Raw genomic sequence first — 72,089 nt, 5'->3', positions numbered from 1 at the left:
TGTAATATATGAAACACATTAGATCTTCCCTCACTGGTTCTCAGAATGTTAAATTCTATAAAACTAGCCTATTTAATACAAAAGCCGCTTAGGTTTTCTGTTTGGATCCTCCAGATTAAATGGTATTAGGAACCTCTACTGTTTTATAGTTTCCAAGATTCTCACTTGGGTGGCCTTTAATTTTTTTCAAATGTAAATTAAAAGTATAAATGCTTATCTTTGAAGCATAGTAACCCTGTAGTAACAGAGGTGTAGGGACACAAAGAAGAAATATTCTCTGTACCTCACCCTGAGGTAAAAATATATTTTGTATGTATTGTCTCACTTTCCCTCATGCACCTGATGGAGTTTTAAACAGCAATGTCTTTAAAAGGGGAAGGCCTGTTTCTTTTCAATATCAACAAAATTGTCTTGCAAAGTGTTGTGCATTTAGACTTCATATCCACCGTCCTCTATAGAGCTCAGATACCACTTCAGCAGCTTTTACCCCGAAAATTGGTCGTCATATTTCTCTCATCATAAATCAATATCATTTCTGAAGGCAGGCCATATTCTACTTACTTGTAACACTGATAACTCCCCATTAAACATGTCCAAAATTTCACAATACATAAGAAAATTAAGAGGGGGCCACAACCTTTTTTCACACATTGAGAAACAATGTAGTCAGCCAATAATTTCCTAGAAAACCACAGGGTAGCTGAGAACAACATCTTTTAACTCTCCTAATATGAAATTCTATCTTTTTTATATTATGATGGACAGCTGGGATTAAGGCTCAAAAATAGGAAAAAAAAAAGGAAAAATTAGGGACATTTTATCACTTCTATTATGAATATTAATCCTTCCTGTGTTACAAGGGGATTCTCTGCTCCCTTTGCCCTCTTTGTAGAAGGCAGGTGTGGCAACCTTGGACCTGGCTGCAGACCTAGAAGCAGCCTCACCTCCCTGTGCACTCAGCTCCAGCCCAGCTCATCTGTAATCCTACCCCTAGCCCCACGTGCCCACAATCCTAGTAACGGGTCTACTGACTGGACCCACTGCAGATGTGGAAGTGGCCCCATGACCCAGCTCTAACCTCACTCAACCATGGTCTCAGAAGCAGTCCTGGACACCTGGGCACCCAGCAGGAGCCATGCTTGCCTGTGCCCCAGGGTGCTGGCCCATCAAGCCCAGGCCTGATGGTGGACCCCAAGCCAGCCTCTTGACTGAGATTCAGCCCCACTCAGCTGTGGTCCCAGAGGCAGCTCCCTCAGCCTGGGGACCCAGCAGGATATAGCTACCTGCTGAAACCAATCTGTAAAAACTGGAAGAGGTGACTGCTCCTTCAAATGCACAGACACCAATGCAGCGCCACAAGGATGATGAAAAATCAGGCAAACATGATAGTACTAAAGGAAATTAATAAAGCTCTAGTAATTGCCCCTAAAGAAATGGAGATCCATAAACTGCTTGATAAAGAATTCAAAATAATCATCTTAAAGCTCAATGAACTACAACAGAAAACAGATAACTAAATGAAATCAGGAAAACAATATATGAATAAATGAGAAGTTCAACAAAGTAAAAGAAACTATAGAAGTTTAGAAGACAAACTGAAGGACATCCTGTGTTCATGGATTGGAAGAATTAATATTGTTTAAATGTCCATCTTTCCCAAAGCAATCTACAGATTCAATGCAATCTCTATAAAAATATCAATGGCATTTTTTACAGAAATAGTAAAAATAATCCTAAAACTCATTTGGACCATGAAGAGCCAAAACAGTCTTGAGTAAAAAGAACAAAGCTGGAGATATCACACTCTCTGATTTCAAAATATTTTATAAAGCTACAGTAACCAAAACAGTATGGTACTGGCATAAAAACAAACACATAGACCAACAGAACAGAACAGAGAGTCAGAAATGAACCCATGCATATACTGTCAACTGATCCTCAACAAGGGTGCCAAGAATACACAATGGGGAAAAGACAGTCTCTTCAATAAATGGTACTGGGAAAACTGGATATCCACAAGCAAAAGAATGAAATTGGACCCTTATTTCACACCATATACAAAAAAATCAAATCAAAATGATTAAAGACTTAAACACAAAGCTTGAAACAATAAAACTCTTAGGAGAAAATATAGGGAAGAAGCTTCTAGACATTGGACTGGGCAAAGATTTCTTGGATATGGCACCAAAAGCACAAGCAACAAACTAAAACACTTTTGCACAGCAAAGGAAGCAATTAACAAAATGAGAAGGCAACCTAAGGAAAAGGAGAAAATACTGTAAACCACATATCAGATTAGTATCCAAATATATAAGGAACTCATAAAGCTCAATAGCAAAAAGCAAATAACCTGATTAAACATAGGCTAAGGTCCTAAATAGACATTATTCCAAACAAGACATACAAATGGCCCAAAGGTATATGAAAAGGTGCTCAACACCACTAATCATCAGGAGAATACAAATCACCTCACACCTGCGAGGATGGCTAGTATCATTAAAAAAGACAAGTATTGGTGAGGATGTGGAGAAAAGGGAACCCCTGTACACTGTTGGTGGAATGTAAACTGGTGCAGCCACTATTGCACACAATATGGAGGTTCCTCAAAAAATTAAAATTACAATTATCATTTTATCTACCAATCCCACTTCTGGGTATATATCCAAAGGAATTGAACTCTAGATATCAAAGAGATATCTGCATTCCCATGTTCACTGCAGAATTATTCACAATAAACAAGATACGGCAATAGACAAGATATGATGGAACAATGTCCATCAATGGATGAACAGATAAAGAAAATGTGGCATATACATATATACAATTGATTATTATTCAGACTTAAAAAAAGAAAGAAATCCTGCCGTTTGCAACAACATAGATGGACCTGGAGAACATTATGCTAAGTGAAATAAGCCAGTCACAAAAAGACAGATACTACACGATCTCACATGTGGAATCTAAAATAGTCAAACACAGAGAACGGATGGTGGTTGCCAAGGGCTGGGGGAGAGGGAAGTGGTGAGATGTTGGTCACAGGGTACAAAGTTTTAGTTACACAAAATAAATAAGTTCTGGAGATTTACTGCGCAACATAGGGCATATGATAATAATACTGTACTGTATACTTACAATTTTGCTAAGAGGATAAAACTTATGTTAAGTGTTCTTACCACATAAGGAAAAATATCTACAGCTTTTTGTATGCAAAAAAAGAAAGAAGAGAAACAAATAACCCAGAATGCCCTCATATCAATTAAAGAAATTGAATTTGTAGTTTTTAAAAAAAAAAAAAAACCTCCAGGACTGGATGGCTTCTCTAGGAAATTGTACTAAACGTTAAAAGAAGAAAGAATATCAGTTTTGCACAAACACTTCAAGAAAATGGAAGATAAAGAAACATCTCCCAACCTATTTTATGAGGCCAGAAGTATCTTGTAAAAAGACTGGGCAAAAACATTAAAAAAACTTAGACCGGTATTTTTCATGAAGAACACAGACATAAAATTTCTCAAATTTTTACCCAAAGAAATCCAACAATACATTAAAAAAGGATAATACATAAGTCCAAGTGGTCTTTATCCCAGGAATGCAAGAATGGGTCAACAGTCAAAATCAATGCAATTCAACATACTAACAGACTAAGGAAGAAAAATCATATGATCTTCTCAATAGATGCAGAAAAAGCAGTTGACAAACTTCCACATCCATTTTTTTTTTAACATCTTTATTGGAGTATAATTGCTTTACAATGGTGTGTTAGTTTCTGCTGTATAACAAAGTGAATCAGCTATACATATACATACATCCCCATATCTCCTCCCTCTTGCGTCTCCCTCCCACGCTCCCTATCCCACCCCTCTAGGTGGACACAAAGCACGGAGCCGATCTCCCTTCCACATCCATTCTTGATCAAAGTGCTCAGCAAACTAAGAATAGAAGGCAACTGCCTCAACCTGACAAAGGGCAACTACAAAAAAATCTACAGGTGACACCAGACTTAATGATAAAAGACTAGATGTTTCCCCCTAAGACTGGGAGTAATGCCTTTCTCTTCAACAGTATCATCTTTAGTTACATTGTTGCCTAAGTATTTCACATTTTTTATGCCAGTGTACATAGTATTGTTTCTTAATTGTAAATAGCACTGTATTTTAAGTTAATTGCTAGAATATAGAAAAAGATTGTGGAGTGGGGTTTTTTTTTGTATATTTTACCTTGCAACCTGTGAAACTGCTAGCCTCACTTAATAGTTCTAGTAACTTTAATGTAGATTACAACTGACAGCTCAGGGCATATAGATCTCCTAGGTATTGAGTACAGGGGTAACCCTCAAATGAAGATGAACTAGCAAAGTTCTCACCAACCACATGAGGAAATGAATCACCATGAGAATAAAAACTGCAAATAAAGAGAGTTTTACTTCTTCCTTTTCAATCTGTATGTCTTGTCTTTTTCTCCCCATACTGCAACATACAATATAACAAGAAAATCCAGGAGAACTTATTCATAGAAATTGACACACTGATTCTAAAATTTATATGGAAATACAAATGACTTCAATTACCCCAAACCCAAAGCATTAAAAAAAAAAAAAAAAAAAGGAGAACAAAGTGGAAGGACTTATACTACCTGACACAACACTTATTTTTCTTTTTTGTATAATACATAATATACAGCATACTGCATACAATATACAATAAGTATCTGGTGTAAAGACAGACATATAGACCAATGAAAGAGAACAGACACTCCAGAAATAATCCCACACATATGTGGTCAATTAATTTCCAATAAAAGTGTCAAAGCAATTCAATGGGGAAAGGATAATCTTTTTCAACAAGTGGTGCTAAAACAATTAGATGTGCAAAAAAAAAAAATGAACCTTGAACCTTTGTTAACAACATGAACAAAAATATTAAATGGATCATTAGACCTAAATGTAATATCTAAAACTATAAAACTTCTAGGAAAAAAAACATTGGAAAAATTACTTGCGGCTTTGGTTTAGGCAAAGGTTTCTTAAGTAGAATACAGTAAGCGCAAAGCATAAAATTTGTTTAAAGGAAAATTAGATTTTATCAAAATTTAAAACTTTCTCTTCAAAATACACTGTTAGGAAAATGAAAAGGCAAGCGACACACTACGAGAAAATATTTGTAAAACATATCTGACAAAGAACTTGTGTTGATTCCATCTACCTGAAATTTTAGAAAAGGCAAAACTATAGAGATGGGAAAACAAATCACAATTGCCAGGGTCTCCAGAGGGGCACAAGCAAAGTCTGGGGGTGAGGAAAATGTTCTATATTACGAATGTGATGGCGGTTACAAAATTGTGTACAGTTTTCAAAACTTACAGAGTGGTGCACCTAAAACTGGTGAGTTTTATTTCATGTAAATTGTATGTCAATAAAGCTAAAAGAATATAGCAATAACGTATAATCGAATATCATTAAACAGAAAGTAAAAAGCACTGTGATTCAGCCATCCAGACACCTCCATGGTTAAGACTTCTGTGCACTAAAATGTTTATATTTTTACCATAAAAATGATCGTTGTAAATTTTGCAACTTAACTTTGCCAACTGTTTTGTAACCCACCTTTTTTTTTTTTCACCCAACATATCCTGTGTCCACAAAGAAACAGGATAACCACATGACTTCCAGTGGCTTCAAAATTATCCATTGTATTCATGGAAAATAACTCATTTGGTTTCTTTCCCAGTGTTTATTATTGTGAGCAGTGTTGTCAAGAATCCTACTCTCTGATCACCATCTCCCTTAATTCTAGTTCACTCCTTTTAGAACTCCCAATCTCACCATCTGATTCTTCCACGACTGGGATTCCCTCAATCCCACTACCTTCTCAGAATCTCTCACCCTCCTCAAGATTTGCTGCCTTCTTTCCCCAGCTCCCAACACCATGGTCGGTCACCACACATCTCACTGGACACTCCCTACACTCACTGCATTTTCCCACCGCATCAGACCCACTTAGCAAAACCACCCTCCATAAAATCCAACTCTGCCCCACAGATGAACGAGGCAGGAGTAAACCAGTGGGTGAGCTGAGTGGCCTCACACTGTACTCTGGGCCCCTCAGTGCTGTGCAGCCATCAGGCTGTATCCCTGGTCCCTTCTCTCCCAGCCCAGTGCCTCTCAAACTATCTGTTGTGAAGGACCAGATGTTCTTATTTCCAATCCATTATAGACCAACATTCTTGTAAAATACGATAAAAGCATTACAGCAATGCCAACTGCTATAGATGTTTCTAAATGCTCTCACTTTCTGTGCTGGTGTCTTCACAGGTGCACCCGTGCCCTGCAATCCCAGATGACCCTCCCACACCTTCCGCTCTCCTCAAACCACCAGCACGCCCACCCCTTCTTCTCTCTCAGTGATGACCTTGTTTCCTCCTTCTCAGGGAGGGAATGAAGACGATCAGAAGGGGCCAGGCTTCCCATACACTCTCTCTCTCCCTTTACTACAGATGAACTGTTTACAGATGAGCGATCCACGTTCCCATCTGAGGCCAAATCCTCCATTTATGCACTGGGCCGCACCCTTCTCATCCACTCAAGAACACTCTTCTTTCTCTCACATCCAAGATTCTTCCCTTTCCACTGGATCACTCCCATCCGTCTAAACGCTGTTGTTTCTCCCATCTTAAAAAAAAAATTAGCCTCCCTTTATCCCACTTCCCTGCTGCCTCTGGATTCCACTTTCCTTGGGTGCTGTTATACTTCCTCCAGTCTCTCTTCCCCTCTCCTCAACCTACGCCGATCAGGCTTGCCCTACCGCTCCATTCAACTGCTTTCTCAAGGTCAAAGACATCCCCTAGGTAAAATCCAACAGTCAACTGTCAGTCTTTGAAGCAAACACGTGTAATGGTCCACATCTCGTTCCCTGGGCCCACCTGTGATCTCAGCCGCAGCTGTAGTAGAAAGTCCCATGCTCACTCCTCCCTCATCAAGCACCCACCTCACCTCTCTGCTTTTCTGCCTCAAGGCCTTCTCCCACAGCAGCCTGCAAAGCGCAGAAGCAGAAGGGAGTCAACACTCCCAGGAAAACCCTCAACCAATGGGGGACTGGATAAATGTCCCAGCTTCACATCACTCGTACAGACAAGTCTGGGGACACTCTGGCTCCTTCTCAGATGTCTCAGTGGAGCTGACCCTATAATCTAGAGCAGCAACCTCAATCACACACCCTTTAATGGCTTTCTTCCACAATCTCACCTCTCATTCCTGTTCCTTGGATCACCTCCAAATAAATACCTGTATCAAAGACCTTGTTCACAGACCCTGCTTTTAAAGGAACCGACACTAAGGCAAACCTTATCTAACTTACCAACCACACTTGACACGGTTGATCATTCTCTCTCCCTTGAACAGATTCTCACTTGGCTTCTAGGACATGAGCTCTCCTGTTTTTCCTCCCACCTCGCCGCTTGCTCCCTGTAAGACTCTGCCAGTTCCCCTCCCTGACCCCTGAGTCCTTCGCCACTTCTCTTCCATGCCTATGCTTACTCCTTGGGGGATGTGAGCCAGGCTCACGGCTTTAAATATCACCCAAATGCTGAAGACTCTCAAATTTATATATTGAGACCAGATCCTTCCCTTGAACTCCACACTCAGGCATCCAACTACCTACTCAACAGCTTTCCTAGGATGTTTAAAAGACATCTCAGACTCGATGTTCCCAACACTAGACTCCTGATGCCCACTCCGGTGCCAACCCTCACCTGCCCAAACCTATTCCTTCCACTGCCTTCTCTCAAAGTTCATGGCAACTCCTTCCTTCCGGTGCTCAGGCCAAAATCCTTCCAATGACCCTTGATATCTCTCTCTCTTACGCCATGCAATTAGTGAATTCTGTCAGTTCTATTCTCAGAAGAGTACATATGTCATACTGGAGATGAATGAGTGTGTGTGTGTCTCTCCAAACTGACTACTTCTCACCGCTTCCACTGCTACTCTCCTGAATCAAGCTACCATCATTTGTGGCCAACGTTCTACCTAACTGGGGTCACCCTTTACCCACCTTCCATCAATTCTCAAAAAAGCAGCCAGAGTAAAACTGTTAAAATATGTTAGATCACACTGCGTGTATCATCAAAATCCTTCGCAGCTTCAAATCCCACACACAGTAAAATGCAGTCTTCACACCAGGTCTCAGGACTACCCCACCTGACCCTGCAGCACCTCCCTCACCTCACATCCTCCCACCCCGCTTCTCTCACCCCGTTCCAGGTACACTGGCCTCCTTGCCATTCTCGCCTACACCAGGCACATTCCTGGCTCTTCCTTTTCAAATCCTTTGAGGACTTTAGGAATAACATTTGAGTGGGAAGATATAAAATTCATGTGTTGATTTGACGTGTTAGTTATGAGCGATTTTTTTTTGCCAGCTGTGTCCTTTTTAGACTTATTCAAACCACTCACATTTATTGCAAAAGGACTGGATCCCCTTTCATGGGATCTGCTGGATTCTGTTCCAAACACACTGAGAAGTATAAACACCTTGCCTGGATATTATAATTGACAAATAAATAACAACATAATTACCACTCTACTCTCATGGTAAACTATTTTGCAGAACAGTTTTGAATTTCTTAATAATCATCCTACTATATACATCTGTAGTTCCATCCAAAATTCTAGTCTAGTTAACCTACCAATGGGCATAAGATAGGCTTGTTCCTTTAACTATACTTAGGAAACGAACTTGGATTCAGATAGCGCTGAACAGAGTCTGGCGGTGCACACATTCCCTCTCCCTGCGTCACCTCTGAGCTTCAAGGACTTCGCTCGTGATCTGTAATTAATGAAGTATAAAAAGAGAAAAGGTTTCTGGACACCAAGCTAACAATAAATTTAACCAGGTCCTTTCAGAAGGAGAATATTTATTCAATCAAGCACTCACAGTTCATCTAACCCAGCCTCCTCTGTTTCCTATAAAAGCAAGTGTGATGAGAGAAAAATCCAAGAAAACGTCTTTAACTTAAGAAGATGCTAGAATTTTCACTACTGTGAGACAAACAGAAGTAAGATCCCAAAGTCCTTTCTATACACAAGGGAGATGTTTGCTGCATATGCCATGGCTGTGCAAGTGGAAAAAAAAAAAGAAAAAGTAACAGTTTTGATAAACTTTAGGTAAATTCCGAAATAACTCTTTTGTTCTCTATGCTTGAGTTTCCTAATATGCAAAATGTAGGCTTTCCATTGTGGATTGAAACTTGACCCTGAATAACTATCCCAACAGAGAAAGCCTGTAATGTAAAGGGCCCAGTACCCCGAGGGTCCAAAATCATTTCAATTCTTCTGCCTTTAAAACTGTGTTTGTTTGGGACAAGTGAAGAACAATGAAAAGTCAAACTCTACACTTTAAGTCCTCAGTAAGTCAACAGGCAATAAAACTCTGTGTTTATGGTGTCAACATGACTCAAAAAAAAAAAAAAAAAATTCTAGTTAACTTTCTTTCAAGTAAAAACAGATGTCTTGCATTTTTACATAATCCTTCAGAGCAACTGTCATTTTCTCAACAGCCAGTTCAGCCCCTGCCAGAGAGCCAAAAAGAAAACATAATGGCCTTGAGAGTAATGAAAAGAACATTCAGTTTCACTAATTATCACCAACACATACCAGGGTGAACAGAAGAAGGAGAGGCACATCTCATCCCAACCAAAGCAATCAACTTTTGTCAAATGCATCTGATGTAGGGAACACCAAAGGGATAAACAGACAAGAATCCCTTTCTTCAAAATGTTTACAATCTAGTTACTGGGTAGATATAATAAAATCAGAAAAAAAAAGTTTTTCTTTTTAAAGCTAATCAGTTAAAATTAAAGAATTTTGGACTTCCCTGGTGATGCAGTGGTTAAGTATCTGCCTGCCAATGCAGGGGACACAGGTTCGAGCCCCGGTCCGGGAAGATCCCACATGCCACGAAGCAACTAAGCCCGTGCGCCACAACTACTGAGCCTGCGCTCTAGAGCCCGCGAGCCACCAACTACTGAGCCCATGTGCCTAGAGTCCGTGCTCCGAAACAAGAGAAGCCACCGCTTTGAGAAGCCTGCTCACCGTAACAAAGGGTAGCCCCCGCTCACCACAACTAGAGAAAGCCCGCGCACAGCAACGAAGACCCAATGCAGCCAAAAATAAATAAAATTGTTTTAATTAAAGAATTTCAAATTAATAAGACTCAGATATTCCAAAAGACTTTTAAATAAAAACTGCTAATCTGGGAATGCCCCACTGCTTCTAATTACATGTTATGGAATCCAAAGGCAATGACACAAGATGAAGTCATTCCTTTTTGCTAAAACCAAACAGGGTTAGCTGGGGAGCTGCCACGCATTCGCTGTGACAGGAAACAAAAGCCTGGGACGTACCTATAAGTGTGTCCCGACACAATGACTACTAAGAGTGGATGCTCTGAGATTTTTTTTAACCTGAATTACAGGTGGGTCCCTCCAAAAGGATCCCAGATAGTTCTGGGAGACCACATCACCATCTCGAGATAAGCCTAGGGGACCTTTGCTTACTTCCTACACTGGCTATCATTTAGCCCAGGGAGATCCCAGGGGATTTCTATCCCATTTCAGTGGATTCTCAAGCCACTTTGGTCCCTAGTCCCCAAAACTGGTTCCTAACGACAGACAACCACTGGCCTAACCTAATCCCACTGCCTCCCTCCCGCCTGGGTGACAGCCCATTAATTATCCCTTGTCTGTCACATCGTCAATCTCTCCCCCTCCATTGGCTTCCCGCCCTCCGCCAAGCCTCTCAGTACACTCAAGTCTCCTCTCAAATCCTCTAATGGAATTCTAAGCTGCCCTCTCATCTCCTTACCTTCTCCTACAAACTCAACAGAACAGCCCATATTCACTAGCCCTACCTCTTCACCTTCCTTTACACCGTAATTCCTCCGATCCAGCTGCTTCATTCAGCTGCCTTCACCCCACGTGGCTAAACCAGCTCGCAAGTCACCAGCCACCTTGTCATGGCCATTTGAAGACTGTGCTCACTCCTTATCACGTTGGATCTCTTGGCTTTATGACATGAGAAGTGTCCTCCTTTGCCTCTGTGACCACACTCTCCCTGGGCTTTGCTCCTAACTCTGGCTCCCCTTTCCTGCTCTCACTTGGGATGCTCTAGTTATCCACCCTCATCAACATCTGTACCCCTCCAGCTTCAGCCGTCCCGCTTTTTCTTACTCCACTCACTCTCCCTGAGCGATCTATTCACTGTACGGCTTCTCTTAAGCCTATTCACCGAAGTCTCCCAAATCTAAAACCACCAACTCTCTCTCAAGTTCTAGATTCCTATTTCCAATAGCATGTCTTGCTTCTCTATCCAGAAGTCCCACATGCATCTTTTTTTTATTTATTTTATATTGAAGTATAGTTGAGTAACAATATTGTATTAGTTTCAGGTGTACAGCAAAGTGATTCAGCTATACATATACATGTTATCTATTCTCTTTCAAATTCTTTTCCCAGTTAGGTTACTATAGAATACTGCTTTGATTACCGTAATTCTGCAGCAAGTTATAATATAAAATCAGGAAGTATGAATGCTCCAGGTTTGTTCTTCCTTTTCAAGATTCTTTTGGCTATCTGGGGTCCCTTGAGATTCCACATGAATTTTAGGGTAGGTTTTGTTTGTTTGTTTTTGTTGTTGTTGTTTTGCAGTACCCGGGTCTCTCACTATTGTGGCCTCTCCCTTTGCAGGGCACAGGCTCTGGACATGCAGGCTCCGCGGCCATGGCTCACGGGCCCAGCCGCTCCGCGGCATGTGGGATCTTCCCGGACCGGGGCACAAACCCATGTCCCCTGCATCGGCAGGCAGACTCTCAACCACTGCACCACCAGGGAAGCCCTAGGGTAGGTCTTTTTACTTATGCAAAAAAAAGTCATTGAGATTTTTTAAAATCTGTAGTATTGACATCTTAACAATATTAAAGCTTCTAATCCATCAACCTCTCCATGAATATCTTCTTTAATATTTTTCAGCAATGTATTGTAGTTTTCATTGTATAAGTCTTTCACCTCTTTAAGTTAATTCTTAGGTATTTTATTCTTTTGATTCTATTGTAATAAAATAGTTTTCTTAATTTCCCTTTTGGATTGTTCATTGTTAGTTTACAGAAACGCAACTGATTTTTGTGTTGTTGCCTTTGTAGCCTGCTACTTTGCTGAAAATGTTTATACATCAATTTTTTTGTGGAATCTTTAGGGGGTCTCTCGACATATAAGATTATATAATCTGTAAACAGAGAGAAATTTACTTCTAAACTTTTAAAATTTCCAAAACTATGACCTAGATTTTTTTTTAATTATTTTTCTTTTTTATTTTTGGCTGCATTGGGTCTTCGTTGTTGCGTGCAGGCTTTCTCTAGTTACGGCGAGCAGGGCTTGGGCTGCTCATTGCAGTGGCTTCTCTTTTTGCAGAGCACAGGGTCTAGGCGCGCGGGCTTCAGTAGTCGTGGCACGCAGGCTCAGTAGTTGTGGCTTGCAGGCTCTACAGTGCAGTCTCAGTAGTTGTGGCGTACGGGCTTAGTTGCTTCACCGTATGTGGGATCTTCCCAGACCAGGGACCCAACCCATGTTCCCTGCATTGGCAGGTGGATTCTTAACCACTGCTCCACCAGGGAAGTCCCCTAGATTTTTTTCAATTCTCATGTACTCCATTTTATTGCAGAAGTCCCACATGCATCTTAAATGTGTCCCCAAACAACTCATCGTCTTGGCCTCCAAATGTGCTTTTTCTCATACTTTCTGTTTTAAACAGTGGGAGTTTCATTGAACCAGCTGCCTAATCTTGAAAACTCTATAATCTTTTATTTCTCCTTTACCCTCTAAGCCATGGATTCTACCTCCAAATTGTCTCTTACATCTGTATGTTCTGCACACACTACCTGAGCTCAGCCCCTGAACACCTCCTGCTTGGCTTCATCCAACAATTGCTAACTCATCTCTCCCTCTCCCCCGCCCCCCCCACCCCCACCTTCCTCTCTCTCCCTTGTCTACATTTCACAGGGCTCCCTCCCAGGTTAATTACAGTTTCTCTGAACAGGAGAGAAGACGGTAGAAGTACAGTTAGCCCTGAGGCACTGGCTCGTTTCCCTAAGTAAGCCCATAGGAGTCTAATGCAACAGCCAGTGGACTGTGACTTGCTGGCCTAAAAGGTAAATTAAATCTTTCCTAATACAGTAAATGAGGTGCTCTGGGATGCGGCTCCAATCCAGCTCACCTGTACTCACTCCCCCAAATAATTCCCACACGCGCATCCCTCCATCACCCCTGCACCCCCGGTGCTCCAGACCTGTGCTCTTGCAGCCCCGCCGTCTTGGAGGTATTGTGCCTCACTTCTTTCCCACCATGCAGATGCTTTCCCATATTTCCAGGCCCAGCTCAAATGTCATCTCGTGTCGATAACTTCCTGCCCCGTCAAGTGGAGTCATCATCATTATCTTCCAGCACCTCCACACAACTCTGAATGAGCCCCTCTCCCAGCACTGAGTACCCATTTCCATTATGTAATAACCATGAGGTCACCTCCATATTGAGAGAACCCAGTGAGTTCTTGGCCTACACTAGAAATTCAGTAAACAAACACCTTTTCCGCGGTGAGTGCTGACTCAAGTGAAACACAGCCAAACACAGGATGATTTACTGAGGTGTTCATTTGTGCTTTCTTCCGGCTGCTATTTCTGTCAGCATTTTTCCTTTCCCTCCCAAGAAGGTAGACAACTGTAGGTTTGGAGTTCTGGTCTCCCTGGCCAGAGTCACCGGAGAATGTCATGGTTTTTCTTTTTTTTTTTTTTTTTTGCGGTACGCAGGTCTCTCACTGTTGTGGCCTCTCCCATCGTGGAGCACAGGCTCCGGACGCACAGGCTCAGCGGCCATGGCTCACGGGCCCAGCCGCTCCGCAGCACATGGGATCTTCCCCGACCGGGACACGAACCCGTGTCCCCTGCATCTGCAGGCGGACTCTCAACCACTGCGCCACCAGGGAAGCCCTATTATGGTTTTTTATACTGCAGGGTCGTAAATAGAAGTTGCAAGGTATCCTAGAAAGTTCCCATCCAGTGGTTTGTGGAAGGAAGCCAATGCCAAAGGGTATAGGACATGGATATTCCCCAGGCCCAGGAAAGGAATGAGTCTGAGGGATTGTACTCTGTCAGTAACCGAGACCCTATTTCTACTGTGCTTGGATAGGTGGGTGAGTGGAGAAGCTACCCCAGAAAGCCTACAGTGGATGGACACTATGCACTGTCTCCCAGAGTGGTCAGTGGTGCGAAAGCTGGGAGGGTCAGCTGACTCGGCCTAACTGCTGTTCCAGTCTTCAGCTGCAGCATGTCAAACTGTGCAACTATCTTTATGGAGCCAACTGTGGACAGCAGACTGGGCCCCACCCAAAATTTGTGGCCCTGCTAGTCTGGGATTCTTATATGCTCCTTTGGACTGGGCAAAGTTACTTCAGTAATGATTGAGATTGAATTTTCCCTCCAATGGGCCACTGATTCAATGTAATTTAAAGAAATAAAGCAATGTGACCTAAAGTAATATTGCGATCTAAAATTAATACCTACTACACAATGCTCATTAAAATACCCAGGAAAATCACAGCATCCCTCAGAGCATCCTTGAAACAGCTTTGGGACAGAACACTGGCCCATTCTTACTTTGAACACACATTATCTAATATGCCAAGATGCTATTACACAGAAATGAAATTGCTTGCACATATACATCTGTTTAAAACTATTAAAAAGTCTTCTTTTGGTATGTGCTATGACATATCTCTTCAAATCATATCGGTTTGCAAAGCCAAGGGCAGAAACAATCCAGGATGGGATGACCAATTCCAGTTTTGCAAGATACTAGGATCTAGGAAGGAGGCTGACATCTAGGGAAGTGCAGTTCTCGAAAATGGCCACAAGATGGTAGAGTAGCCCTGTACACCAGAAGCCTATTGTCAGCATTTCACAGTGCTGGAACCTAGGGTTTGTTAGACGATCCAGGAGACAATTAACATAGGACAGTTGGAAAGCCTGTTCCTAGGGGAATTTTCTGCTTAGGTATTTATCCTCATATTATTAATACCCCCGTTTTATAGAGGCAGGCCCTCCACGAGCCTTTGTGAGGCCTGAGCGCGTTCAGATATTGAGCCCCCAGCACAAGGACCAGCCTCCCACGCCAGGTGGAGGATCAATACCTGTGACCAAGGTATTGATCACTAGCACAAAGTTACCACCGAGCAGAGGGCTCATTTGAAGCCCCCTTAATCTCAAGGCCCTGATCAAACCTCCCAAGAGGAAGAAAGGAAAGATAAGCTCAATGTAAAACATTTCAGCAAAGGCAGGCTCAGTTGCCTCGTGATGGGACCCTAGCCTTTCGATGACATGAGCCCATGGTCTTCAAACCACTTCCCTCACTCCCGTCAGTGTGGGTCAGTGCATCTTCCGCAGGGGACATGGGAAAATCCAGACGGCAACTGGAAAATTGCTCTGAACTCATGAGAGAATATAAACGCCTAACTGGATATTAGTTTGAGGCAACAAGAAAATTTATTCAAAGAAATTTAGAAGATCCTAAAGAAAGAAAGAAGGACAGACATAAATAAATGGAGATGTGTGTTACCTGTGACTGAGCAGCTAACAAGCTGGTTTCCCCAGCACCCTCACATAATTCTGTAAGCTGCCCTACACTCTAGAGTTAAATCCCTTATCTTACAAAAAGTAGGTCTCACTAAGCTGGGGCGTATGATAAGCTGAGCCAGGTAGAGAATATTTTTGTTAGGTTATCTACCATCTGCAATTTATTTTTTTGTAGAAGTTTTGTTAGATTTTGTTATCAATGCACTGCTGGTGAGAGCGCAAATTGGTGCAATCTCCCCAAAGGGAAATTTGGCAACATCAAAAGATCAAATGAATATATCCCTTGTAAGCTCCTTCACCTCAGAGACCTTTGTCTGTTTTGTTCACTGATATATCCCAAGCTACTAGCACAGTGTCTGGCACATAGTAGGCGCTGAATAAATGTTTGTTGAATGAAAAAAAAAATGAGTATACTCTTTGAGTCAGCAGTTCCACATCTAGAAGTAAATAATAAGACAGTATAAAAAAATAAATTCAACTATATTCATGGCAGTATTTTTCTAATCTTTCACTTCTCCATGAAAAGCTGATTGACAGAATAAATCATAAAATAATCACCATCCGTGAGACATTCACAATATACTTAGTGAAAAGGCACGTTAGTGCAGTACACATTACTGTATTATGTTTTCTGCTACTCAAAGTGCCAGTCTATTAACTGATTTTTAGGATCCATAAATATAAATCAACACACTGCCTCCTTCATTGAAAATCTTTTGTCATAGCAAATAATACAATAATTTCTCTTACTCTCAGTATCTTCATATGCTTAATGCAGATAAAAATCAGGATTTATAAAATGTGTGTTTCTTTAAGGCCTTAATGAAACTAGAACAAGTTCTTTGAAAACAGAAAGATACTACCAGACACATGTCCAGTTTTGTAGGGATGCTAGGCTATGTGCCATCATATGTTAATACAGGAAACACCATACACCTTTTTCAAATAATGGGTAACTGAAATACGGCAACGTGCTTAATAAATAATTCCAAAAGAGAAAAAAAAGCAGAGTACCAAGTAGTATTTATATACCAATATAACTGGATATATGGATGGTGATGATCTACATCAAATGTGAATTCAGGCCATGTGGTATATACAGAGCTGATATGGATGTGCCCTTCCCACCACAGACACATGGGAGCTCCAGATTAAATATAACAAATGAACTAAATCTAATTACATACATGAGCTCCAAAAGACAAATATACCCCCGATTTCAAAATCAAAGAAAAGCAAAACCAAAGCCTCAGAAATCCACTGGGGTTTTAGTCTCAGATTTAGGGGTGATGGGCCTACACGAGGATGAATAACAGGCACTAAAGCTCCATCCAGAACTCCCTGCCAAAATGAAGCCCAGACCACCATGAAGAACACTCTTGCAAGCAAAAATTAAGACTATTCAGAGCCTGCTCACTAGCCCAAGAAAGAGCAAAGACATTGCTGAGTGTCCCAGGCCTTGAGTTAAAAAAAAAAAAAATGGAAATTCTAAGCTCACACAAGATGAGGGGGGTCTAAGTTTTTTCTCCATGCATAGTTTAAGAATGCAAATGAATAGTTAATATATAAAGTGATCCAAGACCACTAAAATCCCTAGGGATCCAGCAAACACAACATTAAAATCTTTACCCTTAGCAACTCTTCCACAGCTCAGGGCTTACAGAAATCTCTAACAATAAACTACCAAACTTAAATATCACAGACCACATAAGGAAACAAATCACCATAAGAGTGAGTAGCAGACCCCAAAATTGACACACCAAGAAGTAAAAACAATAGACTAGAAAAGAATCATGTTTTTAAATAATTTAGAAACCATAATGAAGAAATAAGATACTATAGGAAAAGAACAGATTTTTTTAAGTTATCAATTTTTTAAATAAAATCTTATCACTGGAATGAAAAAATGATCAGTAGGTTAAATAGCAGACTAGATCTAAGTTAAAAGAGAACTGCTGAAGTGGAAAACAAATCTGAAGAAATTATGAGGTGGGGGAAGGGAGGAAAGAAAAGAGAAAGAATGAGTATCACTGAACGAGTGGTTAATAGGTATGAAACACAGAAAGAGAAGCTGCAACATCTGTCAGTCTAATAATGTTTAAGAAGGAAAGAACTGGGGGCAGGGGAAATAGGGGGAGAGGTAATGCTCAAAGAGATAATGACTAAGAATTTTCCAGAACTAGGGAGCTGAGAATTAATATTGAAAATGTCTTGAACAAGATAAATAAAAATGAATCACACACACAAAAAAATACTTCAGGGCTTCCCTGGTGGCACAGTGGTTGAGAGTCCGCCTGCCGATGCAGGGGACACGGGTTCGTGCCCCAGTCCGGGAAGGTCCCACATGCCGCGGATCGGCTAGGCCCATAAGCCATGGCCGCTGAGCCTGCGCGTCCGGAGCCTGTGCTCCGCAATGGGAGAGGCCACAACAGTGAGAGGCCCACGTACCGCAAAAAAAAAAAAAAAAAAAAATACTTCAGTATAAATCTAACAAAATATTACAAGATCTGTATGAGGAAAACTATAAAACTCTGATAAAGAAAATCAAAGAAGAACTAAATAAATGGAGAGATACACTATGTTCATGGATAGGAAGACTCAATATTTTCAAGATGTCAGGTCTTCCCAAATTGATCTATACATGCAAAGCAATCCCACTAAAAATCCCAGCAAGTTATATCGTGGATATCAACAAACTGATTCTAAAGTTTGTACGTTGAGGCAAAAGACCCAAAATAGCCAACACAATATTGAAGGAGAAGAACAAAGTTGGAAGACTGAAGTTACCTGAATACAAGATTAACTAATAGTTACAGTAATCAAGACAGTGTAGTATTGGAGAAACAATAAACAGATTAATGGAACAAAATAGCCCAGAAATAGAATCCCATAAATATAGTCAACTGATCTTTGACAAAGGCTCAAAGGCAATACAATGGAGCAAAAACAGTCTCTTCAACAAATGGTACGGAACAACTGGACATCACTTGCAAAAAAAATTAATCTAGACACAGACCTTACACTCTCCACAAAAATTAATTCAAAATGGATTAAAGACGTAAATGTAAAACACAAAAGTATCAAGCTCCTAGAAGATAACATAGGAGAAAACCTAAATGACCTTGGGTATGGTGATGCCTTTTTAGATACAACACAAAAGGCAGGATCCATGAAGAACTGATAAACTGGACTTCATTAAAATTAATAACTTCTGCTCTGTGAAAGACAATGTCAAGAGAATTAGAAGACAAGCCACAGACTAGGAGAAAATATTTGCAAAAGATACAGCTGATAAAGGACAGTTATCCAAAATGTTCAAAGAACTATATAACTCAACAATAAGGAAACAAACCACTCAATTAAAAAAATGGATCAAGACCTTAACAAACACCTCACCAAAAAATATATTCAGATGTCAAATAAGCATATTAAAAGATGCTCCACATCTCATCAGGAGTGTGAATTAAAACAATGAGATACCACTACACTCCTAGTATCTAATGGCCAAGCAGAAAGGCTCTGGGTTCAATGAACCAGTCATCTCTGGTGGTAAGGATGAAGTTCTGTACTGAAAACAGGGTCTTTGGGAAGAGCCCCAAAATGAAGGGAAAGACCACTGGACACCTTCACCTCCCAAACTCACAAGATGATAAAAGCTGGGCCTACATGCTTGCATGCACAGAGTAAGAGACAGAAAACACTGTTCAAGGGTCACTGAAACATGAAAACATTGTTCATGTTATAAAAGTAGTTTTGACCTTGATGACCCTCTAAAAGTCTTAGGGACCTTGACCACCCTGGGTTCTCAGGTCCACACTGTGAGAACTGTGTAAAGGATGGGATCCAGGAAAGAGGAGGCTCACAGTAAAGAAACAGACTGAATTTAGCAAACATTTGAATGGTTACTCTATGCAGGTCACCATGCTTATTCAATAGAATGACAAAGTTGAGGAAATACACCTAAAAGTAGATCTTTTCCTCAAGGGGCATATAGAATAGACAGAGGTTAAAATAGAAAAATATAACCGAAGAGGTATAGGTAAAATGAATGACGGATTCTGTTTGGGAGAGTTGATAAAGACGTCAAAGACAAAACACCATGGGGGAGAGGCAACTTTTTAAGAAATTAATTTCAGACTCTCCCTTTCTATTCATTTTATAAACAGTGATTTTATCAGATAAAAACAGAAATGCTTGTCTCAGGGAGCTAACTCAGTTTCTAAAGACTAAGATAGTCTTATCTCGATTACAAGGAGCTAATGACTCTGGTTACAGCTCTTTTACTATAGAATAGCTTTCAGGTGATAAGTAGTAATCAAAAATGAAATTGCTCCGAGTTTCAAGAAAGGGACATGAAATCAAAATCAATACTTTCCATTAGGCAAACCTTTTCCAAATAGTTTCATTTTCTAAGCTCTAACTAACTAAGGGTCAATAATTTTAAAGGAAGAATTCAAACGGTAGTTTGTCATTGCACAGAACAATACTATCAGACAGTAAGGAAATGTCTAGTTTCCAGGTATCTGTCACCCTCTTACTATGTCCAAAAAAAAATGATTTGAAATGGATAAAACCACTTGTAAGAGTATACAGTACAAGCATATAGAGCCTTAAAATTTAAATAGTCTCCTATTCCCATGTGATGCCTCACATGCTAGCAAGGAGCCTTCATAAAATCCATTTGCCCCTGAGAGAGAACAGCTTCCCTTTGACACAATTCTCATCCCCCTCATTGTTCTTACTGTGTTGTTCACCAACTCTCAACTCAAATTTCACAGCTTCGTCCTGACTTCCTTTACTTTTTAACTTCTCCAAAAAGAATGTGAGTGTTTTCATTTTTATAATTTTGTAACAGCTTTCATAAAATGAATTCACAAGGCATGCAGTCTTCTGTTTATTCAAGCTCCCTGCAGCAGCATCTCATTCAGACATGACTTTCCCAGTGACAGTTTAAAGGCCAAACATTACCTTCCCTGCCCCCCTTCCACTACCATCCTTCCTACAGCACATCAGCTCTCTGGCAGGAGGGAGGAGGTCAATTTCTTTTCTGAGAAAGGCAATTTTCATTTCAGATTTTACCATCCCAATGTTATCTAAAGTTTAAAAGAGAAATGTGATACTCCAAACAAAAATACAATTGAAGATGTAGATACAAAAGTCTCATGGGAGTATGGCAGATAGAACCTAAGATGGCCTCCAAATGTCCCCATCTCCTAGTAGTCATGCCCTTGTTTAATCCCTTCATTCTGAGTTTAGCCAGAATCTATAACTTGCTTCTAACCAATGGAATATGACAAAGATTTTAATACCTGTCTTGGTAGGAGACTCTGTCCCTTCCTAGCTTTGATGAAGTAAGTGGCCATACTGGGGAGGCTCACGTCTAAGGATGACCTCCAGCCAAGAGCCAGCAAGAGATTGAGGCCCTCAGTCCATCAGCCCACAAGCCCAAGTCTTTTCAGGGCCTGAGTCTTGCCAACACTATGTGAGCTTGGAAGGTGATCCTTCCCCAGTCACGCCTCAGGCCTTCGGATGAGAACCCAGCCCTGGCTGACAGCTTAATTGCAGCCTGGCAGACTCCTGATATCCAGAAGCCCTGCCCAGACTCCTAACCTAGAGAGCTGACAAATGTGTGCTGTTTTAATCCACTAAGCTTGTTGTAATTTGTTATTCAGCAATAGATAACAAATACAGGGAGAGCACAAAGAAAAATAACACGTATAGCTATAATTATGACAGTAATGATCACCCCGAAAATCTAACAATTGATTTTATGCAAATAGACCCATTAGGGAAAACACTGCAATGCACCTCTAAAAAGTCTAAGGAAAGGATGGTAGGGGCTGAGGGGTGAAGGGTTGTCTTCCACCTCCTCCCTGTAGAGAAGCAGGGGCGGGCTGGTTAAAGGCAGCCTAGCTTCTGGGGACTCTACAAACCTGAGATTGACAAAGTCAGCGTGTCTCAGCCAAAACTCAAAGGAATAGTGAAACCAAAGGAAAACAAACAAACAAAAAAGAAACCATCGGCAGGTACAGAGATTACAGAATGAGCTGGGAAGCAAGAGAAACGGGGACTAACAAGATGGGCAGTGAGAGGGCCTCCCAGGGCAGGAGTGAAACAGAGAAAGGCTACCCTCAGAACCTGGATGGCCAAGGTCAGGACCAGCAGAGATAGCAGGCAGATGAGGTCATTGTATATGGACATTACTAGAAGATTAAGCCTTTTTAGAGCTCAGTAATGGGACCACCAGCAGTATCCTCAGGCTTATCATCATCATTGGACAAGCTCTTATAAGACTTCAGAGCCAGCTCTGAGGACACACCCTAAAGCAACCTCCACCCAGTGCTACAGCTACTCATCAGCCATGGCCACACAAGAGGCAGGCCGCAGAGCCCAGAGAGATCCCCGAGAGCCAATCAGCAGAGAGGATCCCAGAATGCTCCTGGATCTTCAGTAAAAGAGGTAGTCGTTGGAGCCCCTCTAAGAGCCCAGCACTGAAACCTCCCAGGTTGTTAAAGGCCGTACGTACACATATGCACCACAAGCCCACGTACTCACATGCTGCACCACACTTGCACAAAACAATGAGCACTGGAAAAGAACACATCACAATTAATACTGCTACGTAAAATCTGAGTTCTGCACCTTCCGGTGATTTCTCCTGGAGTCTCCTCCCTGCAGTCTTACATTTCTAAACAGATCATTTGGTCTTCATTTTATATTCTTCACAAGGAAAAATGGAATCAATGACTAGGGACCCCATTTCTGAAGGTCGGACCTTTCTTGTAACATAAGGCACATACTATGGGAAGGATGTTGTAGGGAACGAGGAGACAGACAATTATTTGATGGCTACTGTGTGCACGATCTCAGTTAATTCTTGCAACTCCTCAGAGTGGAAAAAGACAAAGCCTCCAGGAAGTTAAACAACCTCCCTGAGGTTACCCAGCCAGTAAGTGGCAGAACCAGAGTTCAAAACGTGGGCATCTCTGAAACTAGGCCTGTGCTTTCTTCGACCATCCCACAGAGAGTTCGTCGATCTTTTGGAATTTATATTGCGCTAACTCAATTGACAATCTAACTTTGATTGGTAACAGCTTATGGTTAAAGTAGTATATAAATATACTAGTATATAAGCCAGGGGAATTTTCACATAGGGTGGATAAAATCATTATATGTCTTAACCTTTGCTCCACTGTAAGTCAAACTATAAAATGTGACTTAGTGCATTCCTAAAATTAGAACTCTCAAAAATATTATACTCTGGTAATAAGAAAATCTAATGTAAAGGGATAGTACCTATGCATAAATTTAAACTGCCTAAAATCAGTTGTGCATAGTCCCTTAATGCAAGGTTGATAACTGCACATAAGAAGTTTGTTTGCAATATGTGCTTCAGATACCTCCCTAATTTATTAGAAAGAGCTGTCAATCATTTTACCATCATTTTAACATACAGATAATCATTGTCAAATGGCATAACGGGCATGTTTTAAATCAATCCATAATGCTAAATAATAGTAATTAATTACTAAATGATATCCTAGTGATCTAAAAGAATAAATGTCATCCACATCTACCCACACTCAGGAGGTTTACTCCTCCCAAGAGATCTGGCCCATTTCTATTACAAAACATTAGAAAGTCAGCTCAATCGAAAAAAAATGCTTCACTGGACTTACTAAATCAAAGGTGCCAGGCTGAAATTAAAACTTAGGAAATTCTACTCAAATAGTATGAAATTAGTCATTCTAACTTTCAGAATGTTTCATTAGGATAACATCAAATGAATAAATTGGTCCAGAATACTGTCTCCTTACCCATCTTTATGTTTTCTTCAGGAATTTAATTCTTGGTTTAAAAACAGAAGGAGGAGTTTGGGAAACAAAACAAAAACAAGCAGCTTCTCAGACTCTTTCTTCTACACCATTTATAATTACCCAGGCTTTGTCAGCTTTTCAAACTTAGATCGAGTGCACAACCCACATTTGTCAAATCAGTGCGTTTCTCAGAACTCTGGTTACTATCCTGCAACACTAACAAGTTCTAAATGCTATCATCTTGTATTACAGAATTGTTACTTTTCTTAAGTGCAATAGCAGCATGAGGGTTATGGGAGAAAAAAAAATGTACACAGAAGCACACTGAACATCAGTGGTTAAAATAACATGATGTCTTGGAATTGCTTTCAAAATAGCACCTAAAAACAGGGGAGGGGTAGAGCAGGTATGTAAATGCAAAATGCTGATAATTTTTAAAGCTGGGTTACCTGAGTACATGGGGTTCATTATACTATTCTCTCTTCTTTCATATGTACATGAAATTTTCCATAATAAAAAGTTTTGTGAACATCGTCATCTCAAACCAGAATTAGGAGTCCAGAATTGTGTCTTTCGATATTATTTCTCTCAAAAAGTAAACTAAATAGTATTAGAGCACAATGCCTAGAATTACAGATCAGCATCCCAGTGCTATCATTTATGGGTTTTTTTTTAATTGAAGTATAGTTGATTTACAATGTTTTGTTAATTTCTGCTATACAGCAGTGATTTAGTTATACATATGTACAAGAAAGGGAATGTAAAAAAAAAAACAATACCTTTTAAAAATCTCACTAAAAAAAAAGAAAAATACTTAGGAATAAACCTGACCAAGGAGGCAAAGACTTATATGCTGAGAACTATAAAACACTAATAAAGGAAACTGAAAATAATTCAAAGAAATGGAAAGATATCCCATGCTCTTGGATTGGAAGAATTAATATTGTTAAAATGGCCATACTACCCAAAGCACTCTACAGGTTTAATGTGATCCCTATCAAATTACCCATGACATTTTTCACAGAACTAGAATAAATAATCCTAAAATTTACATGGAACCATACGCTTTGTTTTGTTTTTCAAACTTACAGAAGAGTTGCAAGACTAGTACAAAGAACTCCTAGATTCACCAAATGTTAAGATTTGGCATATTTTATCTCCTTCTTTCTTGTATAACACACATATACATAAATCTGCACACATATACACAAACATTTTTCTCCTAAACCATTTGAGATTTAGTTGCAGACATCACGTCCCCTTACCCCTAAGGACTCCGGTTTCCCCTAAGGAAGACAGTCCCTTCCAAACTGCAGTAAAAACATCCTATTTAGGGAATCTAACATTGATACAAGGCTATTATCCAACATACAATCCATATTCAAATTTCCCCAATTATTACAATTTGTCCTTTGTAGCATTTTTTCCTGATTTGGGTCAGATCCAAAACCATCTATTGCATTTACTTATCTCTGTAGTCTTCTTCAATCTGGAACAGTGCCTCAGGCATCTTTCATGACACTGACTTTTGTGGAATGTCTCCAAATGTGGGCTTGTCTGATACTTCCTCCTGATTAGAACCAGGTTATGTGTTTTTGGCATAAGTGTCGCTGTATCCTTCTCAGGGCTTCAGATCAGGAAGCACAGGATAGCAGTTTGCCCCATTACTAGTGATGCTAACTTTGACGGTTTGGTTAAGGTAGTGAACCCCACGTTTCTGCACTGCAACATTACCCTTTTCCCCTTTGCAATTAATAAGAAATCTGTGGGGAAATTCTCCAAAAATGTAAATATTCTGGTCTTCAAGTTTTCACACAATACTTGAGCATCCGTGGATGATTGCTGTATGAATCAAGTGTTACTATGATGGTTGCAAAGTAGTCATTTTCTAACTCTTTTTGTCTATATTTTTTAGTTGGCATCATTTCCAATCATAATAAACATTAAAAACTTATAAACAAGTTTACTCAAGAATTTGAGTACTTTTTCACTCAAAGTCAAGCAATTTTCTTTTAACTCCTCAACATCCTAAGTCCTGAACATCTCAAGTGTAACTGTTTAGCAGAGATCCCTAACCTTTACCTGCCTAGAGCCTAAATTTGATTTTTCCCTCCCCTGCTTTCTCTTCCTTCTGTCCTCCAGGACTAAGCAGAGTGGAAATTGCTGCTGGGATAAGTAGGATGGGTAAGAAGGAAATTCCAGGTTGTCGACCAGTAAGTGGAGGGAGGAATGGCCTGTGGGGTAGCAACTTGTGGATGCACCCGGCCAAAATGACACATTACCAACCAGTAAACCAGGAGCAGCCAGATGGGGACTAGATATTTCCCCGATGAAGCCAAATATTCATCCACAACAGCCCCAAAGACCCATCCACCCAAGAATGCCCCGCAAGTTCCAGGGCATAATACAATTACGTATTTCCAACATTGCCCAAACATGCCTGGCAGTTCCTGAGAAATTAGGCTTATAAACAGACTACAGTGACTTTAACAATAAAGACTCATAAGGGGAAGTATTAGTAATGGAACGAACGACATAAATGGAAGAAAAGAGAAAAATACTTCACTATGATCCGGAAACACAAAACTATCAGCAACGCTGTAACCGAAAGTGGGATCCGGCAGCTCGCCGCTCAAAAGCCAATAAAGAGGCAAGGTCGGTGGAAAGGAAAGCTTGCTTTATTTTTGGATGCCGACAAACTGGGGAGGGGGGTGGAGGGAGGGACGGGGGGAGGCAGATTTCTGTCCAAAGCCGGCCCCCCACCGGACAATCAGTGGGCAAGAGCTTTTATAGGTGAAGGGAGGGGGCAACATGCAGAAACAGTACAGTCAGCTGTGCCAGTCATCTTGAAATTGGTCGTGTGGTGGTCTGACCAGCATCATCATGATTGTTTTAAATACGATTAATCTTCAGTTCCAGGGTCAGTTTGTTCCCACTTCCTTGAGGCCAGTTCTTGGAATTGTGGCAGCTCATGTCATGGCTACAGCCTGGTCATCATGTAGTTAACTTCTTCCACCTGGTGGAGGTTCGAGTATCCACAAGACAGCTCACAGGATAGGGCTCAGAATCTTATCTATAGCCCTTGAGGAGGAACTAAAGGTCCTTAATTATGCTTAATGACTAAACTGTTATTATTTACTCTCGTTGGACTGTTTTCCTTTGTTTCTGCATTTTCTCACTTCTCTGATTAAACTTATTCTACGGCTAAAGTTTTCCCACAGACAAAAGGCAGGCGGAGGACACGGGGGGCAAGGGCCATAGGGCCCTGCTCCATTTCAATACTTATTACTGAGAAACTCAAGAAACATAGGTCAAATACGCCACCACTTTATATAATAACCAGGCTGCTCACATTAACAGGGTTTTGGGGGGTTTTTCCCTACTAGTCTCACCTTCTGTCTATTACAATTCCTCCCAACTGTTTCAACCTTTTAAAGATCTTATAAGCCTGAGTTATACAAATAAAACATGCATAGCCCAAGGGGAATCTAGTTTGAAGGTCTCAAAGATCCTTATCATTTCACCATAACTCTCTGAAAACCAAGGTGAGGCTCTCAGATTCTCCATTCTTCCCCTGGAATCTGCCCTCGGACACCATGCTGTCCAAACGTAAGGACATTTTCGTTCTATTTGTTACATTCATTTTGGTGAACGTTATAATTTGCCAGGCAAATATTTTTTAAATATCTCTATTTTATACACATTTACATGCCACATTCGTAAAGGAGGTCCTTCTGGATTCCTTCCAGAAATGACTGGAGAGGATTCAGGTTTTGCTCGGCTTTAGAACTAATTTTTCTCTCAAGGGGAAATTTCCTGGGGGACAAAAATAGAGAAAGCAGTCAGCTATAGCCCTAAGGCAACAGTGCCCAGGTCTGATTTATGTTCATGAGGCCATGTACCTGACACAAAGTGACAGGACTGAAGAAGGGACTGTCACTCTGTGCTCCTACCTGCCTCTCACCTGTCATTCCCACACTTACAGATGAGAGAAGGGCAGGGAACATGGTTGCTTCACCTGGAACTTGATAGAAACGTAAAATTCTCAGACTACAACCCAGACTTACTGAATCACAGACTCTGGGAGGGCCAGCAATCTGTTTTAAGAAGCCCTCCAGGTGATTCTGATACAGATTAAAATCTGAGATGTATTACTTAAAAAAAATAATGATGTCAAAGTATTTTTGAAAGCTCTTGGAGTAATTCTAATAAGCAACCAAGATGAGATCACCTTTATGCTAACTGTAAGGGAATTGTGGGACTGTAAGCTGTAGATATGGTCAAGATTTGGAGAAAATTTTTCAAGACACTGGCTGAGAATACTTCCCTTCTTTTCATTTCCCTAGTAGGACACATAGTAAGTCTCTCACTCTACTTCTGAATGAGAACAAAGACAAACTAATTATCCTCTACCTCTGGAAACCTTTCATAGTTTCAGCTCCATGCTAGCTGAGAACGAACATAATTAAGATTGCACCTAAAAATCGGCTCAAGAGCTAAGCTGGTTGAATATTACCATTTTTTTCCGTAAACAAAACAAATGGGCTAAAGTTTGATTCTTCAGTAGAGCTGAACAGAGCTTGTAAGGAAGTCGAAGAAATATTTCTCTAAATAAATTGGGCAGAGAGAGCACGGCTAATTTTTTTTCTAGGATACCAAATGTATCATCTTTACCCTAAATATAAGAAAATGAATAATGGTACACTGTCCCACAGCATTTGTGGGATGCAAAAAATTGCCTATAGATACTTCAGGCCCCTTTGCCTTTGTTTTTAAGAAATACAAGAATAAGGCCAAATCTAATTATCTTCCTCTTTTTTGAGTATTACTTTGTTAATAAAAGGCTAAAGCCATAATTTCTTTTCCTAGACAAAAAAAAAAGTGAGCTAAACTACACTTTTTATAAATGAGCAGAGAAAAAGAGAGGCTTGGCTCAAATTAGCCAATTTTATTATAAACACCTGATCTAGATTTTTTCATTTAAAAAGGGGGAGAGCATGGTGGTATCTCCACACATATAAACTGATGGCAAAGAAAGGGGGGAACCACCCTGTACTAGGAGCCTACGATGTGCTCATCACCGTGCAGGAGATGTGACAGATTTGTCCTGACTTTAAAGATAAAGAAACTGAGGTCATTTGGAACCTTCCATGGTTCCATGGAAGTGAATTTCAGAGGTTTCAAATACAGGTCTGTTTGGCTACAGAAACCCATGTTCTCTGCACTATAGCAAAGCTGTGTTCTTGGCTGGGATAATAGTTTGTTTAAAAGAAAAATAATAAATTATTGCAGAAATGCTGACCCCCATCTTCCCATCTTTGTCCCTTTTCACCTTTCAAAGATGCCTACCAAAGGGCCTCTCCAGCCAGTACACCATTCATTCATTCATTTAAGCCCCTAACGTGCCAGGTCTGTACTAGGGGCTCAGACACAACACCTCCTGCGTGCTAGGTACGCAGCAGGTGTGACCAGTGGTTTTACTCGGACCTCCCTTTGAGGTTCCACCAACACACACCCAGCTTCCAACACAGCTAACTTAACCAGCTTTCATAGATGTGATTCCATTTCCAAAAGCACTGAGCAATAAAGCAGTGGTGCCAAGATGCCGAAAGCAGGCCAACCCAGAGCCTTCCAACACTTCCGTTCAGTAGTTTTAACCTGACACGTCCGCGCGCTCACCTCGTTCACTGTCCATGGTGACCAGATACGGTCTCCGGCCGCTGGGAACATGGCCCGGCTGGGGCCACTGGGGGGCCGATCGCTCAGGCCACCCTTATGCCCAGAAGTCGAACACGCAAACCCAGCCCAGAACTCGGGGCGAACCTTGAATTCAGCGCCAAGAGCTCGCGGCGCCTGGGTGGCAGGGCTCCCCAAAGGTCGGCTCTAGCCCGGGGACACCCCCCAAAGGGCTGCGTTGGCAAGGCCCGCTGCCCCGCGGCATCGAGCGTCCCCTCCACCTGGGCGTCCACCGCACGCCCTTCTGCCACATCCCTCCGGGACGGGCTGCCAGGGCCGCCTGCGCCTCTCCAGTCCTGCCCGGCCGCAGAGGGTGACGGGCGGAGGGGCGAGAGGGCACCCGGCCGAGGCTCCCGCGAGCCCTGCACAAAGGCGGGCGTCGGAAACAGGAGGACTTCCCACCCCCGGGCCCCGCGGCCTCCCACCCGCGGCCTCCGCCGCCCGAGCGCACTTACTGTCGGTCGCCATGGTCCGGCCCGGGGCTGCGGGTCGGCCGCCAGCGCCTGGGGTACCGGCGCCGAGCCGGGCCGGCGCGCTCCTCGCCAGGCCCCGCGCGCTCGGGGGCCGCGCCGCGCACAGCCCCTCCCGTCGCGCGCCCCCGCCGCGCCGCCCCGCGCCCCGAGAGCCCAGGCCCGCGGGCAGAGCCGGCCGAGCCCCGGAGCCGGGCGGCTGACTCACCCCTCCCCGCCTCGAAGCGCTCGTCCTCCTCCCCGACCCTCCCCCTAACACAATGAATGCAGCCCCTTGGAAGAACGCTCCCGGCCGCGCTCCTTTCCCACCACGTTCCCCGCTACGTTCTCGTTTCCGTCTCACCTTTTCCAATGTCCACCTCATCCTTGCCTCGACCTTCCTGCCTGCGGCTTGGCACCTCCAAACACTGGAAGGAGCAAAGCAGGAAAAGGGAGTTGAGAGTGGGAGGCGCCGCTCAGCCAGGTGCAGGACACTAATCTCCTGGCCCGAGAGCTCCTGGGAAACCCGCCCAACACCACCCTGGTAGGTTCCGAGGGTCCCGTGCTTCTCGTGTCAACCATCTGTTTTGTCTCCAGTGTGAAATCAGTGTCTGGCCCATAGTAGGCTCTCAGTAAATATCTGTTGGGTGGGTGGGTGAATGGCTATCTGACGGAGGCCTGCGTGAATAAACGAAGGATTGAATAAAAGGCCAACTAACTGGATGCCACCTGGATGGGCAGCTGATTAACAGATGACCACCGGCCCTACCCAGCCCTGCCAGCTGACTGTGAGCGGATCCTCGAGTACCCTGAATCAGACTGAATGAGCGAGCCAATGAATGAGTTTTGTGCCTCCCAGGCCCTTCGTGATTCGGGAGGGCTCCAAGCTGAAGCCATCTGTGAGAGATGTATAAGTGTTCCTGCAGTCCAGAGACCAATTTCCCATGGGCTCTTGGTATATCAGGGGGAGTGGTACCTGAGACCCCGCCATGTCCCTGATGTAAACAATCAAATGACTCAAACATGTGTCCTGAAGTATATGGTGGCTATTTACTTCTTACAGACACATCTGTTTGATGCATTTGGGGAAGCACCTTCCACCCAATCAGTAGGGATCCCAGTAGGGATCACCCCGGCCCTGGGCTAGACACTGAGAAGACCCTGAAGTAAGGCAGGGGCAGAAGCAGCTCCCATTTGGCTGGGCAGACACGGAAAGCAACCAGGGAACAAGCCAGGACTCCTTTCTGATCCATCCACAGAGCACAGATGAGGGAGACATGGATATTCTGATTGGGCCCCATATCCAGAGCCAGTACATCTGAAGTGGGACTGAGAGCATCAATTTTTTGTTGTTTGTTTTTGATCGTTTTGTGTTTAACACAGGTGATTCTGAAGCACACTTATAATTAACCTCAGAGATCTGACTCATTTGGCTTTCACACCAACCCTCTGTGGTAGGCCCCAACGCAGAAAGACTTGAAATGGGTTAGATGGAGAACAGGGGGGGAAAAAAGGATTAAATATGACCCTGGAGTTTTGAGGCTCACAAACCAGGAGGTTAAGCTGATTTGAGGGGGAAGATGGTGATTTGGGTTGAAGTCATTTGAAGGGTCAGTAGAACATTGGTGAGGTTCTTTATTCATTAATTGAGCCTACCTGTGTAAGTCAGAAAGAGGAAAAACCGTAACTCAACGTATAAGTTCAATAATTGTTTTCTGAATGACCAGTTCGAAAGCAAGTTTATTAGCCTGGAGCCAGATGTCAGATGAGGAGGGTTAAGGAATAAGTAGACCTCAAAGAGGCAGAGGCCCTGGTATAGATAATTCTCTCCAAAAGTTTGGCAGTACAGGGAATGAGGAATGGAGAGCTTCAGAGGAGAACAGGCTTCGGGTGAGATTGGTTTTTTGTTTTGTTTTTTAAGATAGAGGATTGTTCAGAAGGAAAGATACTTCTGCCCTTATATTCAAATATGTAAAAGAAAGAAATTCGCTTTTCTACAGCTAAGTTAATTTTCTGGCCCAAGTCTGAATTCCACCTATTGTTAGGAACCTTGATTTGAGTCAGTTCGCGATAAACTCCATCAATTCAGAGGCAATTCAGAGACTTCCCTCCCCACTTTTTCTTGCAGTTGTGGAAACATTTGGAGGAAAGGGTTATAAAGCATCAGGAATGTGAAGAGGTATTTGGCCCTCGGGCACCGTGTCCTCCCTGTGAGGGACCAATTGTCTGAATTTCAGAGCTCATCAGACCTCCTCAGTCAGGAATGACCCCCAGTTGTCTGTCCACGAGTGCGGGATCCATTGCTCTGTCCTCTTGCCCACACCCAAAGCCTCTCCGGGTCTGACTCTTTCTCCTTGACCTTCCCATTGATTTTGAGGGGAAAAAGCATGACGTGCCCATGCCATTCTGGGGAAACAGGGAAACCTGGGAAGGAGTCTCAGGCCTTTTCTAACAAGCCACACACACAATCACTTTTTTGTTATCATTCTTTTACTGTAGTGATGAAGAGGAACTCTGCATGGTTGGCCAACAAACAAGACGTGTTTAATATGGTGTTAGACAAAGATCCCCCTAAGTCTCAATTGCCCCAATCCATCTGTAAGTTCTATCATCCCCCACCGGTCATTAGCAATAGGACTTTTCTCTAAGAAGGTAAAAGGAATGAGTACGGGATGTTTTCAACTACATACAATGCATAAGGGTGGCTTAAACAGTAAGAACGTTGTATTGTCTCCTATAGTGAGGAATCCAAAGGTGGGTGGTCCCTTGGTTAGTTTGGCATCTCAACAGTGTCAGTGGAAAGTCAGACTCCTTCCCTCTTCCTCCTCAGCCATTCTGAGTCTGTTGGCAGCAGTCCCCGCTCATGATCACAGTAAAATGAAACCTCATGTCCTCACAGGACAACTTTCCAAAAGGAGGGGGAAGGCATTCCTTCTCATCTCTCTCTGCAGTCAGGGAAGACAATCTTTTTAAAAAGCTCCCTCCATCAACTGTAGCTGCAGTGGAGGCTGGGAAAGCAAATGTCTGTTATTTTGAGTTTCTCTGACATGAGGTAGGTTCTGTCAACAAGGAAGAAGGGAGTAGGGAAGGGCTGTTAAGAATCTCTCCTCAGTTCTCTCCTCGATGACCCTTCCTCTCTCCATGGCCCAGGAAATCTGTCTCCCAATAAGAGGCTGGAAAAATGACTGTTAAAACATCCTGTTTTCTTGCAAATCTGTGTCTTGTATGTGGACCTTAGCTTTTGAAACTCAAAAGCCAAGGTTTTGGCCCATTTGAGTTCTCTACACAAACTAAGGCCACAGATGCCAAGGTCTACGAGCCACAACTACTGAGCCCACGTGCCACAACTACTGAAGCCCGTGTACCTAGAGCCCGTGCTCCGCAACAAGAGAAGCCAGTGCAATGAGAATCCCGCGCACTACAATGAAGAATGTCCCCTGCTCGCTGCAACTAGAGAAAGCCTGTGTGCAGCCACAAAGACCCAACACAGCCAAAATAAATAATAAATAAAATAAATAATTTTTTTTAAAAAGAGCCATGGTAAATAAAGTTACATATTAGGAGTGAAAACTACCTAAGTCCATATCAAGCTAGGATTCCAACACACTTCCAAGGGGAGAAGAAGGAGCCACCGCAGAGAAAGGACCTGAAATACAGAGAAAGGTGGAAATAGGTTTTGAATGAGAGTGGCTGGCATCACCAGTGTACAGAGTTCCACCTTGGAGAGGAAGACGCATTTTTCGTCTCAGAAACTTAAGTTGAGGAAAACAGGCTGATGAAGGTCCTCTTTGTGGTTGGAAGAGGGAGGTTGAGGGAGTGCAGGCATGCTCTGTGGCCCCAGAGTTCTCTGTAACGTCGGACGCATGCTGAGTTACCAGGAATAAAGGGAGCAGAGAGAGGGTTGAGGGCTTAGGACAGTGGGAACAGTTTAAACTGCCTCTGTTAGGAAGGTGAAAGGGAATCCAAGGGATGAATAGAAGAAAAGGACTTCCGGTCCACAGCAAGGACCCACCTGGAATTAGGCCTCGGGAGCCCAGGAAGCAAGACAGCCACGTGGACGCTTTCTCCAGCATCACTGGGGAAAGCAGGGGATGGAAGGAGATGGGACTTGAAGGAAGGCTAAAAGACAGAGGAATTCGAGGTCACCGTGTCCCCATAGCTACTAGCCACAGGGCTCAGTGGGTTGGAAGGATAAATGAAGCCACAGCAGGAGTGAGGAGGGACTGGGAGAATGCAGAGGCCCAGGGCCTGGAGCCCCTGAAGACCTAAGTAGGAGGACAGGCTCGAATGGCCTGGGAGAACGTTTGCTCTTGGGGCTGTGTGTCCATAAGGGGAGTCGGGACAGGGAAAAGACTGGACCAACCATGTGTTCATAAAATGCTTTAGCTAAGGTGATTACTGAAGTATGATTGCTGCAGGGCTTTTCTGACTTTGCCATAATTGTGACTCAAATGTCACCATCCATGTTGCTTGAGTTCATTTCCAGAATAAGAAAGGACAAATACCTCTTATACACGCGGCGTACACGCGGCGTGGAAATCACCATATAGGCCCTCTGAACCTTGACCTGTGACCACATCCTGTTGACTTTATCAGCACTCTGGCTATAAACAAGCCTGAGAGCAGGGAGCGGGGAAGGGCTGCAGCCACTTTCTGTGGGTCTGCATCACGGCAGAAACTAGTTTTGGTTGAAAAAGCTATTGCTTTGTCTCTTTGTTAGAGTAGGTGAAAATAGAAAAATTACTTTAACTATGATTTGTGCATGTAGCCTGCGAGCTTCTGAGCAATTGATCTGACAAGAGAAGAGAGAAGTTTTTGTTTTATGTAAAACTTGCCTTTGATTTTCATTTGGACTCTCTATTTGTCCTAAGCATCTGAACTCAAATACTTCAGAACATTCAGATATGATATGGATGATGGTAATAGACAGAGACAGCATTTTCAAAATAGGCATTAGATAATAAGTAGATCATGCTCTGATTTAACCCTTGCAAGTCACACAGGGAATGCGCAGAAGTAAGACAGGGCTAATCAGGTACAAGTCCGGTCCAGAAAGTGGAGGGAAAGCCTGGGTCCTGGCCCTGCAGTTTGGTGATTAAGTTCCCAGCAGTTGCTGGAGAGAATCAACGGCTTAAAATTAGAAAATCACAGCGCTTATGGTTGCCTGTCTCCCACTGCAGTTGCCTCTTAGCTGGTCCATACATGATGCCAGGTAAATGTTTAAGAAATCTAAGGTGGAATTTAGAAGAGGTAAGGGAGAACAGCCAGTCTCAGGAAAAAGTAAGAGAGAGTCCAGGAACCAGGCAGAAAAATAGGTCAAAATGATGGCTTTGCTGTTCAAAACTCTTTATGAATGCAACATTAATTTCTTTTTCTTTTTTTTTTTTGCGGTACGCGGGCCTCTCACTGTTGTGGCCTCTCCCGTTGCGGAGGCTCCGGACACACAGGCTCAGCGGCCATGGCTCACGGGCCCAGCCGCTCCACTGCACGTGGGATCTTCCCGGACTGGGGCACGAACCCGTGTCTCCTGCATCGGCAGGCGGACTCTCAACCACTGCGCCACCAGGGAAGCCCTCTTTTTCTTAATAGTGATGAAGGGCAGCTTATTTGTTTAAAGTACGTTTTAGCACTTTTTTTTTAAAGTAAAAAATACATAGTTATAGAAATAATACTAAAAAGCTCAAGCATCATATACGAACCCTGGGATCATGTATGCCTGGAGGAGGGGGAGTGCAGGGGCCAGAGAATGCATCCTAATAGTTCTCGATTTTTGCCAAAGGCGGGAGTAGGCCAACGTTCACCAAGTATGGGCCTCAGCACAACGGGTCTAGAATCACCCCAAGAACTTGCTAAAAATGCATATTCTCAGACTCCAACCAGCACTTACTGGATCAGAAGCTGTAGCAGTGGGACCCTAGAACATGCATATTAAATGAGCTCCCCAGGTGTTTCCAACACAACCCAAAATTGGAGAACATTTGACCCAAGTAAGAGTTTTCTCACAGGGTAATAAAACTGCCTGGAGACCTGGAACTTCAGACCCGGGAGTTTCCGCTTTGGTCTTCTCTGACAATGGAGAGTGGAGGTATTGATAAGCTACTAAATGCTGAGAGATCAGCCACTAAGAAACAAAGGCAGTGCTAACAAACTTGTTCAATAGGGCTTCCCTGGTGGCGACACGGGTTCGTGGCCCGGTCCGGGAAAATCCCACATGCCACGGAGCGGCTGGGCCCGTGAGCCGTGGCCACTGAGCCTGCGCGTCCGGAGCCTGTTGCTCCTCAACGGGAGAGGCCACAACAGTGAGAGGCCCGTGTACCACAAACAAAAAAAACAAAAACAAAAAAACTTGTTTAATAAATGGCTCTTATTTAGATCTAAATACCTCTGTTTAAAAATGAAGTCCATTCCTTCTTTTTATCCTTCATAAAGATAAGAACTGATCACAATTCTCAATAATTAATTCTTCATATCATAATAAAAAGCTCCAAGAGTTATGGGGCCACATAGTTGCTTTCTTGCCTCCAAGCTAAGTAACTTCGATTCTCTGTCAAAATACTTGTTTGTTTTAGCTAAAATAACAAGATATAATTTTTCAAATCAGTGTTTTATTTAAGGAATAACTCTTGGACAAGGAGGGAAGTATGGCTGTCAGGAAATAAAATACCCACTTCACTTTACCTCTGAGTATTTAATATTTTTTCCATTTGATATAAGAAAACAGAGCTGGATAAGTGTAAGGGGAAATGTAACTAAGTTTTAAAACATTGATCTGCTATAATAATATATTTCAAGGTAGAATAAAATTTATGGTTTTAGTAACTCATTTTTATCTCATTCTCCTTAGTTCTATTTTCTAAACCTTTAAACATCTTGACCTCTTGATCTTGTGCTTCCCTCTCACCAAACCATCCAGTTTCTCTCCTCAAGCAAACTTCTGAAAAGAGTGATCCATCCACAGTGCATCACTTCCAATTTAATCCTCGATACACTACTAAAATTCACCCTCTGGAAAAAAAAAAAATTCACCCTCTGTCTTAATGCATTCAGACTGCCATAAACTTGGTGCCTTAAAATACAAGCATTTATTTCTCACAGTTCTGGAGGCTGGTGGTTCCAAGATCAAGGCAATGGCACATTCAGTGTCTGATGAGAACTTGCTTCCTGGTTCACAGAGGGCCATCTTCTCACATGTGTCCTCACAGAGAGGAGAGGGAATAAGAACTCACTGGGGCCTCTTTTGTAAGGGCACTAATCTCATTCATGAGAGCTCCACTCTCATGACTAATCACCTCCCAAAGGCCCCACCCACCTCCAAATACCATCACGTTGGGGATTAAGTTTTAACATGAATTTTGTGGGGACAGAAACATTCAACATTCAGTCTATAGCACCCTCAATAAAGACAGTGACTTTCTAATTGCCGAACTCAAAAGGATAATTTTTGGTCTTTCTCGTATCATACTGCTGCCTATGATGACTAACTTACCACTCCCTCCTTGAAATTCTATTCCCTCAACTTGTGTGACACTTTGTTTTCTTACACTTCCTCCTGCATTTCATATCGTTATCAATAGTTCTTCTCCAAGGTCCTCTTCCCCTCAAATTTTCCTTATATTGGTGCTCCACCCTCAGTTCATTGCTCTATCCTCCACATTCCCTTGGTATCCTATCATCTCTCATGGTCTCAACAACCAATTCTTTGTAATATGTGTGCAATCTCCCCTGAGATTCAGACTCATATGTGGTGGTTAAAGTGTAGGTTCTGGAGCCAGACCACATGGGTTCCAACAATGGCTTTATCACTCGGCAGCTCTGTGATCTTGGGCAAGTTACTTAACATCTTTGTGCCTTTGTTTCCTCTTCTCTAAAGTGATGATAAATTAATAACTCCTGGGACTCCCACTTCTGGCAGTATGACAGATCAGCTACTTTCAAAGGCTATTCTAACTCTTCCCAAATAAATTACTATAAAAATAATTATTCATACATTCCTGTGCTCACTAAAAAGTAAGGAAAATTTCCAAGGGGAAGATGAAAACAATGGGCTAAAATTAGAGCAGTGGCAGTAAGTCGTAAGCAAGTGGGATGGAGACCAGTGAAGCAGAGCTGAACTGCTAACTCTTGCAATCAAGAACCCAAACTTTGAGCCCAAACTTGAGACTCCAGGGATTTTAGAGGTACCAGATTATTACTATTCCTGGCTCACAGTAGTGTTCCTGACATTTTTTAAAACTATAAAACTTAAATCATTTATTGATCATTCACTTTTCTAAAAAACACAAACGTGAGAATAAAGATAAACATACCCAAGACTCACCAGCCCTTGCAGAATAGGAAGAAGCCTGGACAGACAGCATGCAAATGCTTTTCCTTATACCTAATGTCTGCACTTCCTCACACATTCTAGAGTCCCATGTTTTGTCACCTCTTGCAGGAGAAAGGAAACTGAAGCTACAAGAATCATGTATAAGAGGGTCACAACAACTTTAAGGCTTTTGATGCTAATGGCTGGTACATTCTAGTTTGCAACTCTGATAAACGATATTAAATAAGAACTGTCAAATACCTACTCCCAGCTAACCTTTATTGTCATTCTTTGAAACTGCATCTCTGGTACTATTTATGTTCCTTCATTGTAGCTGTTGTTTCTCCCAAAGCACAAACCCTAAAAGCCAGCAAAAAACAGCAAACGTAAGTCCCCTTTAAAGGGAAGCATCCCAAATTAGGCCCACCAGCTCCCACGTGTTAAATTCAAGAAAAATATGACCTCCAAATGAAAATTACCAAATACAGCAAGGATAGAACCAACCATGAGAGAGAGAGTTAGCAGAAACAACAAATAATAGACTGCTTTGTTCAATTTCAGATATTGAAATTATCAAGTACAGAATGTAAAATAATTATGTTTGAAATATCTCATGAAATAAATGATGAATTTAAAAAACTAATCAAAGAATGAGAAAATATCAAAAATATCTAGGCAGATATAATTAAAACTCTCAGAAATGAAAAAACAAAGTGAAAATTTAAAACTCAGTGGATGGAGCCATGGCCTGGCTAGGACTTAGCTCCCCTTGGCACCAAGAATTCCAGCGTAAAGAGGCCTGCCTGCAAGGCCATGCCTCACTGGTTTTATTTCATGTAGTCACCCAGACTGTACAAATCGCTGGAGATACTCTCTTCATTTGATCAAAACTTGATGTCAGAAAGTGTGTAAATCCACCAAAGGACAAAGAGATATCTGACTATACAGCCCTGAGGAGACAGGCTACATTTTTCATTTTCTTCGCTGAAGCATTAAGTCCCAATTATGTGGAGTGCAGTTTTGTGAATGAATTATACTTGTAAATATAAGGGATTTTCAGAAAGAAAGCTAATAGAGTTATTTACTGGTACAGTAGGTATATGGGTAATTTTGTTGGTAATTCAATTTTTTTTTCCTTTACTTAGGACCATTTAATGTATCCAAAAAAGCTTTTTTTTTTAAACTCAAAATAGATAAGATCACAGTCTCTTAAAAGCAATACATTTAATACATTCATAAGATTTCAAATGAGTGCATACATGCTATAGGTTTTCAATCTTCCTTGGACAACACAAAAAACACAGTACTCATATTGCAAGTTTTGACAGGAACATGAAATCTCATTTTGACACAAAGACAGGTTTAAAAAATAATAAAACCAACACTGAACTAATCGAGCACCAGCAGGCTTCCTTAAATCTTCCATCCTATCCCACTTTTGAAATCATATGGCTGCCTTCTATACCAGCATTTCTTCTTCCCTACCGAACAATTCGACAAAAAAATTAGATAAAAAAAAATTATAGATGTGTCACTGAATGAGTACCACAACAGGCTAAAGAAAAAAAAAAGCCCACTTATTTGTTGAATGTTGAAAGAGGAGAATAAGATTAGGTGGGAAAACTGTAAGGCGTTTGATTCATTCACTTCACTCTGATATCAGAGCACAGGAACTGTGCTCAAAGGAACTAATAAAGATGCCAAGAAATATCCCAACATTATTTATAAAAGGAAGGCTGCACTCATGTCTATGAAGAGCTTATAATACCATGGAAAAATATTTAAGTTATAAAGTTAAATGAGAAAGTAGAATACAAAACTTATACTCAGTATGATCTCAACTACGTAAAACCAAGCAAAAAAAAGGCTAAAAGTTCAAAATGTTAAGTTAGTGGTTGTATTTAAGTAGTGTACCTAATTGGATCTTTTCTCTTCCTTTATTTTTGTCTCTTCCAACACTTTCTCTACTGGGGAGTTTTGTTTTTTGTTTTTTGTTTTTTTTAATGATTAGCTACCAAAAAAGGATGCCTGATAGAAGTACTGAATTTGAGTTAATGAATTTAAGTCCAGCCTATAGGAAAGGATCTGTACATGTATAAAATTAGAAAACATTCCAGGCTACCCTCCAAATCCACAGTGTGTTAGCAGTAACTTCCGAGAGGCTGGAGGGCTTTGTCCTCTCCTCCAGCCAGGTGCAAAGTGGCACCAGATCCTGCCTGATGAAAACCTGCTGAATCGAACAAAAATGTCATAGATTTACAAAAAGGAACAGAAGTACCCACATTTGGCAAAAACCTATTTATAGTACAGGAGTAGCTCTTTAATACTATGATTAAACAAGGGGACGGCTATTTTCTCCTATCTTCTGTGCAGATAGCAAGTTTCAAAAAAGCTATCATCAATAAGAACTGTGGAAAGCCAATCCTGGCTTAGAAACAGAAATAAAACAGCCCTGCAACAACAGTGGACAGAGAAAAGACACGATTTAGAAAATTATAAAAATTGCTTTCTATAAAATTGATGCCCTTGAAAACATTCGTTTACTGTATATACTTTAAGGTCCCCACTACCACCCGTCCTCAAAAAACAGGGTGAAAACCTCTAACACTTTCTACCAAAGTAGCCACTGGTATGTTCATTCAACAAACACTGAGGGAAGGCTCATAACGTGCGAGGTACTGGAGCGTCAAAGGGCAGACGGATATGCCCCTGCCCCAAGGACATCTTGGTCTCTCAGAGCGGGACGCGGGCACATCACCAACCATGATACAGGAATGAAAAGCAGACGCCACTGCTTTCCTACAACTCAAGAATAAGCTACAATTCTCACTGAATTATTTACAAAAAGTCCTTACACAGAAACTTTCCTGACTCACTAGGAGGCAAAAATGCAACTACTTTCCCTTGATAAATACTTCTAGAAGGGACAGGCATTAAATTACATTTTGTGATATTTGCCCTTAAACATCACAGTGCCCAGTAGTGAGGTCAGTTAACTTTCTTTTAAGCAATGGAGCATTTTTACTCCAAGAATGAGACACTTTGAAGCCGAGAAAAAGTGACCAGCCCTAGATCTAGATCAAGACTTCTCAGGACTGTCAAAAGCCGAGATCCAGGAGTGTAAATTTCAATTAAAATCTTCAGTCTCCTCTGCCATCCACTGATTTTCAATATGCTCCTGGGGCAACCGCTCCAGGTCCTTCCACACATTTGGGTGGTCCTCCAAATCTTCGTAGAGGGATCTCACAATGTCCAGTCTCCTGTAATCCTCAGGCTTGACTAGGCTTCGCACAACCTGGAGGCACCACTCTTTCGTACACTGGTAGTGTGATGTTTGCAAAAATAGGCTGTCCATCAACATTGAGAGACGGCACAAACAGCTCGGTTTGGTTACCTAGAAGCCCATCAGATGTCCCAGCAGCTAGGAAGACCCAAAGATGACCCCGGTAGCTATGGATTCGGCGGCCCGTGCTGGGGGGCAGCGTCAGGTAGGGCTGCACCTCGCCATCGAAGTTGAGCCACACGGGCAGCACCACGCGCGGGCTGCGGTTGTAGAAGATGACCTGGGACGGCTCGCGCGTGTTCACTGAGCGAAGCATCGGCCGCGGCCGCCCTGCCTCTATCTCCTGCCCGGAGCGGGGCTCCTCCGGGTGGTACTCTTGCGGGCCAGACTCCTCCGCGCCGGCCTCGGCCTCTTCCGCGTTCCCCCGCTTCCGGGGCACTACCTCCCGGAACCTAAAACTCGGTAATTCAATATTTTGTCGGGTGTCAATGGTAACACTAAAGAAAATAAGCTATGTCTTTCGATTGGTTGATTAATCTTTATACACAGAATGACTTTCTAGACATATGGCCTCTAAATAAAGGACAAGGTATTTCATTTTTAAATGTAATACCATTAGTTTCTGCTGAGAAAATTTTATAGGCAACAAGTTGAAGTTTACAGAGATAATACCTTCAGTTAACCAAGTATAATAGTATAGACAATGTATCAATTATACTGCAAGAGACTAGGAAACTATGAGCTAATCAACTATTTAAAACATTTAACAAAGGCAGAAGAGTTAACAAATTTGAGACTCTAGCAAAATTCATTTCGGTTAAATCATTTACACTATATGAAGTTCAACAAATTACGTGGGTTAACTGAAAACAGTTAACTGAAGCTAACATAGCCCAATTCATTACGTATTATGGTGATAAGGTATCTGAAATCAACCTGTAGATAATTATATGAAAGCTTTTTTGTCATTTATCTTAAATAAGACTTTTTAAAGCCTCATATTGAAGTGCTTGTAAGAAAAGCACTTTTTTATGTGAAGGGAGAAGCTGGGAAACATAAGTAGGCACATGACGACTACAGAGCAGGGGACATCCACAGCTATCAGAGCTGCTGCGCCCACAACACAAAGCACCATTTTACCAGCCATGGCTCTGATGAGGCGGTCGCCTTCCTGTCCTCTGTAATCTTAAAATAAGCCTCCGGCAGTTAAGATAACGTGAATGTGCCTTTGTTCCTTGCAGCTAAATAGGATCCTGTCCAGACTGTTCTTAAAAAATCCAGACCCGCCGTATACAGCATATTAAACCAAATAATTCAAGCATAATAAACACCACATAGGGGCTTCCTTGGTGGCGCAGTGGTTGGGAGTCCACCTGCCAACGCAGGGGACACGGGTTCGAGCCCTGGTCCGGGAAGATCCCACATGCCGCGGAGCAAAAAAGCCCGTGAGCCACAACTACTGAGCCCACGTGCTGCAACTCCTGAAGCCTGTGCGCCTAGAGTCCGTGCTCTGCAACAAGAGAAGCCACCGCGGTGAGAAGCCCACACACCGCAACAAAGAGTAGCCCCTGCTCGCTGCAACTAGAGAAAAGCCCACACGCAGCAAGGAAGACCCAACACAGCCAATAAATAAATAAATAGATTAAAAAAAAAAAACCACATAAAAGGGGGTTATACAATGTGCAATGAAAATTACTACATAGTTGTTCAAAAGATAAATGAAAAGTGAGAAGTTAAGCACCCACAGAGTCTTCTCAATGCCATTTTAAAAAGCAAGCATTCTTCAAACTGTAATTTAATTCAAGAATCAAGTGTAGGTTGGGAAGCATTAATAACTCTGCTTATTTTCCTAGGTTCTTTATCTCAAAGCAAGAGTAATTTTCAGCCCATAGAGTTCATTTTTAAAGATACCTCAATTAAATATATTTTCTCTATATATACGTGTGAATCTTCTTGTCATAACTGAAATAGGTTATTAGAAGAGGCTACAGAGTGTACCTAATTCAACTTGATAAAAACAGATCCTCCTTGTCAATTGAACCATGAGAGCTTTGTCTCCCATCAGTCTGAGGATCTGTGTAAACACAAGCTTTCAATCATTACTCCTTAAGAAAATCACCTCAAAAATCACATTAACCACTAATAATCACTTTCGTTTCCTTGACATCCAAGTACTTTTTAAAAGCTTACACTTTCCAGCTGTAATTATTTTGAAGTTTAGCATTCATATCTTTGCATTTTTAAAGCAATATGCAGTTCTTAATATTTTTGAAAAGTCAGTAAATGGTTCTGTATTATCTTGAATTTACAGCTGACAAAAGGATTTAGACAAAAAGAGATGAATTTCTCAAGGACACACAATGAATCACTGACAGAACCAGGATAGAAATTTTTTACTTTCTAGCTTCTAGGTCAGAAAGTTACAAGTATTCAAACCATTTGGATAAAGTTTTTTAATGCATTTCCCTGTCTTATCACTGTTCTGGAAATCCCTGTAGAAGACAAAAATCTTTGCCTAAAAGTTGGTTCAGTATCTCCTCTGGCAGTACAAAATAATTTGCAGATGGTACAACTGTATCTGTTTCAGGGAACAAGCACTTTAACAGACTGTTAAGGAGACTGGGAATGTTTCCTCACATTAAATACATCCACTCACAGTTAGGAAACCTTTGAGGCATTAAGAGAAAGGGGTTATAAACCCAGATGGGATCTTAGATGAGCTTACAACCACGTAAACTCATAACAGTACCAGAAAACAAAGACAACACGCTATGATTTCTTATAGAGAAGTGCACATTTCCAGGGTAGTTTTCTTCTGAAGAAATAAACTATAATAAATTATTTTATTTTCCAAGTGAAAAATATTCCCCTAATAAGCATCCATACAAGCTCCATTTTCTTTATGGTTACACTTCTTTTATTCATTGTTTTTTTTTTTATAGATACCCCAAGTAAACCTGGTATCTAACACTAAAACTATTTATGAGTTTTCTACTCTGAACAATACTTTCATATATTAAGATTTCTGAAAGTGGTATGGTTTTAAAATGTAGCTTGTGTTTATGACCACTGCCACAACCCCTCTTCTCCCACAAAACATTAATTTCATAAATATTTAATATTAAAATCATGTATTTACAACTTGGTGCCATTTTATTATAATCAAGTTGACAATACAAATAGCTTACTTTAATAGGTAACCAGTATTTGGACACCATATTTTAATTCTGAAAACCCACTGTTAAACACAAATATTTTCTATTTGAACTCTGCCCAGTAAGCTTCAATTTCACATCTAAAGCAAATCTATCAAGTGCTTCACACCCTATCTTCAAAATATATTCATGAAAAATTTGCTATCAGCTAAAGCACTACATTGTCATATGTAACCATATAGCAAGTCACATCAGCTTAATCCAATTTTGTTACTTTTTGTCAATTTTCTACATTTTCTGCTCTTAAGATCCTGGCTGTATTCAACTGTCAACAATTACAAAGATTGATAACCAGTGTAATGGAGGGTCCCTTGCAAATACTGTTAGTAGGAATGTAAACTGGCAGGCTTTTTGAAATTCAATTTGGCAGTAATTAACAACATTTTATATACACACAGCGTTTAACAAACAAATTTATGTGTACATTAGGTTTATCCAACAGAAATACCAACCTGAGTGAGACAAGATATACACACAAAGATCAATGCAGCATTGTTTGAAATAGTGAAAAATGAAACGAAACTGTGCAGAAGTTAACAGAGCAGGCCTGAGACTGCTGTCCTAAGAAGGCTTTCTTTGCAAGGTTGGTCCTAGGCAAGAGTCTGCTAACTTGGCAGGTAAACAGTTCTCCACACTGATATAAAGCTTTCCCTAAAGACCCACACCTGGGTAAATGAAGGCATCATGGAACTGATGTACTACATAACCCAGACTGCCCCGCACCTGAGGCTCAACTGGTTTCAGATAAACTTTCCTTACTGTTTAAGCCATTCTGAAGTGGGGTTTTACTGCTTGCAGTCTGGATTTCCATCTCTGTTGGCTTACAAAAAACGACTCTGAAATTATAGGCCAGAGCCCTGTATCTGTACCCCAGATGGATTACTAACTCTGTGAATGTGGACAAGGCACTTACCATCCAGAGGTACAGTTTCTTCACTGTACAAGTGAAATGATACCTTTTAAAAGTACTGTTGTGAAAAAAATAAGAGGGCAACTCACTGTGCTAGCTGTACAATGTCTGTAAACTTTAATGTTTATACAAATCCTAGCAAATAACCTGGTATACAAGTGGCCAATAATGGATCACAATGTTAGAATATTTAAACCCCAATGTTAGAATATTTAAACCCCAGAAGCTCTGCCCAATATCCACATCATGAAAACTGCCCTATCTGTTAACAGAAACATCTGAAGTCAAGGAAAACAAGGGGAACAGCCAAGGGAAACAATTTTGTTTCACGGCTAATGTGACAGCACAGATTCTAATAAGCGAAGTTTTGTCTGGGCTAGTGTCAGTATTTTGATTTTAAAAGATTACACACGTTTTCACTCACGGGGCATTTGTAGAATTCCTGAATATACCACACTGGAAGACAACATGGAGTTTAATCAATTTTAAGACAGGCTGAGCCGGCCACATGATGTGAGATGGTCTGCTATCAGCAGCAATTCAAACACCACGGCTAAAGCAATCTCCGTTTAAATCTCTCAAATGATAAATTAACAGAGAGGCACAGTCATGAAGCTATTGAATTTTTTTCTTTAAGTACCAACTTTCTGAACCAGACACATTCTGAAATGTACATTACCACTCTTTTTTATTAGGTTTTATTAGAAATAATCAGTATTTAAATGTTGTACCTAAACAATGTATTGAGTAATCATATTATATGTATAACTGGACAAATACATACATATATCTATACCTACACAAACATACATGTATACATATAGACATGTTAGGCCAAAGAGAGCTTAAAAACAAGCACAAAAGAATACTTAATTGATTACAGAAGTAGAAACTGAGCTTCCTAAGTTATCAATCACATAAGTTACTGACCATATAAGTTTCAAACATTAAAAAAATAAAGCAAACGAGGCAAAAACTTTATTGCACTTAACAACGTAATATATAAAATAGTTAATATACATCATAAACAAACATTACCAAACTAGATATAAAATAATTAGCCATTTACATATAATAAACATTAATATTTCAAGAAAAAAGATTTTAAATAGAATAGCTAACACTTCCAGAACTGTACTAAGATAGTATAATAGCACAAAAAAGTTGTAGGAAATAGCAATAATCTGCAAATAACAGAATTATTTCTATTACATTCTAAATCCAAATTTTATCATTTATGCATATTTCACAAAAGATGTTAAAATTAAATTTTAGAGTAATACTCTAATTTTTTTGTACTTTTATTCTAGAACTATATTAAAGTATTGACATTTCAAAGAAATACCTACAGCTTCCCAGAATTATTTTTAATACTGGCAGTCTTCCTGTTCAATACACAAAATATACATCTTTTCTTCTGTCAGAAAGCTCAAAATTAAGTACTCTACACCAGGCTCTTTGTTCTGTGTTTTCTTCTCCTCTTGGGTGCAGTGAACTCTAAAGACAAAAAATTAAGAAGCCTGTCAGGTCTAAAAATATATAATACTTAATTGATAATACACAATTAAACTATATAGGTTGGCATAATAATAAGAACACCTTCACAGCAAAGATACAAGAAATCTTAAACCTGACATATACATGACTTTTATCCTTCAAAATGATACTGCAGTTGTAAACTTACTACTGGAGATCCTAATCACCCTAAATGCTACTTGATAATAAGCTACTCTGAGGTTGTTTCATAGGGGTATGCCCTCCCTATAGTTAGCACGGGCCCAGTATGCCAGAGCTGAAAGGTATCTGGGCCAGTGCTAAAAGAAAGTGACTAAGATTTCAATTGCTTTCCGATTAAACCTGAAAATGTAACCCACAACAGCAGTACCATACATCTTTTTGGCTACCATGGCAGATGCCATGACCAACACTCAAGTAAGTGTCCATCTAGAAACAGCTGTGAACCTAGAAGTTACTGATCATTAAAAACAAAGCAAATAACAGAAGACACAAAAACATGAAAATTATGGAAGACGTAAAAGAAAGGAATATTCCCCTCCAATGAAAACTGAAAGGAGAGTGACAGGAAAAGGAATGAGAAAAGACAAAGAAAAAATTAAGAAGAAAAAGAAAATAGATTCCTGGAAAGAAGCGGCAGCAGGCCAAGAGAACGATGTCCAGAGTAAAGCAAGTCAGAGGCCTGGAGGAGACTTCTTTTAAGAAGATGACACTGATAAAATGCCTAATGTGCTCTAGTGTTTCAAGGGGAGATTTATACACTGAGGAAGAGTTTGGGGGGTAAATTAGTGATAAATACATAAAGAAACAAATTAATAAGGCAAAAAAATTATTAACTCTTTAAGGCAAACAATAAGTGTTCCGATTAAGGGAGAATCATAGTATATATCACATGGCCCTGCTGCTAATAATGTTTTGTAAAATGCTGAATACTGATATAACTAAAATAATAACCGTACTGAGAGGGTGGGTGATAGGAAGTATCATGTGTTTGGATTGGGAGGTAAAGAATACATAAAATTATTATATTGTAACATCTTTGTATGGTGACAGATATAACTAGACCTGTCATGGTGATCTTTTTGTAATGTATAGAAATATCGTATCACTAAGTTGTGCACCTGGAACTATCACAGTGATGTAGGTGAACTATACTTCAAATAAGAAAAAAAAGAATACATTAAGGAGAACTAAATCCTTGCCTCCCTCAATAGATAATTCATAGAACTGAAACGTGAATAAGTGACAATATAAACATGTTATTTAGAAACATGGAGATCAACACCAAAATAATTATAAAAGAGTTGTCTCTAGGGAATAAAAAATGGGAGTCAGAGTCAGAAGTCTGTGGTAATGAGTATTATAAAACTGTTCATTGTTAAATTCTGTGCTTATGTAATTATGATTTAATAAAAACCAAATTTTTAAAACTCACAAGTTGATAGATTTTAGAATGGGACTGGCCAGGCAGCCATAAAGGTATACATGTGTTTGATTGTTTACTCACAATAAAAGCTACCAGACAAAACTAGAAAGCAACTACAGTCTGAAACTCACAAGATTATAAAGGACCGTTTTATGCTGACATAAGCAAATCACAGAAGCAACTCAGATTTCTGAAGGAACAAATACTCTCTTTTAATTGTCTTTGTCTTCTATATGTTTCCATAGCACCCTGTTTCTTTACTACAAGGTACTGTGTTGTTTTTCTGCACACTAAACTGTAAGGTCCTCTGGGGCACAGACTGATCTGATTCATTAAACAGTAGTTACTTAGGTCCACTATGAGCCACTCCCTGTGCTCAGATCTACACTCACTGTGATCAAAATAAAATGGTCCTTAAACTCTTCTACTATATATCTTTATATTCCCATACCTACCTAAGCACTTGAAACAAAATAGGCACTCAATAAATGCTTGCTGAATAAATACAGCGCCAAAATGAAAAAAAAGTCATTAGGCAGATTCTTAATATACATTATGTTCATTATCATTGATGGATTACCAATTATCAAGCCTAGCCTGCTATGTATAACTTATTCTGTACATTACTGTAATTATTACTAGAGATAATAATTATTTAAACTACTGTTTAACAAATACTATAAACAAATTAAGATCACAGCAATGCAAAAAGATGTAGCTATTTTAATTCATGCTGTGCAATTTACCACTTAGTTACAATCATCTCATAGGTGAAAATTTTACATTTACTAGAATTTGAAATTAAGTATTTTTTAACAATAAAATCTTTTAAAAAGTTATATACAGTAATTCACATTTTGTGACCTTTGCCCTTTGTTAGAAATACACTTCAGACACCATCACAATTATGGATATTCATTTACTAATAATGATATTTTCCCTATCCTTCACCTCTCACCTGGACTGACCCCTGCCTCTCCATATCCATTCATTTACTGTATTATCACTTACTTTTAAGTGTCACGATTAACAGTCTGATCAACGCTAAAATTCTCCAATGTACCAAAGTTAAAGCATCACAGGAACACACAGCCAACTGTCATGCTCTTCAAGGGTTCTAAACGATGCTCTGCAAGTAGTCTGATAAAATTTCATCTGTACCTGTTTCACTAAAACTTTCATTCTCCTCTTCCTCTTCTGTAATTACAGGCATACTCAGACTTAAAGATTTATCTTCCGTATGTACATTTTGCATGTCACCTGGAAATAGTTGAAAAAATGATTTTATATGAAAACAAAGAATGCTAATCTTTGAAAAAAAATTTTATATAAATAATGACATTATTATAATAACAAAAATTAGATATTTAAACTAAAAGCTAAAATTGTAATGGTAAACAGAAATATGCATATAAAACTACCTATCTTTTTTAAAAGTGTTAATAAATTTATAATATATTTATACCTGTGTTTTGAAAACACTCTCTAATCCTTCCATTAAAGTAAATAGAGGAAAAGGGAAGAAACAAAATTAGCCAAACATAGATATATTATTCAATCTTTATCACACACAGCATAGGTTATATCTGCAGACATCAGGGAATAATCATGTGTATTACTTCAATTTTATTAATTAATCACCAATGTAATTCTAAAGTTAATAGCCTTGTTTTTTTTTTTTTAAAGACTGATATGGATTTAATGACAAATATTCCGTATTGGTTGCTGAACACCAGAATGCTGTCCAAGGAACCATCATTAAATAAAACAACCTGAAAATAAGGCAATTCTCACACACACAAGTGTGCACACACACACACACACACACACAAAACCTGTTACTTTTAGGATCATTAAATTATTCACTATTTTAACAAACAGCTGTGAAATCACATTACAGTGAAGGAAAATGTGCACAAACTTCAGAAACACAGTTCAGATTGTCTATGAACACAGGTTCTTAATTTGTACTTTTTCACATATGTACAGCCTCCTGATCTTGAAGAGGCCACGTGATAGCCTTGTTTTTGAATGCAGACACACTTTACTGTATCACCACATATGTTCTACAAGATATACTTCTCTTAGTCAAAATTTCCCAGTAACTTTCCATTTTCCAAAACATTGGAGGTTTTCTACATCAACTTTCTGTTGCTTGAAGAAATATCCTAATCAAATTATCAAACACCGTTGTCCTATCAGGTCTCACTGAGCACATAACTTCCTTGTCCCAGTAGCAACCGCCCCCCACAGTCACTCTTTGATCCTTATGCTTCTCCACAACACTTACACCACCTCATATCTTAATATATAATACATAGTAAATGTAAGCTTCACAAGGATAGACTCTGGTTTGTTTAGGTTGATGTATCCCCAGTACTTAGAAAAGTGCCTGCCATATACTAGAGCCTCAATAAACTATAAATATGGATTCAACTATCTTATAACACAGTATTTCACAGAGTATATATGTTAATAAGTACCTGCCAGCACAGGAGACAAGAAATTAAATGAAGATGAGTTTAAGCTTTCTGCTCTGAACACATGTATTCTGGGATCTTAATGGGATGCAGATTTTATGGAATGAATAGATTGCTCTAGATGCAGTTGAGTAAACTGTAGCAATAAACTTCCATTTTAAATGCAATTCAAACTTAATAAAATACTACCAATTTCCCATTAAGTTATTAAAATAGAATTTTACCTTTACTTGGAAGTCCTAAGTATGAGATACAATAATTTTTTTACATGATTTTTAAGATGACAGATAATATTTTAGGAAATCTATTTCCATATCTAATCACATTTTTGGCAGTGGAGGGGGGTGGATTTTGAACCTATAAAATTTTTCAGTTGTTCACAAGATTATAATCAGTACAATCTACCTCAAATTACTAATATTGTTCTTTATAATCTTGTACTATGGGCATCCATATCAACTATTAATGATTTTTTTAAATCCACATTTACAACCTAACAGAATCTATCCAACAATGTCAAGGGAAGGATTTCTGAGTTAAAAACTGTCACTGAGAAAAAAAAACCTTCATCTAGTCACATGATGATTAACTACATTTTGAGATCTATTTCTACATTAAATGAGTCAGTTTAAAAAAGAAAATCAGGGCTTCCCTGGTGGCACAGTGGTTGAGAGTCTGCCTGCCAATGCAGGGGACACGGGTTCGAGCCCCGGTCTGGGAGGATCCCACATGCCGCAGAGCAACTAGGCCCATGAGCCACAACTACTGAGCCTGCGCGTCTGGAGCCTGTGCTCCACAACAGGAGAGGCCACGATAGTGAGAGGCCCGCGCACCATGATGAAGAGTGGCCCCCGCTTGCCACAACTAGAGAAAGCCCTCGCACAGAAATGAAGACCCAACACAGTAAAAATAAATTAATGAATTAATAAACTCCTACCCCCAACATCTTCTTTAAAAAAAAAAAAAGAAAATCAGTGTTCTAAAAGCTCTGAAAAACAAAATACAATGCTTCACCCACTTATCACGTAGCCAGGAACCAAGAAGTGAACACAGAACTTCAGGATGTTTATCTCAAAGTCCACATATTAAATAAAAGCTCATGAACTTCAGTCACAGATATGTTCCTCAGGCCTTTATCCAGAACATAATTACATTTATTTATGTAGGAACAATGGCAAACCCATTTCTTAAAACCAGTGCAGTTAAGAAGCAGCAAAAAGGGAAAAAAATCGTTACAAGCCTGCACACTGAGAACAGAATGAAGACACCTACCACAACAAATGTGACAGAAAAACATAAGAACTGACGAAGTCCTGCAGCACAAAGCCGTAAGTATAAAGGTCAACTGCCCCACACACTTAAGCTATTTGATAGGATCATTATATTACAAAACCCAGTAAAATAACATGCTAATGATGATAACCTTGAATCATAAAGAGAAAACTAACTTATGTTCAGGATACATTGTTCTAGAAAATAGGAGAGCATAAAATACATGTAAAAAATAATAAATGCACATTGTAGAAAACAAGAAACATACAGAGAAGAATGTAGTATGTTTTAGAAAGATATCAACCAGAATAATTAACCGTTTAAAAAGTAAATTTTGACATTTAAATAATTAACCTCAGTTATCCACACAACTAATTCCTCAGAGGCTGTCAGTTCAATAGTTTTACTCTGCTCGAAGCTAATCATGTGGAATGCAATGATAAGTAATAGACAATTGCTCAATCTCAATACATACAACTATAGGACATGCAGCTAGAATACAACAATTACTTAAGTGCGTGTCTAACTGGAGCTCCAGATCCACATTTCCAATTACCCGAGAGACAGCAAATATGGCAGTTAAAGATTCAGACTTGGATTCAAACAGACTGCCATTCAAGTCTCAGCTCTATTTATTAGTTAGGTGACCTTGGACGTGTGAAAAAAGTTCGGCAGATAATAAGCGTTACATAAATAATAGTTGTTATCATCTTCACCATCATGTATCACCATTACTATTACTGATGTTCTTCCAGAAGCATGCGTGTTATGTTCTAGGAATGGTGAACAGGTATAGTTGAAGCCTTAAATAATACAAACTTGGGTAAATCCTATCAATATACTTGAGCACCTATTTACGTGCTAGACAGCTGTTACAGAAATTGAGCCTAAAAAGGCAGATTGGGGCAAATTCTTCCCCCAAATGAAATCTTCATTCTGTGATCCTTATTCTATTAAAGTCACAACATCCCCCAGTTGCTTAGGCATTAAGCATCTTTGTCTCATCCCTCTCCACCAGCCTAAATATTTGGTTACCTGTAGATATCCACTGGCTTTCCTGTTAATCTGCTTGTCTAATTCCTACAGCCACCTGGCCAGATCCTCATTACTCCTTAACAGCCTTTTATTTAGTGTTCCTATTTTCAGTTTGTTCCCACCTACCTTCCATACTACTCCCAGATTGATTTTCTTCAAAGAAAACTGGTCATACCACTTGCTTGCTCAGAAGTCTCACATGACTCCCCTCTGCCTACTGAATGAAGTCCAAACTTCTTGGTTCCACATTTAAGGCCTGGTCACAATATAATCCTCAACATATCTTTCCACGTTAACAGTAACTCTTCAACACATCCTTTATGCTCCAGGCAAAATGGGCCCCTCAGGGCTCCCCTGGTGGCGCAGTGGTTGAGAATTCGCCTGCCGATGCAGGGTACACGGGTTCGTGCCTCGGTCTGGGAAGATCCCACATGCCGCGGAGCGGCTGGGCCCGTGACCATGGCCGCTGAGCCTGCGCGTCCGGAGCCTGTGCTCTGCAACGGGAGAGGCCACAACAGGGAGAGGCCCGCGTACCGCAAAACAAAACAAAAAAATAGGCCCTCACACGCTATAGTTCCAACTACCTTGCCTCTTTTCATGCCAATCCCTCTACTTGCCTTAGTCTAAGGAATTATTGTTACATTTGTTTGTTTTTTAATCTTTGGGTTTTTCCTGATTACAAAACATATGGTTATCACATAAAATTCAAACACAGAAATTTATGGACTTAGAAATTTCCCATCCTTGAGAATTAATCATTGTTATATGCTTCTAGATTTCTTCAATGATATATATTGTACTTCTGTCTACATTTTTTTAATTGAAATATAGTTGATTTACAATGTTACGGTGTACAGCAAAGTGATTCAATTTATTTATATATATATACAAACACACACTCACACATATGTACATATACATATATATACACACATATTGTTCTTTTTCAGATTCTTTTCCGTTACAGTTTACTACAATATACTGAATATAGTTCCCTGTGCTGTACAGCAGGACCTTGTGGTTTATCTATTTTATATTATAGTTTTGCATCTACATATATATTTATTAACAAATGAATCATACTCTTCTTTAAAAAAACACTTTCACTAAGCAATGTATCAATATATTTTGGACATATTTTCATGTCAGTATATATAGAACTTTCTCCAGCTTTTTAATAACTTAAATATTCCTTTATATGGATTTTTCAACGTTAAACATTTTTTCAATGTTAAACATTTGAGTTGTTAACAGTCTTTGTCAATAATCCTGCAATGAATGTCCTGTGTGTTTTTTGTCATTTGTAAAGGATAAATTCCTAGAAACTGAATTGCTAAGTTAGAAGGCATGTCCATTTAAAATTGATTAAAATCAATTGACAGATGATTTCAAATTGCTCTCTAAAAAGGATGTGCTAATTCATTCTCCCACTCATTCAGATTTTACCTCCTCACACTTTCACTATCAATGGGTATTCAGTTACCTTTAATCTTTGCCAATATAACAAATTACATGAAAATCATGTTTTAAATTACATTTCTTTCATTATTAATGAAATTAAATATCTCTTCATATGCATGGTAACCACATTTTGTTCATGGATTGCCTGTTCATGACCTCAGCCCATTTTTCTAAAGGGTGGTGGTCCTTTTCTTGCTAATTTATAACAGCTCTCCTAAAATTAAAAAGTTTAGCATTAATCTTATGTGCTGCAAATGGTTTTACAAGATCTTTTGCATTTTATGGAATATAAGACACCTCTCTTTGAAAAATCTATGAAATCAAAAATACTTTTCTACTTTGAGGAAATGAACTTTTAATTAAAGAGAAACTTTTTAGTAAGCACTTGAATCTTTTTTTTTTTTTTTTTTTGCGGTACGCGGGCCTCTCACTGCTGTGGCCTCTCCCGTTGCGGAGCACAGGCTCCGGACACGCAGGCTCAGCGGCCATGGCTCACGGGCCCAGCCGCTCCGCGGCATGTGGGATCTTCCCAGACCGGGGCACGAACCCGTGTACCCTGCATCGGCAGGCGGACTCTCAACCACTGCGCCACCAGGGAAGCCCAGCACTTGAATCTTTATTAAGATGAAGAATAACAAATTACCTCTGCTTCAGAGGAGCGACAAAGCTGGTTACCTGGAAGAGCTGAGTTACGATTAAGGATCTAATTCAGATCACATTTTAGTGATCTTTCTCATGGGTTAAACCCTCCCTAATACACCTCGGTAAATTCAATAACAAACCTCAGCCATCCTTAAAAGTTAATTTCAGAGTTTATGAAAATGTTTTCGGTAACTACATTAAGTAAAAAATTATGGCTAGTGAAAGAAGTGATATTTCATAAGTTATGTGTGTCCAACATTTCAGATGAAAAAGAACTTTCATTTAAGTTCTTTCCTAGCTTGCACTCGGCTCCTCCGTTTCAACTGCATAAAAAAACTCTTTTCCAGACGTTTAAGAAAGCAGCTTGACCAACTACCTCTCGGCTGCACTTGTAAGAAATAAGGTGGATAATTAATAAAAAAATGCTTGTGCAGGTTTCTAAACCTAAGTATCTTTGATACCTTAGAAAAAATCTACCAGAAGTTGCTTTTTTAAATATGATCAAACTAATCAATCCTTTCCTCATATCCTCTGTTTTGGTTTGGTTTTGGTTGAATTAATATATAACTACCATTTTTAATGCGGTACAGAGCTAGGAGTTTGGATAAATGCATAGTTGTGCAAAATATTGAATATAGAACAATTCCATCACACCAAAAATTTCCCTTGTGCCCTTTTGCAGTCAACACCTCCCTCCACCCCCAGTTCCTAGCAACCAATGATCTTTTTTATGTCTCTGTAGATTCACCTTTTCCAGAATGTCTTATAAATGGAATCATATCATATATAGCCTTTTCTGTGTCTCATTTCTGTCACTTAGCACAGTGCACTGAGATTCATCCATGTTATTACATGTATCAGTAGTGCCTTTATTCCTGAGTAGTACTGCACTGTATGGTTATACCACGGTTATACAATGACCAGTTGGAGATATTTAGGCTGACTGCAATTTTTCGCAATTATGAATAAAACTGCTATAAACTTTTGCATAGAAATTTTTGTGTGAATATAAGTTTTCATCTCTCTTGGGTAAATACCAAGGAGTAGGACTGCTGCGTTATTTGGTAAGTATATGTTTAACTTTATTAGAAACTGCCAGTTTTCCAGAGTGACTATACCTTTCTGTATTCCCACCAGAAATATATGAAGGTTCCACTTGGGCCTAAAACATTTACTATCTGGCCCTTTACAGAAAGTGTGCTGACTCCCTACATCTGGAGGATATTTTTTTAAATCAAGAATGGATGCTGGATTTTATCAAACGTGTTCTTGGGTAACTATTAAAATGAACTCACATTTTCCCCTTTAACCTATTTATATGGCAAATTATATTGATAGATTCCTAACTGCACCATCCCTGCATCTCAGAATGAATGTACACAGTCAAGTTGTTTTGTATCTGAGATTCTTTTGATACATAAAACTTAGAATTTTTTCATTAATACTTATAAGTGAAATTAGTCTAACAGTTCTCTTCACAATATCTGCTAGCTGTGTAAAGAAAACTAAAAACATTCTCCTTCTGAAGTATTTCTTGATTATCCTTAACAAATGTGGTATCTCCTCTAAATTCTCAATGCACTTCAAGCGTTAAGTTACGGAACTGATCATATCTGGACTGTATTAAAGGTATTTAACTTCAGTTCTCCCTCCGCTGCCTCAATATAGGAAAAAAATATGTTACAAGGCTATAACATATCTTCATATACTGCTACAGTGGCTCTGTGTTTCTTATATTAGGCACTAAATATTTACTATGTTTCTAATGCTCCTTTTTTTCCACCTGAGCCTGTTAATCAGATTCCAACTTTATGTATGGTGAACATATACTATTTGTGCAATGCTTAAAAATTAAACTTTTTGAGTATATAGTCATTTTTTAAAAAAACCAAATACCAAAAGTAATTTTATAGATAAACTATTTCAAGAGAAAAGCAGGTTCAGCTTAGCTAGTGAAGCGAATGGAAAATACAGTTTATAGAATGTATTACTTATCGTACCTTATTCTACACATAAGTTTGATTCACACACAAAAATTACTAATAAAGTATGCTCCGTATAATTCTGGATTGATTCTATAACTATCTAACTATATCACTTTGGACAAGTTATTTAACCTGTATGGGCCTAAATTTCATCATCTATGAAATGATGAATTTGATGACTCCTAGGGTCCCTTTCAGTAGTAAGATTCCAAGAATCTAAAATAATTTATTTTCAATATTAAATCTCACAAGGTTTTTAAACAAGTAATCCTTTTTAATAAAGAAAACATGGTGAGAGGAGGTTGTAAATAAGACCTGTTTTCCCTTTTTTAAGTCTCAAAAAGTTACCTCTGTTTCTGGAAGACATCTTCCCTCCTGCTGGTTTCAATGTCTCTTTGTTTATTCTTTTCCTAGTTGCTTTGGTTTGTCCTTGACTAGATGCAGAATCAGAGTCAGAAGAATCAAGTTTGACCTGACGATGCCTTCTTGACTTGGATGCCTAAATAGTTGCAAATCCAATTAATTACAATGAATCGCAAAATGAACCCAACTGACAGGTGATTTAGGGAACAACAAAACAGACAATCAAAGATGATGAAAGATTCACAGAAATACTTGTCATAAAGTACTTTACCATGATACTAGCTTGGTTAATACCTGTTACATGTATATACTCTTTTAGCTTTACAACAGGAAGAGTTCCCTGCAGCTATCATCCTCATCTGACCAAACGGAGTTAAAATATCCTTGCTGGGTTTAAACTGTTGCAGTTGCATGGCTGGGAAATGGAGGTGTAAAGGACAAGTACCACCATTTTTACCACCTGATAACCTATTCTTTTCTTCTAACAACATTTTACTTTCCTTAGTTAGCACCATGTACTTCAAATGGAACTACTTTATGCCTGGCTCTACGTATGGCCATGTGGCCCCGATCTAGTCAAAATGAGTTTCACATTCCCAGGGCCACCATGATTTGTTCAGGGGTGGGTGTGTGATGTGTGTCATAGCTGATATAACTCAATTTTAGAATTTTGTTTAACTATTAGAAAGGAATCAATTGAACTGAAAGCTGGGAACATGCAAGGCTGGAGTTGTCACGAATCGCACTTGAAGGCAATGAAAGCAACATAAGAGGTGAGAAACGGAGGGACAGTCTAACAAGGACTTTTTAGTTACATCAGTCAATAAATTCCCTTATTTGCTTAAGCAGAGCCCTGACTACAGGAGTTTTCAATGAATGTCATATATGTGGTGCAGGTATTAACAACAGTTTAAAAGCTACCATGCACTGTATGTTAATTATACCTCAATAATTTAAAAAACTACAACTATGCAATAACACACTCATAACAATTTATGGGGATTATAATTTAATTGTTTAATAATTTTTTAAAGTATTTCATAATGTCTTAAGAAATACATTAAACAACAATTAGCTTATATAATATGGAAATAGTTCTGGTTTAAATGAATTTGGAATAATTAATTTATTGTCCTTGATGCTTTCATTCAACAATATTTTGTACTCAATTTACTGTAGTACAGCAAATATATAACACTTAACTAATCTATAGTCACTTTTAATTTTTTCGTTTATTCCTTTTTATTTCTACAACCAGAGAATGATAGTAGTTTCCCACAGAATAAAGTCATTTTTAGATTCATAAAAAAAAAACAACAGAAAAAAATACGAGTTTATTGGTGCTCCTTCCTGAAACCCCACTAAAATGAGAGGAAAGGAATAAAAATGAATAAACTCACAAAACGGAGATAATAGGAAACAATGCAGCTGTAAACAAATCAACAAAATTTTGCAAGTGTAAAAGTGATGGCTGACTTAGAATGAAGGAAGCTGAAATCTAATTGCCTGTATTGAGGAAGTCTACAAGGAAAGCTGGTCCAAGTGGATCAGAAATTGGGGTCATCAGAAGTGGGACTAAAAAAATGGGTAGATATATGAAAAATCTACATAGGGAATAGTATCCCATTTAGCAGCCTCAAAGCTGAACATCTGACCTCTTCCTGTAGAAAACAGGAGGCTTGCTCTCTGGAGAGGCTAAACCAGAGAAGCTGAAGGCTTGAGGAAACCAGTATAGCTAAGAAGGGGATAAAGCCTCTTACTAGAAATAGGTGGGTTGAGTGAAGCCTCTAGAAGGAACTGTGAGCCTGTTGGCAGATTCTCTGTAGGCACCCAAAACATTGGCAGCTGGGCTTATTTACCACTTTCCTCCCCCAGGCAAGGGAATGGAAGCCTGCTCTCTGGTAAAAATGACTAGATCCAAGAAAAGCATGGAGGCTAAAAAGCTATATCTCCACATGACCACTCTTAATGATCTGAGGATCTTCAAACGTTTGAAAAAAAGCCAACAAAATGAATGACAGAGAATGGAATAAACAAAAATAAAAACTCTGGGGAAAAAGGAGGAAACTTCAAAAAACTAAATAACATCCTCAAGCAGATAAGCATATTGCATCCAGAAAAACAAAAAGATAAAGAACACATTTTTTAAGTAAGAAAAGATTCAGAGAACAAGAAAAAAAATCTTAGTAATCAAAAAATATCAGCAGAAATAATAAAAACTCAATATAATGATTCAGAAGATAAAGTTTAAGAAATCTCTCTGGGGCTTCCCTGGTGGCGCAGTGGTTGAGAGTCCGCCTGCCAATGCAGGGGACACGGGTTCGTGCCCCGGTCCGGGAAGATCCCACATGCCACGGAGCGGCTGGGCACGTGAGCCATGGCCACTGAGCCTGGGCGTCCGGAGCCTGTGCTCCGCAACGGGAGAGGCCACAACAGTGAGAGGCCCGCGTACCACAAAAAAAAAAAAAAAAAAAGAGAGAAAAAGGTGAAGATGGTTGCCTCTTGAGATCAGAAGTACAGGGGCAGGAAGTGGTAGAACAGGAGACTGCTGGATTATACAAACTTTACAGTATTATTAGTTAAAACTATGCACAAGTGTTACTTTGATGAAAAAATTAAAACGTGACTAAAAAAGCATCACATAAATTTCTAAATTACCTTATTAAAGAAATAACTTACCTCAACAAAAACTGAAAAGGCCCTTGATTTTATTTTCGCTAATGATTCTGCCCTTTCACTTCTCTGTAAGTAAAAATAAACAGGAAAGGGAAAAAGTTAAAACATACAAACACTGAGTGAAATTATGAATTCCCAAGTATTTTTTTTATCAGAAATAAGATTTGAGACAGAAGGTAGGGTAAAAAGGAACTAACATTTATTGGACATATATTAAGTAAAGGCATATAAACATGCACTACTTTCTAACAGGTGCCATGATAACATCCCCATGGCTGTGGATTGCTTTCCTTCAGGATTTAAGGAGGATATGAATGAAATTCCTGGTGACCAGGCCATTCCCTCCTCATCTTTCTATGCCCAAAGATGGCTCCTTGCCTCATGCACTAATATGGATGAAAACTCTGGAGACAGAAAGCAGTAAATAGTAGCTTGTGCTCCACACTGGCTGAAAGGCTGAAAAGACATAGTATTACAAAAGCCTTACTCTGCCCCTGTCAGGACTGAGGACACCTTCCTCCACCATCCTTCCCTCTCCCTGCTGAAAACTGTGAACATCCCACTCCCAATCTATAACTGATGTGGTCTTTCACAAGGTTTCCAGCAGAGAACAGGCTAGCCCTTCATAGAACCCATGTTACAGAATTTTCTGAGATATGTATTAGAATACTGACCATGGGACATTATGGTTAATATACAGAATCACAGCCACACATAAAATGAAAAGAAGCTGACCGAACTATTGCCCCATAAGCAATCATATAGTGAATTTTTCTGACCTCTGACTGTTGTGAATTTCCTTCACTCTTTTCTTCTCCATCTTTAGCTTTCAATTTTAAGGATAGATTCTGAAAGATCAAAAAAGTTATATTTACACATTTACAATTCAAACCAACTAAAAATTAACTGAAAATCAATTTCAGAACAATGAAAACCATTTACTTTAATTACTAAAAAACTAAAAGAATATTTCACAGTATCAAAACATGGTTCACCACCTGACATTAAGAACGTGCTTAGGTTAAAGAAGAGTTACAAAATTCATCAAGAAAATACCTAAATCCTCCTAACTAATGAAAGATGACATGCACTTTATGTGGTAGTGAGAAAGCTGGTTTATTCTCCTTTCCTCCAGGTTTTCAGAGGTCTTAGTAATGCTCATTAAAGAGAGTTGTTAAAAGACAGCACTACAATAGATGTTTACGTTAAGTGTCTAGGTCATTTGTGCAACCCATTTGTAGCACTTAAAGTATTCAAACATTCTAAAATGTGCTCTCATTAAAATAAATGTCCGGAGAGGAAGCAAATTATTTCCTTCTTCACAAGGCTGTTATCTCATCACTTTCCTTGCTTATCTTTTCTGAGTTTTGAGCCATCTCCCTTTACATAATGCAAAAAGTAGCAACGAATCACTCTGAAAAATGCTATATAATAATGCCTATCTAGCATTTGTGAAAACACTAACACATTATCAAACACATAGTAAGTAATCAGAAATTACTTATTTTTTCCTAGAAGTATTTAGTAAAATTAGATGGAGTAGTGGTTTCAAAAGTAAATTTAGCAAGGCCGGTCTTCAGGTTTCCAGAGTAAAAAAGTTTCTCTAGCTGAAAAGGCTAATATGGAATATGGGCAGTTCTAGCATCAGTATTTGGATCAGAAAACTAAATGGAAGACTTGTGTTGATGCGATTTGTAAATGGATAAAGGAAGGCAGGTAGAGCACGTGAGAAACAGAAAGCACATGCTCTGTCACAATGGGAGAAGCCATCACTCAAGTCTAGCTGTCCACTGCCATGCAGCAAAGTAGGACCAGTGTTACCAAGCCTCCCACTTTTAACAGAAGTTGGATGTCTGGAATTTTAAGTTAAGTCCACAAATATTTAAATGTTGGTAATTAATTCAAATTTTTTTAATATTAGGAACAATGCTATGCAAAGAAAAAAAAAAAGTATGTGCAGGCTTTGGCCCAAAGACTGCCAATGTGTAACCTCTGGAGAATGCTAAATTATAAAGATTGTAATAAATCCATGGTACACCAAGACTATTTATTCCTCTATAATTATGTACACTACATAGTGTACGTGTGAGTGTATAATGGATATCATTTAGCTATATATTATATAATTACAATGATTAATTATAATTATTTAATAATATGCTATATAATTACATATAAAATCCATTTGTAAGATTAAATAAGACCACATGGCTAATAACTGGCAAAGCTGATACTAAAAAAGTAAAGCACTCGAGATCTTAGCTTCACAGGAGGTAGCCACTAAGCAAGGCTGCCTCTCAACGTCCTCAGTCACGTATAGCCAGTCACGTATGATGCAAATGCAAAGGTGACATATCAAACAGTTACAAACCTTTCTGTCTTTGTGCCATTGCTGATGCTCCAAAACTATGTTCTTGATATTGTCAAAAAAATCATCCTTTATCAAGCTGAGGGCTTTGTCTGGATTGGATCTATCAGCTGAAATTATATGTTTCATTCTCTGATAATGGTCATGAACATTCAGCATTTCCTAAAAGTGAAACGATGAGTGCTTTAATTCAATTTTCAAGGAGAAACTTAAAGGCAAAACCATAACACAATAAAATCACCTTCCAAAGTGACAGAGTTGAGAAGGAATAACATACTACAGTATATTGAAAATGATATAATTATGCAAACTAGTACAAGATTATTAATGAAGAGTCTGCTTTCCAGAAGCATGGAATCATTGAGTTCAACTCAACAAACATTAGGCAATACACACTGTATGCAGAAACAATGGGGAGAGACTAGTTAATATAAGATTGCATTCCTGGATGTAACAAAAATTATTTATAGTATAGCATACCTTTAAGTATTGCTCCTGATAACTAAGATCACATTTTTATTTCATATTGTCACATGAAGGATATTTACACAGTTCTTTATGCTCAGCTGGAAATTCCTATCTAATGACTCTCTCCCAGTCCTCCACAGAGATGGGCTGACGTTCACAAATCTCAAAGCTCTGTGCCTGTCCCCATAAGCTTCCTCATTACTTCAGTGATAAGATTCAAGATTAAATGAAATAGTGATTTATGACACCATTTGAGGCATCATTTATTAGACCTTCCTCCCCCAGAAAACTCCAGACAAATGGGCAGGTATACAGGGTAAAGAGAAAGGTAGCATAAATATGGCAGGCGGACTTAAGAATCACATAAAACCAGCACTGGGACTTGGCTCACAGACCAGCAGAGAACTATCCATCACAGATGGTCAACAACCTCTGAGTCATCCCCAAGATAGGCTACTCAATGCATTTCTAGGAGATTTTGACGGACTCCATCGATATCTGTTCAAGCAATTCAAAACTGCTCAGGAGTGGCGAGTGCTCACATATGCAAGATCTTCAAGGGGGAAGAGTGTCCAGACATGGGAAGCCCCTAACTTTTTACATGGTACAATGTGCTATATTCCCATTATTTTACATGCACTACAATACAGGGCAAAGACCACTAGCTGGACCTGGTTTTGAGCCTGAATTCCGTCACCTGCTAGATTGTGACCTTGAGCAAATCCCTCAGTCTAAGAATCACGTTCCACATTTGTACAAAATGAAGTAACGACGCCTAATGCACTATAAAAGTATTAAGTGAGCTTATACAAGTGGAAGCATTCTGTATGATGTAAACCACTATACAAAATCAAAGGATTAAGAAATAAAAGACAGTGTATGGGCTTTGGAGCTTTACACACCTCGACATTCAAATCCAGTGTCTGTGTCTTACTTTATGCAAATTACTCAACTTCTTGATCCTCAGTTTCCTTGTTTTAATTTTTATTATTTATTTATTCTTTTGGCCATGCCACACAGCATGTGGGATCCTAGTTCCCCGACCAGGGATCGAACTCGCGCCCCCTGCAGTGGAAGTGCAGAGTCTTAACCACTGGACTGCCAGGGAAGTCCCTCAGTTTCCTTGTTTTTAAAACTGGGAAAATACTATCTCTTCTGCAGGGTTATTATGACGATTGGTGAGATAACATACAAAAAACATTCAGCATAGTTCCTGGCACATGGTGAATACTGAACATGTAATGCCATTAATATAATTGTAAATATAAATGAAGAAACAGATTCAAAAGTGAAATGATTTGCTAAACGTCATATTTAAGTAGGAGAGTTGGAATTAGAAGGCAGGTGCCTTAAAAAAATTGTAATTATGTATGATGATGGATGTTGACTAGATTTACTGTGGTCATCATTTGGCAATATATACAAATATCAAATCCTTCTGTTATACACCTGAAATAATGTTATATCAATTATACCTCAATTTTTTAAAAAAATCAGATAATTTGATTCAATATCCTATTCTCTTGTTTTATTATACCTCCTTAACCACAAAAGAGAACTAATGAGCAGCAGAATCATGACCAGAATTCAAGTATGCTGACGTGAAGACTTAATAGCATTTGTAGGCAGTAGAAGGAAAATAGAAAAGTATTAAATTTAGGGATTATCAGTGAAAATGGGTCATGGGCTATGCTAGGACAGGACAAATAAAGCCAACACAGGTATTGAAGGAAAAGGCTACCAAAGATAAAGATGCCAGATAAAGTCAGGATGACTTCACACAGACTACTCCATTCTTAGAAGCTTCTAGGAATAGGCATTTCATAGCCTGGCCCTTCTGACCCTCCTCTCAAATCACCCTAAAAGATATGGCTTTGTGCATCACCCCAGCTCTGTTCTCTAAAATCTCCCATACCTGCTTGCCGACATATACAATTTATTTAACAGAGGAATCTTTAATTCAACACATTGTAGTAAAAGAGCTTAAAATGAAGAAAAAAAAAAAGTTTAGCAATGTATGTTGAAAAAAATTAACATTCTACCACTAAATTAGTCAACAATCAAAAATTACAACCAACTGGGTTCAAATCATCTTCTTTTCATTGGGAGAATACTGATAAGAACAACATCTGTTATAGAACGTTCTCTGCCTCTCTCTTTATAATTTACATCAGTACTTCTTGGCAAATCCTTTCTGGTATCCCAGCATCTTTCACTCTCCGCGATGGCTATTCCAAACTTTCTCAGTTCTTGGTTCTGGCAGGAGGCCTCTTAAAGTTCAGGCTATCGGATCTGTTGGCCTTCTACTTCTCTTCTTCACAACCAATTATAGGAATCCATTTTCACCTCCTTCCCTAAGGTTTCAAAGGAAGAAGTGCCTTCTCCTGCTCAAGGCTAATCTCTCCATCAGGCTCTTGGTCACAGACCCACCACCTCACAGCAGGGACTGTGCTGCTTCTCTTCTACACAAACCCTCCTTCTAACTGGCTCCTTACCCCAAACCTAAATATACACTCTAAGTCTCTCCAATCTCTAAAACTTCTAAATGATTCCCCTCTGCCAAAAAGACAAAATACAAATTCCTTCTATTACACAAAGTTCTTTTCTCACATTTATTTTTCTACATAATCTTCTCCCACCTCTTTCTTGCTCAGCTGCTAGAGGGCAAAGATCCTAATTCTTGTTATACTTCACGAGATGTCTGCAAATGATATATTTCCAACCCCAGTCCCAGCTCAGACAAGGCCTTTGCTATCCAACAAATAGGCACTGCAGCCATAGAGAACCTTAGCTCCATCACTTCCTAACTTAATGTCTCTGTGCCTCAGTTTCCTCAACTTTAAATCAGGGATAAAAACACCTACTTGAAAAAAAAATTAACAAAAAATTTTAAATTGTTTAAAACACCTAATTTGCAGAGATGTTAAGGAGTAAAATAATATACACAAAACATCTTGTAGAGCTCCTGCACTATACCATGTCTTTAGATATTTAGCAAACGATTTCCCTCTAACTGAGTAATTCTTACCATTTGGGGGGACATGAATACCTTTGCGAATCTGAGGATAGAGTACCTCACCCTAACCAAGTGTCCATATGTATAATAATTTTCAATACAATTTAGGGGGGAAAGGGATCCATGAACCTTTCAAGGCCATCCATGGACCCCAGATTAGCAATTCTTGCTCAAAAATAAAGTCAGTATACAGAGCAGACCCAGAGCACTTTCAAAAATCAATTTGCTATCTGAATTAGAAAATCACAGATGCAACCTAACGGCTGAAGTTATTAAAACACGGCAGCACCCAGAACACAGAGAAACATTTGAGCAAATCAAAGATCTGATCCCTCTTTCATTCCTGATATAGGAAAAGACTGAACAGGGTTCAGGGGAAAAGCAGTAACATTTACTAAAAAGAGTCTACTATGTGCTATAGGCCACACTCAGCACTCTTCAGGTACAAGTTGGTCTCGATTCTTACAACTGGATGAAATAAGGGTTGCAATCCTAATATTAAAGAGGGGGAAACTAAGGCTCAAAGAAATGAAAAATACATGACTAAGGCCCCCACCTGCTCGCGCTCGCTCTGCGCACTCTCTGTGTACGTATGAATCCATTCTTTTGAAAAGAGAATGGATCACTGATCAGAAGGCTGCAGCCCTTTAGTGAGGTTTTGTTTTAACCTCAGGGCAACATTTCCTCTCAGGTAAAACTCTGTATCACTACTTATCAATGCAAAAGAAGATTTTTCTCAACACCGCACAACTCAAATAAAATACCAAAATATATGAGATGGAAAAGCTGTTTTAAGACCGTACCCCTTATCCATTATTCTTTTTTTTTTTTTAAATGTATTTATTTATTTATGGCTCTGTTAGGTCTTCGTTGCTGTGTGCAGGCTTTCTCTAGTTGTGATGAGCGGGGGCTACTTTTCATCGCTGTGCGCAGGCTTCTCATTGTCGTTGCTTCTCTTGTTGCGGAGCACGGGCTATAGGCGCGCAGGCTTCAGTATTTGTGGCACTTGGGCTCCGTAGTTGTGGCTTGTGGGCTCTAGAGCGCAGGCTCACTAGTTGTGGCGCACAGGCTTAGTTGCTCCGCGGCATGTTATCCATTATTCTTGACTTCAAATTTTCGTTTCATCGAAATAGCTTCACTGTTTTCAGTGGTGGGTTTTTACACAAGCATTGCAAAAAGGAACTTAGGAAATGAACACATATTATTAAAAAAAATAATGTCACTAAATTCTTGTTTTATGACCTATCTAAAGTCAAATACAAATGGTGGTTTCAGTATTTGAATCTAAATATCCTTAGTCCGAGACAAGTCTTCTACATCTTTCTGTTTCTCACTGTGTTTCAAGATTTATTCCAGAAATTTTGATATATTTAGGATGTAACATTCCTGACACTTTAGAGAAAGTAATAGCATTCTATGATTGGTTAAAAGCATTAGAAAAGTTTTCAGTATCCAGTAGATGAAGGTATAACCTCAATATGTAGTTAATAAAACAATTTTTAAAAAAAATTCAGGAACATAAGAACAAATTTACCTCTAGTACATCAGAAGTGATAAGTTTCATTACATGATCACTTGGGTCCTTAAAGTCTTCAGTAACTTCAGGTCGTTGAATTTTTTTCTTCATTCTGTATGACAGCTAAATAATAATGAATGTCTTTAAAATAGATGTCTTTTATAAGATATATTTTAAGTACTGAAATAAGTAAGCCAGCAGCAAAAACTGTCTATCAGTAAACATGGATGAAAAAAAAAGCAGCTCTAAGTATATATTTATTAAATAATCCATGTTTCAAAGACTGTTAGACTTTTGAAATAACGCAACTTGTGGGATTTTAGTTCACCGACCAGGGATTGAACCCAAGCCCTCGGCAGTGAGAGCACAGGGTCCTAACCAATGGACTGCCAGGAATCCCCAACACTGTTTCCTATTTTAAGAAGCCTTTCTTCGAGTATTGGAAACTATATAATAGTCTTTCCACTTTCTGGAGACTTAGGTACTTTATGGACAATAAAGCATAATTTCTCATTTTGAGAAACAATCTATTTTAGATAACATACCAATGTAGGCATTGCTGTAAAGTGAAATGCTCTGTCTAGTCGTAGCTTCCTAAAAATATAAGCTGCATCAAAATGTTGTGCATTTATCAAATCTTGCTGAAATTTTAAAATTTCATCCCAATCCTTCACGGCAACTCTAATCTGCAAACAAGAGGAATAAAAAAGTTGTTAGTAAATGTAAATCTTTTTTCACAAATGTATTATAATTTTGAAGCACTGGCATTTCTATTTAAATCAGCTGGTTGTGAAAATATTGTACCTGTTTCATATTTCTGCTGGAAGAAAACAACTCACCGAATATTACCTTTTGTTTTGGTTGACACAGTTGGGTGTTATATAATCCATACAGCAGATACAAAGCACAAACTCTGATTTGGAAGGTGTATGGAGGTAAAAAATATCTCCAAGCCAAAGCCAAAGCTTCCTTTGTAAACGCGTTCTTTTCTAAATTTCTCATTCTACCACTAGAAAACAAAGAGAAAATATATTATGGCTGTGGAAAAAAATAACAGAAGAGGTATATACTTGTTTAAATAGCAGCTGCTAGAAAGTGGATGGGCATTCCACATCTGATCCTTTCATGATTTAAGCACGAAGACCTAATGTTCTGCTGTGCTTCTTACACTGAGACACTAGGTAAACATGATGCATCTTCCTAAAGCATCAAATTTATTGCTGAACTGGGAGCAAAAGGAGTGGGGTTATAAATTATCACTGGTTAATAATTTAAAATATTTAATATATAAAATAACCATGGTAGGGGGCTTCTCTGGTGGCGTACTGGTTAAGAATGCGTCTGCCAGTGCAGGGGACACGGGTTCGATCCCTGGTCCGGGAAGATCCCACATGCCGTGGAGCAACTAAGCCCATGCACCACAACTACTGAGCCTGCGCTCTAGAGCCCACGAGCCACAACTACTGAGCCCACGTGCCACAACTACTGAAGCCCGCGCGCCTAGAGCCCGTGCTCCACAACAAGAGATGCCAACACAATGAGAAGCCCGCGCACCACCATGAAGATTAGCCCCCGCTCACCGCAACTAAAGCCTGCACATAGTAATGAAGACCCAAAGCAGCCAAAAATAAATAAATAAATATATTTAAAAAAAGAAAGAAAGAAAGAAAGAATTGGGGTAACCCCAGAAAATTTTTTCTAAACTACCACTTTTCCCAAGAGGGATACAGTGAAAGATCATGGGTTTCAGAAACAGTAAGACACACTGGTTTCAATATCTACTCTACCACCTAGTTGCGTGATCATGGAGAAATTACTTAACCTTCTTAAACCTCAATTTCCTCATCTATAAAACAAGGATAATTACTGATCTCAGAGTTGTTCTATGGATTAAATACAGCTATAAATGCATTACATTTACTACCATTAAAAAAAATTAGTTCCTCTCCTTTCATTAACTGTACAACAAACAGTTCCCCATTCTCCATCCCCTACAACGTACAAACTACACAGGTAGTTATTTTACATCAACTAAGACAAAAGAGAGAATGTTTACATTTTATTCAGCAAAACACAGAGTTTTAATCACAAGGACTCATTCATTCAGTCAATTATTTAGCCTTTTCAATATTGTAAGTATTATGCTAATGAAATACCAGATTCATCCAGTCACTGTCCTCACAGAGCTCAATCTAGTGGAAGGTAAATTTAAAAATAATAACAGTGAATATTTATTGAGCACTTAGAGTGCACTTACCATATAATCACAGTTAGTGGACTCTGATCAAATTCAGGCAGTTGGACTCCATTATCTATGCCCTTAACCACTACACTATACTGCCTTCTGAACTACACACTTATAATAAAATGTGGTTAAGTCAAGAGATAGGTCTTCCCTGGTGGCGCAGTGGTTGAGAGTCCGCCTGCCGATGCAGGGGACATGGGTTCGTGCCCCGGTCTGGAAAGATCCCACATGCCGCGGAGCGGCTGGGCCCGTGAGCCATGGCCGCTGAGCCTGCGCGTCCGGAGCCTGTGCTCCACAACGGGAGAGGCCACAGCAGTGAGAGGCCCGCGAACCGCAAAAAAAAAAAAAAAAAAATGTCAAGCGATAAAATAAGCACAAAGTGCTACAAGAGAAAGAGAGCGTGAACACCTTATTTAGTCTAGAAGGGCAAAGGAGGCCTTCCCTGAGGAACTGTCATGTGGGCTTAAACCTGAGTGAAGAATAAGGTGCCCAGGCAAAGGGAGCTGGAGGTAAAGCTCTAGGCTGAGGAAACGCCTGTAGAGGGCCGCGTGCAGACGCTGCAGCAAGAAAGCGAGTGCATGGAGTAGACTGGTAGATGAAGCTGCAGCGATGCGCAGAGGCCAGTCACGAACGGTCTTGCCAGCCATGTTAAGGAATTTGCGCTGCACCCCAAGGGCAATGGAAACCACTGAAGAGTGGGAAGCAAGGATGTGACGTGAGCAAATTTGCACTTTAGAACTTCGGCGGTTGTGTGAAAAATGAAATCTATCATGCAGGGTTTTGTCTTTGCTTGTGTGTTTGTTTTTGTTTTTAAACATGGAGTTCTAAGAAAACGAGACCAGAGGAGGGCAAAAGATGGTGACCTAGGTCCGGGTGAAGCAGTGGAGGTAGAAGAGTTTAGAAGGGCGGCCAAGTAGAGGTATACGTATTCGGGAGGAGGCCGCAAATGGAAGGAACCCAAGCCAACGAAATCGCCCAGGGGAAGCGCGCGGCCAAGTACAAGTGAGAGCTCAGGGGACATGGAGGCAGTGTTCAGAGACTGCCGCTTTTCTCAGCCCTTCCCAGGTGCGGCGAAGCGAAGGGGAAGGAAGAAACCTGTCACGCCGCCTCTGAGCGGGGAGGCAGGCGGGTAGTGGACAAGAAACACCCACCAGAAGATGGTCCCGAACTTCATACTCCTCCAGAGGTCGGTGAAGTCCTCGAAGCGTACGCTGTCCATCTCCTGGAAGCGGCTGAGCAGCGCCTCGCAGTCTGCCTTCAAACCTGCAGCAGCCCCCATAGCTGCAAAACTAGGACGCCACGCGCGGTCCTACAGCCGATGGTAGCCGAGGAAACCAGGCTCTGAGCCCCGCCCCCTACGACAGGACGCACACACCCTCCGTGATATCCGGCCCCGTGACGTTATATCCGGCCCCGGCAGCTCCACCTCCAGCCGGGTCCGCCCAATACCGCGCGATGTTAACTGCCCCTGCGTTGTCGCATTTGCTTTCAGCAGCTCAGCTGTCTTAGAGGAGTAAGATGGACGTGTTTAATTTCAGTAGAGAAGTTTACATCTCAAGTGGCCTGTGAGCCCAAGAAGGATTTTAGGTCAACGTGAGGGTAGCTTATACAAATCGATATTACCCTTACTGTCCCTCTCCTTTAAAGTAATCCTAGACTGACAGAAGTCAAGTTTTACAGCTAAGGAGGAAAAATTCCTAACCTTAAACCACCCTCACGGGGAAAGAGGATCTAAAGAGGGTTTACTGAGAAGCAGACTGGACTAATTCTCTTACAGACTGTACCCACATAATACGGTGCTTAATGTGTGGCTCTCGTTGTATCGCTGACAGTCTTCTGCAGCCACTCTTGAGAAGCTCTTCTAAACATCTCCCCAGCACCACCACAATCTAGCACAGTACTTAGCAGAAAGTACTGTATCGGCTTTATATATACTTAATTGATTATTTGGTTGAATTGGTCTTGTGTGTACACACCATTTCCTAGCTTCTCTCAGGAGCTAGCTATCAAGTAGTATTTTGTACCTTTCACTATTTCTCTGATTGCATGTTATGCTATTCTTATTCTTTAAGGAGAGATATCCAAAAAACACAAGGGCTTTCTGTCTGTAGATGCGGTTCAACTCACTTAACTTTCCTGATATTGATCTTTTGTAAAAAAAAATTTTATGTAATATGCATTACATAACTTACATAACATGTCTGAGTAAAAAGCATAGCAGGAATACAAACACGTATG

The 72,089-nt window shown here is 39.9% G+C and overlaps 1 protein-coding gene and 1 pseudogene across 2 annotated transcripts; both read right to left on the bottom strand.

Annotated features, from left to right (window-relative positions):
- Positions 1 to 41,102: 41,102 nt before the first annotated feature.
- On the bottom strand, positions 41,103 to 41,691 carry LOC114905204 (annotated as a pseudogene).
- Positions 41,692 to 46,455: 4,764 nt separating this feature from the next.
- Positions 46,456 to 71,176, bottom strand: SNAPC1 (small nuclear RNA activating complex polypeptide 1). Of its 2 annotated transcripts, none has more exons than XM_029236393.1 (10): positions 71,003 to 71,176; positions 68,456 to 68,615; positions 68,152 to 68,292; positions 67,625 to 67,729; positions 62,610 to 62,768; positions 61,018 to 61,086; positions 60,242 to 60,304; positions 57,548 to 57,698; positions 49,486 to 49,584; positions 46,456 to 46,880 (listed from the first exon to the last, which is right to left on the bottom strand). In XM_029236393.1, exons 1-10 carry the CDS (start codon positions 71,128 to 71,130, stop codon positions 46,828 to 46,830), a joined length of 1,128 nt encoding a protein of 375 aa, XP_029092226.1. In that variant the 5' UTR covers positions 71,131 to 71,176; the 3' UTR covers positions 46,456 to 46,827. The 2 variants fall into 2 exon arrangements, with proteins under 2 accessions (XP_029092226.1, XP_029092227.1); XM_029236394.1 differs by lacking the exon at positions 71,003 to 71,176 and adding an exon at positions 69,864 to 69,989 and having other exon boundaries at positions 46,686 to 46,880.
- Between the last annotated feature and the right edge of the window lie 913 nt (positions 71,177 to 72,089).

Source organism: Monodon monoceros, unplaced genomic scaffold, assembly GCF_005190385.1.
Source record: "Monodon monoceros isolate NGI ecotype Baffin Bay Population unplaced genomic scaffold, NGI_Narwhal_1 Super_Scaffold_21, whole genome shotgun sequence".
Taxonomy (NCBI): Eukaryota; Metazoa; Chordata; class Mammalia; order Artiodactyla; family Monodontidae; genus Monodon; species Monodon monoceros.
This window is presented reverse-complemented; position numbering and strand designations above follow the sequence as displayed.

Excerpts from the sequence above, each read along its gene's own strand:
- SNAPC1 (XM_029236393.1), bottom strand. The coding sequence starts at position 71,130 with ATGGGGGCTGCTGCAGGTTTGAAGGCAGACTGCGAGGCGCTGCTCAGC. Across the intron at positions 67,730-68,151 it reads TTACAGCAATGCCTACATTG|CTGTCATACAGAATGAAGAA; the intron begins GTATGTTATCTA and ends ATTATTATTTAG. Across the intron at positions 61,087-62,609 it reads AATGGCACAAAGACAGAAAG|AATCTATCCTTAAAATTGAA; the intron begins GTTTGTAACTGT and ends TTGATCTTTCAG.